We start from the raw sequence: 72,089 nt of genomic DNA, 5'->3' as shown, positions 1-72,089 counted from the left end.
TCTGCCACTGTGCAGGAGAATCCGTATAGGTGTTCGAGTGTTCGAACTGTAATGCGCAAGAAATGGTATGTAAACCCCGTATTTAAATATCTGCCACTGTGCAGGAGAATCCGTATAGGTGTTCTAGTGTTCGAACCGTAATGCGCAAGAAATGGTACGGAAACCCCGTATTTACATATCTGCCACTGTGCAGGAGAATCCGTATTGGTGTTCGAGTGTTAGAACCGTAATGCGCAAGAAATGGTATGTAAACCCCGTATTTACATATCTGCCACTGTGCAGGAGAATTCTTATAGGTGTTCGAGTGTTCGAACCGTAATGCGCAAGAAATGGTATGTAAACCCCGTATTTACATATCTGTCACTGTGCAGGAGAATCTGTATAGCTGTTCGAGTGTTCGAACCGTATTGCGCAAGAAATGGTACGGAAACCCCGTATTTACATATCTGCCACTGTGCAGGAGAATCCGTATAGGTGTTCGAGTGTTCGAACCGTAATGCGCAAGAAATGGTACGGAAACCCCGTATTTACATATCTGCCACTGTGCAGGAGAATCCGTATAGGTGTTCGAGTGTTCGAACCGTAATGCGCAAGAAATGGTATGTAAACCCCGTATTTACATATCTGCCACTGTGCAGGAGAATCCGTATAGGTGTTCGAGTGTTCGAACCGTATTGCGCAAGAAATGGTACGGAAACCCCGTATTTACATATCTGCCACTGTGCAGGAGAATCCTTATAGGTGTTCGAGTGTTCGAACCGTAATGCGCAAGAAATGGTACGGAAACCCCGTATTTACATATCTGCCACTGTGCAGGAGAATCCGTATAGGTGTTCGAGTATTCGAACCGTAATGCGCAAGAAATTGTATGTAAACCCCGTATTTACATATCTGCCACTGTGCAGGAGAATCCGTATAGGTGTTCGACTGTTCGAACCGTATTGCGCAAGAAATGGTACGGAAACCCCGTATTTACATATCTGTCACTGTGCAGGAGAATCCGTATAGGTGTTCGAGTGTTCGAACCGTAATGCGCAAGAAATGGTATGTAAACCCCGTATTTACATATCTGCCACTGTGCAGGAGAATCCGTATAGGTGTTCGAGTGTTCGAACCGTATTGCGCAAGAAATGGTACGGAAACCCCGTATTTACATATCTGCCACTGTGCAGGAGAATCCGTATAGGTGTTCGAGTGTTCGAACCGTAATGCGCAAGAAATGGTACGGAAACCCAGTATTTACATATCTGCCACTGTGCAGGAGAATCCGTATAGGTGTTCGAGTGTTCGAACCGTAATGCGCAAGAAATGGTATGTAAACCCCGTATTTACATATCTGCCACTGTGCAGGAGAATCCGTATAGGTGTTCGAGTGTTCGAACCGTAATGCGCTAGAAATGGTACGGAAACCCCGTATTTACATATCTGCCACTGTGCAGGAGAATCCGTATAGGTGTTCGAGTGTTCGAACCGTAATGCGCAAGAAATGGTACGGAAACCCCGTATTTACATATCTGCCACTGTGCAGGAGAATCCGTATAGGTGTTCGAGTGTTCGAACCGTATTGCGCAAGAAATGGTACGGAAACCCCGTATTTACATATCTGCCACTGTGCAGGAGAATCCGTATAGGAGTTCGAGTGTTCGAACCGTAATGCGCAAGAAATGGTACGGAAACCCCGTATTTACATATCTGCCACTGTGCAGGAGAATCCGTATAGGTGTTCGAGTGTTCGAACCGTAATGCGCAAGAAATGGTACATAAACCCCGTATTTACATATCTGCCACTGTGCAGGAGAATCCGTATAGGTGTTCGAGTGTTCGAACCGTATTGCGCAAGAAATGGTACGGAAACCCCGTATTTACATATCTGCCACTGTGCAGGACAATCCGTATTGGTGTTCGAGTCTTCGAACCGTAATGCGCAAGAAATGGTACGAAAACCCCGTATTTACATATCTGCCACGGTGCAGGAGAATCCGTATAGGTGTTCGAGTGTTCGAACCGTAATGCGCAAGAAATGGTATCTAAACCCCGTATTTAAATATCTGCCACTGTGCAGGAGAATCCATATCGGTGTTCGATTGTTCGAACCGTAATGTGCAAGAAATGGTCCCGAAACCCCGTATTTACATATCTGCCACTATGCAGGAGAATCCGTATAGGTGTTCGAGTGTTCGAACCGTAATGCGCAAGAAATGGTATGTAAACCCCGTATTTATATATCTGCCACTGTGCAGGAGAATCCGTATAGGTGTTCGAGTGTTCGAACCGTAATGCGCAAGAAATGGTACGGAAACCCCGTATTTACATATCTGCCACTGTGCAGGAGAATCCGTATAGGTGTTCGAGTGTTCGAACCGTAATGCGCAAGAAATGGTATGTAAACCCCGTATTTACATATCTGCCACTGTGCAGGAGAATCCGTATAGGTGTTCGAGTGGTCGAACCGTAATGCGCAAGAAATGGTACGGAAACCCCGTATTTACATATCTGCCACTGTGCAGGAGAATCCGTATAGGTGTTCGAGTGTTCGAACCGTAATGCGCAAGAAATGGTATGTAAACCCCGTATTTACATATCTGCCACTGTGCAGGAGAATCCGTATAGGTGTTCTAGTGTTCGAACCATAATGCGCAAGAAATGGTACGGAAACCCCGTATTTACATATCTGCCACTGTGTAGGAGAATCCGTATTGGTGTTCGAGTGTTAGAACCGTAATGCGCAAGAAATGGTATGTAAACCCCGTATTTACATATCTGCCACTGTGCAGGAGAATCCTTATAGGTGTTCGAGTGTTCGAACCGTAATGCGCAAGAAATGGTATGTAAACCCCGTATTTACATATCTGTTACTGTGCAGGAGAATCTGTATAGCTGTTCGAGTGTTCGAACCGTATTGCGTAAGAAATGGTACGGAAACCCCGTATTTACATATCTGCCACTGTGCAGGAGAATCCGTATAGGTGTTCGAGTGTTCGAACCGTAATGCGCAAGAAATGGTACGGAAACCCCGCATTTACATATCTGCCACTGTGCAGGAGAATCCGTATAGGTGTTCGAGTGTTCGAACCGTAATGCGCAAGAAATGGTATGTAAACCCCGTATTTACATATCTGCCACTGTGCAGGAGAATCCGTATAGGTGTTCTAGTGTTCGAACCGTAATGCGCAAGAAATGGTACGGAAACCCCGTATTTACATATCTGCCACTGTGCAGGAGAATCCGTATAGGTGTTCGAGTGTTAGAACCGTAATGCGCAAGAAATGGTATGTAAACCCCGTATTTACATATCTGCCACTGTGCAGGAGAATCCGTATAGGTGTTCGAGTGTTCGAACCGTAATGCGCAAGAAATGGTACGGAAACCCCGTATTTACATATCTGCCACTGTGCAGGAGAATCTGTATAGGTGTTCGAGTGTTCGAACCGTAATGCGCAAGAAATGGTATGTAAACCCCGTATTTACATATCTGCCACTGTGCAGGAGAATCCGTATAGGTGTTCGAGTGTTCGAACTGTAATGCGCAAGAAATGGTATGTAAACCCCGTATTTAAATATCTGCCACTGTGCAGGAGAATCCGTATAGGTGTTCTAGTGTTCGAACCGTAATGCGCAAGAAATGGTACGGAAACCCCGTATTTACATATCTGCCACTGTGCAGGAGAATCCGTATTGGTGTTCGAGTGTTAGAACCGTAATGCGCAAGAAATGGTATGTAAACCCCGTATTTACATATCTGCCACTGTGCAGGAGAATTCTTATAGGTGTTCGAGTGTTCGAACCGTAATGCGCAAGAAATGGTATGTAAACCCCGTATTTACATATCTGTCACTGTGCAGGAGAATCTGTATAGCTGTTCGAGTGTTCGAACCGTATTGCGCAAGAAATGGTACGGAAACCCCGTATTTACATATCTGCCACTGTGCAGGAGAATCCGTATAGGTGTTCGAGTGTTCGAACCGTAATGCGCAAGAAATGGTACGGAAACCCCGTATTTACATATCTGCCACTGTGCAGGAGAATCCGTATAGGTGTTCGAGTGTTCGAACCGTAATGCGCAAGAAATGGTATGTAAACCCCGTATTTACATATCTGCCACTGTGCAGGAGAATCCGTATAGGTGTTCGAGTGTTCGAACCGTATTGCGCAAGAAATGGTACGGAAACCCCGTATTTACATATCTGCCACTGTGCAGGAGAATCCTTATAGGTGTTCGAGTGTTCGAACCGTAATGCGCAAGAAATGGTACGGAAACCCCGTATTTACATATCTGCCACTGTGCAGGAGAATCCGTATAGGTGTTCGAGTATTCGAACCGTAATGCGCAAGAAATTGTATGTAAACCCCGTATTTACATATCTGCCACTGTGCAGGAGAATCCGTATAGGTGTTCGACTGTTCGAACCGTATTGCGCAAGAAATGGTACGGAAACCCCGTATTTACATATCTGTCACTGTGCAGGAGAATCCGTATAGGTGTTCGAGTGTTCGAACCGTAATGCGCAAGAAATGGTATGTAAACCCCGTATTTACATATCTGCCACTGTGCAGGAGAATCCGTATAGGTGTTCGAGTGTTCGAACCGTATTGCGCAAGAAATGGTACGGAAACCCCGTATTTACATATCTGCCACTGTGCAGGAGAATCCGTATAGGTGTTCGAGTGTTCGAACCGTAATGCGCAAGAAATGGTACGGAAACCCCGTATTTACATATCTGCCACTGTGCAGGAGAATCCGTATAGGTGTTCGAGTGTTCGAACCGTAATGCGCAAGAAATGGTATGTAAACCCCGTATTTACATATCTGCCACTGTGCAGGAGAATCCGTATAGGTGTTCGAGTGTTCGAACCGTAATGCGCTAGAAATGGTACGGAAACCCCGTATTTACATATCTGCCACTGTGCAGGAGAATCCGTATAGGTGTTCGAGTGTTCGAACCGTAATGCGCAAGAAATGGTACGGAAACCCCGTATTTACATATCTGCCACTGTGCAGGAGAATCCGTATAGGTGTTCGAGTGTTCGAACCGTATTGCGCAAGAAATGGTACGGAAACCCCGTATTTACATATCTGCCACTGTGCAGGAGAATCCTTATAGGTGTTCGAGTGTTCGAACCGTAATGCGCAAGAAATGGTACGGAAACCCCGTATTTACATATCTGCCACTGTGCAGGAGAATCCGTATAGGTGTTCGAGTATTCGAACCGTAATGCGCAAGAAATTGTATGTAAACCCCGTATTTACATATCTGCCACTGTGCAGGAGAATCCGTATAGGTGTTCGACTGTTCGAACCGTATTGCGCAAGAAATGGTACGGAAACCCCGTATTTACATATCTGTCACTGTGCAGGAGAATCCGTATAGGTGTTCGAGTGTTCGAACCGTAATGCGCAAGAAATGGTATGGAAACCCCGTATTTACATATCTGCCACTGTGCAGGAGAATCCGTATAGGTGTTCGAGTGTTCGAACCGTATTGCGCAAGAAATGGTACGGAAACCCCGTATTTACATATCTGCCACTGTGCAGGAGAATCCGTATAGGTGTTCGAGTGTTCGAACCGTAATGCGCAAGAAATGGTACGGAAACCCCGTATTTACATATCTGCCACTGTGCAGGAGAATCCGTATAGGTGTTCGAGTGTTCGAACCGTAATGCGCAAGAAATGGTATGTAAACCCCGTATTTACATATCTGCCACTGTGCAGGAGAATCCGTATAGGTGTTCGAGTGTTCGAACCGTAATGCGCTAGAAATGGTACGGAAACCCCGTATTTACATATCTGCCACTGTGCAGGACAATCCGTATAGGTGTTCGAGTGTTCGAACCGTAATGCGCAAGAAATGGTACGGAAACCCCGTATTTACATATCTGCCACTGTGCAGGAGAATCCGTATAGGTGTTCGAGTGTTTGAACCGTAATGCGCAAGAAATGGTATCTAAACCCCGTATTTACATATCTGCCACTGTGCAGGAGAATCCATATAGGTGTTCGATTGTTCGAACCGTAATGTGCAAGAAATGGTCCCGAAACCCCGTATTTACATATCTGCCACTATGGAGGAGAATCCGTATAGGTGTTCGAGTGTTCGAACCGTAATGCGCAAGAAATGGTATGTAAACCCCGTATTTACATATCTGCCACTGTGCAGGAGAATCCGTATAGGTGTTCGAGTGTTCGAACCGTAATGCGCAAGAAATGGTACGGAAACCCCGTATTTACATATCTGCCACTGTGCAGGAGAATCCGTATAGGTGTTCGAGTGTTCGAACCGTAATGCGCAAGAAATGGTATGTAAACCCCGTATTTACATATCTGCCACTGTGCAGGAGAATCCGTATAGGTGTTCGAGTGTTCGAACCGTATTGCGCAAGAAATGGTACAGAAACCCCGTATTTACATATCTGCCACTGTGCAGGAGAATCCTTATAGGTGTTCGAGTGTTCGAACCGTAATGCGCAAGAAATGGTACGGAAACCCCGTATTTACATATCTGCCACTGTGCAGGAGAATCCGTATAGGTGTTCGAGTATTCGAACCGTAATGCGCAAGAAATTGTATGTAAACCCCGTATTTACATATCTGCCACTGTGCAGGAGAATCCGTATAGGTGTTCGAGTGTTCGAACCGTATTGCGCAAGAAATGGTACGGAAACCCCGTATTTACATATCTGCCACTGTGCAGGACAATCCGTATTGGTGTTCGAGTGTTCGAACCGTAATGCGCAAGAGATGGTGCGGAAACCCCGTATTTACATATCTGCCACTGTGCAGGGGAATCCGTATAGGTGTTCGAGTGTTCGAACCTTAATGCGCAAGAAATGGTATGTAAACCCCGTATTTACATAGCTGCCACTGTGCAGGAGAATCCGTATAGGTGTTCGAGTGTTCGAACCGTATTGCGCAAGAAATGGTACGGAAACCCCGTATTTACATATCTGCCACTGTGCAGGAGAATCCGTATAGGAGTTCGAGTGTTCGAACTGTAATGCGCAAGAAATGGTATGTAAACCCCGTATTTAAATATCTGCCACTGTGCAGGAGAATCCGTATAGGTGTTCTAGTGTTCGAACCGTAATGCGCAAGAAATGGTACGGAAACCCCGTATTTACATATCTGCCACTGTGCAGGAGAATCCGTATTGGTGTTCGAGTGTTAGAACCGTAATGCGCAAGAAATGGTATGTAAACCCCGTATTTACATATCTGCCACTGTGCAGGAGAATTCTTATAGGTGTTCGAGTGTTCGAACCGTAATGCGCAAGAAATGGTATGTAAACCCCGTATTTACATATCTGTCACTGTGCAGGAGAATCTGTATAGCTGTTCGAGTGTTCGAACCGTATTGCGCAAGAAATGGTACGGAAACCCCGTATTTACATATCTGCCACTGTGCAGGAGAATCCGTATAGGTGTTCGAGTGTTCGAACCGTAATGCGCAAGAAATGGTACGGAAACCCCGTATTTACATATCTGCCACTGTGCAGGAGAATCCGTATAGGTGTTCGAGTGTTCGAACCGTAATGCGCAAGAAATGGTATGTAAACCCCGTATTTACATATCTGCCACTGTGCAGGAGAATCCGTATAGGTGTTCGAGTGTTCGAACCGTATTGCGCAAGAAATGGTACGGAAACCCCGTATTTACTTATCTGCCACTGTGCAGGAGAATCCTTATAGGTGTTCGAGTGTTCGAACCGTAATGCGCAAGAAATGGTACGGAAACCCCGTATTTACATATCTGCCACTGTGCAGGAGAATCCGTATAGGTGTTCGAGTATTCGAACCGTAATGCGCAAGAAATTGTATGTAAACCCCGTATTTACATATCTGCCACTGTGCAGGAGAATCCGTATAGGTGTTCGACTGTTCGAACCGTATTGCGCAAGAAATGGTACGGAAACCCCGTATTTACATATCTGTCACTGTGCAGGAGAATCCGTATAGGTGTTCGAGTGTTCGAACCGTAATGCGCAAGAAATGGTATGTAAACCCCGTATTTACATATCTACCACTGTGCAGGAGAATCCGTATAGGTGTTCGAGTGTTCGAACCGTATTGCGCAAGAAATGGTACGGAAACCCCGTATTTACATATCTGCCACTGTGCAGGAGAATCCGTATAGGTGTTCGAGTGTTCGAACCGTAATGCGCAAGAAATGGTACGGAAACCCCGTATTTACATATCTGCCACTGTGCAGGAGAATCCGTATAGGTGTTCGAGTGTTCGAACCGTAATGCGCAAGAAATGGTATGTAAACCCCGTATTTACATATCTGCCACTGTGCAGGAGAATCCGTATAGGTGTTCGAGTGTTCGAACCGTAATGCGCTAGAAATGGTACGGAAACCCCGTATTTACATATCTGCCACTGTGCAGGACAATCCGTATAGGTGTTCGAGTGTTCGAACCGTAATGCGCAAGAAATGGTACGGAAACCCCGTATTTACATATCTGCCACTGTGCAGGAGAATCCGTATAGGTGTTCGAGTGTTCGAACCGTAATGCGCAAGAAATGGTATCTAAACCCCGTATTTACATATCTGCCACTGTGCAGGAGAATCCATATAGGTGTTCGATTGTTCGAACCGTAATGTGCAAGAAATGGTCCCGAAACCCCGTATTTACATATCTGCCACTATGGAGGAGAATCCGTATAGGTGTTCGAGTGTTCGAACCGTAATGCGCAAGAAATGGTATGTAAACCCTGTATTTACATATCTGCCACTGTGCAGGAGAATCCGTATAGGTGTTCGAGTGTTCGAACCGTAATGCGCAAGAAATGGTACGGAAACCCCGTATTTACATATCTGCCACTGTGCAGGAGAATCCGTATAGGTGTTCGAGTGTTCGAACCGTAATGCGCAAGAAATGGTATGTAAACCCCGTATTTACATATCTGCCACTGTGCAGGAGAATCCGTATAGGTGTTCGAGTGTTCGAACCGTATTGCGCAAGAAATGGTACGGAAACCCCGTATTTACATATCTGCCACTGTGCAGGAGAATCCTTATAGGTGTTCGAGTGTTCGAACCGTAATGCGCAAGAAATGGTACGGAAACCCCGTATTTACATATCTGCCACTGTGCAGGAGAATCCGTATAGGTGTTCGAGTATTCGAACCGTAATGCGCAAAAAATTGTATGTAAACCCCGTATTTACATATCTGCCACTGTGCAGGAGAATCCGTATAGGTGTTCGAGTGTTCGAACCGTATTGCGCAAGAAATGGTACGGAAACCCCGTATTTACATATCTGCCACTGTGCAGGACAATCCGTATTGGTGTTCGAGTGTTCGAACCGTAATGCGCAAGAGATGGTGCGGAAACCCCGTATTTACATATCTGCCACTGTGCAGGGGAATCCGTATAGGTGTTCGAGTGTTCGAACCTTAATGCGCAAGAAATGGTATGTAAACCCCATATTTACATAGCTGCCACTGTGCAGGAGAATCCGTATAGGTGTTCGAGTGTTCGAACCGTATTGCGCAAGAAATGGTACGGAAACCCCGTATTTACATATCTGCCACTGTGCAGGAGAATCCGTATAGGAGTTCGAGTGTTCGAACCGTAATGCGCAAGAAATGGTACGGAAACCCCGTATTTACATATCTGCCACTGTGCAGGAGAATCCGTATAGGTGTTCGAGTGTTCGAACCGTAATGCGCAAGAAATGGTATATAAACCCCGTATTTACATATCTGCCACTGTGCAGGAGAATCCGTATAGGTGTTCGAGTGTTCGAACCGTATTGCGCAAGAAATGGTACGGAAACCCCGTATTTACATATCTGCCACTGTGCAGGACAATCCGTATAGGTGTTCGAGTGTTCGAACCGTAATGCGCAAGAAATGGTACGAAAACCCCGTATTTACATATCTGCCACTGTGCAGGAGAATCCGTATAGGTGTTCGAGTGTTCGAACCGTAATGCGCAAGAAATGGTATCTAAACCCCGTATTTACATATCTGCCACTGTGCAGGAGAATCCATATAGGTGTTCGATTGTTCGAACCGTAATGTGCAAGAAATGGTCCCGAAACCCCGTATTTACATATCTGCCACTATGCAGTAGAATCCGTATAGGTGTTCGAGTGTTCGAACCGTAATGCGCAAGAAATGGTATGTAAACCCCGTATTTATATATCTGCTACTGTGCAGGAGAATCCGTATAGGTGTTCGAGTGTTCGAACCGTAATGCGCAAGAAATGGTACGGAAACCCCGTATTTACATATCTGCCACTGTGCAGGAGAATCCGTATAGGTGTTCGAGTGTTCGAACCGTAATGCGCAAGAAATGGTATGTAAACCCCGTATTTACATATCTGCCACTGTGCAGGAGAATCCGTATAGGTGTTCGAGTGTTCGAACCGTAATGCGCAAGAAATGGTACGGAAACCCCGTATTTACATATCTGCCACTGTGCAGGAGAATCCGTATAGGTGTTCGAGTGTTCGAACCGTAATGCGCAAGAAATGGTATGTAAACCCCGTATTTACATATCTGTCACTGTGCAGGAGAATCCGTATAGGTGTTCTAGTGTTCGAACCGTAATGCGCAAGAAATGGTACGGAAACCCCGTATTTACATATCTGCCACTGTGCAGGAGAATCCGTATTGGTGTTCGAGTGTTAGAACCGTAATGCGCAAGAAATGGTATGTAAACCCCGTATTTACATATCTGCCACTGTGCAGGAGAATCCTTATAGGTGTTCGAGTGTTCGAACCGTAATGCGCAAGAAATGGTATGTAAACCCCGTATTTACATATCTGTCACTGTGTAGGAGAGTCTGTATAGCTGTTCGAGTGTTCGAACCGTATTGCGCAAGAAATGGTACGGAAACCCCGTATTTACATATCTGCCACTGTGCAGGAGAATCCGTATAGGTGTTCGAGTGTTCGAACCGTAATGCGCAAGAAATGGTACGGAAACCCCGTATTTACATATCTGCCACTGTGCAGGAGAATCCGTATAGGTGTTCGAGTGTTCGAACCGTAATGCGCAAGAAATGGTATGTAAACCCCGTATTTACATATCTGCCACTGTGCAGGAGAATCCGTATAGGTGTTCTAGTGTTCGAACCGTAATGCGCAAGAAGTGGTACGGAAATCCCGTATTTACATATCTGCCACTGTGCAGGAGAATCTGTATAGGTGTTCGAGTGTTAGAACCGTAATGCGCAAGAAATGGTATGTAAACCCCGTATTTACATATCTGCCACTGTGCAGGAGAATCCGTATAGGTGTTCGAGTGTTCGAACCGTAATGCGCAAGAAATGGTACGGAAACCCCGTATTTACATATCTGCCACTGTGCAGGAGAATCTGTATAGGTGTTCGAGTGTTCGAACCGTAATGCGCAAGAAATGGTATGTAAACCCCGTATTTACATATCTGCCACTGTGCAGGAGAATCCGTATAGGTGTTCGAGTGTTCGAACCGTAATGCGCAAGAAATGGTATGTAAACCCCGTATTTACATATCTGCCACTGTGCAGGAGAATCCGTATAGGTGTTCTAGTGTTCGAACCGTAATGCGCAAGAAATGGTACGGAAACCCCGTATTTACATATCTGCCACTGTGCAGGAGAATCCGTATTGGTGTTCGAGTGTTAGAACCGTAATGCGCAAGAAATGGTATGTAAACCCCGTATTTACATATCTGCCACTGTGCAGGAGAATTCTTATAGGTGTTCGAGTGTTCGAACCGTAATGCGCAAGAAATGCTATGTAAACCCCGTATTTACATATCTGTCACTGTGCAGGAGAATCTGTATAGCTGTTCGAGTGTTCGAACCGTATTGCGCAAGAAATGGTACGGAAACCCCGTATTTACATATCTGCCACTGTGCAGGAGAATCCGTATTGGTGTTCGAGTGTTAGAACCGTAATGCGCAAGAAATTGTATGTAAACCCCGTATTTACATATCTGCCACTGTGCAGGAGAATCCGTATAGGTGTTCGAGTGTTCGAACCGTATTGCGCAAGAAATGGTACGGAAACCCCGTATTTACATATCTGCCACTGTGCAGGACAATCCGTATTGGTGTTCGAGTGTTCGAACCGTAATGCGCAAGAGATGGTGCGGAAACCCCGTATTTACATATCTGCCACTGTGCAGGGGAATCCGTATAGGTGTTCGAGTGTTCGAACCTTAATGCGCAAGAAATGGTATGTAAACCCCGTATTTACATATCTGCCACTGTGCAGGAGAATCCGTATAGGTGTTCGAGTGTTCGAACCGTAATGCGCAAGAAATGGTACGGAAACCCCGTATTTACATATCTGCCACTGTGCAGGAGAATCCGTATAGGTGTTCGAGTATTCGAACCGTAATGCGCAAGAAATTATATGTAAACCCCGTATTTACATATCTGCCACTGTGCAGGAGAATCCGTAAAGGTGTTCGAGTGTTCGAACCGTATTGCGCAAGAAATGGTACGGAAACCCCGTATTTACATATCTGCCACTGTGCAGGACAATCCGTATTGGTGTTCGAGTGTTCGAACCGTAATGCGCAAGAGATGGTGCGGAAACCCCGTATTTACATATCTGCCACTGTGCAGGGGAATCCGTATAGGTGTTCGAGTGTTCGAACCTTAATGCGCAAGAAATGGTATGTAAACCCCGTATTTACATATCTGCCACTGTGCAGGAGAATCTGTATAGGTGTTCGAGTGTTCGAACCGTATTGCGCAAGAAATGGTACGGAAACCCCGTATTTACATATCTGCCACTGTGCAGGAGAATCCGTATAGGAGTTCGAGTGTTCGAACCGTAATGCGCAAGAAATGGTACGGAAACCCCGTATTTACATATCTGCCACTGTGCAGGAGAATCCGTATAGGTGTTCGAGTGTTCGAACCGTAATGCGCAAGAAATGGTATATAAACCCCGTATTTACATATTTGCCACTGTGCAGGAGAATCCGTATAGGTGTTCGAGTGTTCGAACCGTATTGCGCAAGAAATGGTACGGAAACCCCGTATTTACATATCTGCCGCTGTGCAGGACAATCCGTATAGGTGTTCGAGTGTTCGAACCGTAATGCGCAAGAAATGGTACGAAAACCCCGTATTTACATATCTGCCACTGTGCAGGAGAATCCGTATAGGTGTTCGATTGTTCGAACCGTAATGCGCAAGAAATGGTATCTAAACCCCGTATTTACATATCTGCCACTGTGCAGGAGAATCCATATAGGTGTTCGATTGTTCGAACCGTAATGTGCAAGAAATGGTCCCGAAACCCCGTATTTACATATCTGCCACTATGGAGGAGAATCCGTATAGGTGTTCGAGTGTTCGAACCGTAATGCGCAAGAAATGGTATGTAAACCCCGTATTTATATATCTGCTACTGTGCAGGAGAATCCGTATAGGTGTTCGAGTGTTCGAACCGTAATTCGCAAGAAATGGTACGGAAACCCCGTATTTACATATCTGCCACTGTGCAGGAGAATCCGTATAGGTGTTCGAGTGTTCGAACCGTAATGCGCAAGAAATGGTATGTAAACCCCGTATTTACATATCTGCCACTGTGCAGGAGAATCCGTATAGGTGTTCGAGTGTTCGAACCGTAATGCGCAAGAAATGGTACGGAAACCCCGTATTTACATATCTGCCACTGTGCAGGAGAATCCGTATAGGTGTTCGAGTGTTCGAACCGTAATGCGCAAGAAATGGTATGTAAACCCCGTATTTACATATCTGCCACTGTGCAGGAGAATCCGTATAGGTGTTCTAGTGTTCGAACCGTAATGCGCAAGAAATGGTACGGAAACCCCGTATTTACATATCTGCCACTGTGCAGGAGAATCCGTATTGGTGTTCGAGTGTTAGAACCGTAATGCGCAAGAAATGGTATGTAAACCCCGTATTTACATATCTGCCACTGTGCAGGAGAATCCTTATAGGTGTTCGAGTGTTCGAACCGTAATGCGCAAGAAATGTTATGTAAACCCCGTATTTACATATCTGTCACTGTGCAGGAGAATCTGTATAGCTGTTCGAGTGTTCGAACCGTATTGCGCAAGAAATGGTACGGAAACCCCGTATTTACATATCTGCCACTGTGCAGGAGAATCCGTATAGGTGTTCGAGTGTTCGAACCGTAATGCGCAAGAAATGGTACGGAAACCCCGTATTTACATATCTGCCACTGTGCAGGAGAATCCGTATAGGTGTTCGAGTGTTCGAACCGTAATGCGCAAGAAATGGTATGTAAACCCCGTATTTACATATCTGCCACTGTGCAGGAGAATCCGTATAGGTGTTCTAGTGTTCGAACCGTAATGCGCAAGAAGTGGTACGGAAATCCCGTATTTACATATCTGCCACAGTGCAGGAGAATCCGTATAGGTGTTCGAGTGTTAGAACCGTAATGCGCAAGAAATGGTATGTAAACCCCGTATTTACATATCTGCCACTGTGCAGGAGAATCCGTATAGGTGTTCGAGTGTTCGAACCGTAATGCGCAAGAAATGGTACGGAAACCCCGTATTTACATATCTGCCACTGTGCAGGAGAATCTGTATAGGTGTTCGAGTGTTCGAACCGTAATGCGCAAGAAATGGTATGTAAACCCCGTATTTACATATCTGCCACTGTGCAGGAGAATCCGTATAGGTGTTCGAGTGTTCGAACCGTAATGCGCAAGAAATGGTATGTAAACCCCGTATTTACATATCTGCCACTGTGCAGGAGAATCCGTATAGGTGTTCTAGTGTTCGAACCGTAATGCGCAAGAAATGGTACCGAAACCCCGTATTTACATATCTGCCACTGTGCAGGAGAATCCGTATTGGTGTTCGAGTGTTAGAACCGTAATGCGCAAGAAATGGTATGTAAACCCCGTATTTACATATCTGGCACTGTGCCGGAGAATTCTTATAGGTGTTCGAGTGTTCGAACCGTAATGCGCAAGAAATGGTATGTAAACCCCGTATTTACATATCTGTCACTGTGCAGGAGAATCTGTATAGCTGTTCGAGTGTTCGAACCGTATTGCGCAAGAAATGGTACGGAAACCCCGTATTTACATATCTGCCACTGTGCAGGAGAATCCGTATAGGTGTTCGAGTGTTCGAACCGTAATGCGCAAGAAATGGTACGGAAACCCCGTATTTACATATCTGCCACTGTGCAGGAGAATCCGTATAGGTGTTCGAGTGTTCGAACCGTAATGCGCAAGAAATGTTATGTAAACCCCGTATTTACATATCTGTCACTGTGCAGGAGAATCTGTATAGCTGTTCGAGTGTTCGAACCGTATTGCGCAAGAAATGGTACGGAAACCCCGTATTTACATATCTGCCACTGTGCAGGAGAATCCTTATAGGTGTTCGAGTGTTCGAACCGTAATGCGCAAGAAACGGTACGGAAACCCCGTATTTACATATCTGCCACTGTGCAGGAGAATCCGTATAGGTGTTCGAGTATTCGAACCGTAATGCGCAAGAAATTGTATGTAAACCCCGTATTTACATATCTGCCACTGTGCAGGAGAATCCGTATAGGTGTTCGAGTGTTCGAACCGTATTGCGCAAGAAATGGTACGGAAACCCCGTATTTACATATCTGTCACTGTGCAGGAGAATCCGTACAGGTGTTCCAGTGTTCGAACCGTAATGCGCAAGAAATGGTATGTAAACCCCGTATTTACATATCTGCCACTGTGCAGGAGAATCCGTATAGGTGTTCGAGTGTTCGAACCGTATTGCGCAAGAAATGGTACGGAAACCCCGTATTTACATATCTGCCACTGTGCAGGAGAATCCGTATAGGTGTTCGAGTGTTCGAACCGTAATGCGCAAGAAATGGTACGGAAACCCCGTATTTACAAATCTGCCACTGTGCAGGAGAATCCGTATAGGTGTTCGAGTGTTCGAACCGTAATGCGCAAGAAATGGAATGTAAACCCCGTATTTACATATCTGCCACTGTGTAGGAGAATCCGTATAGGTGTTCGAGTGTTCGAACCGTAATGCGCAAGAAATGGTTCGGAAACCCCGTATTTACATATCTGCCACTGTGCAGGACAATCCGTATAGGTGTTCGAGCGTTCGAACCGTAATGCGCAAGAAATGGTACGGAAACCCCGTATTTACATATCTGCCACTGTGCAGGAGAATCCGTATAGGTGTTCGAGTGTTCGAACCGTAATGCGCAAGAAATGGTATCTAAACCCCGTATTTCCTTATCTGCCACTGTGCAGGAGAATCCATATAGGTGTTCGATTGTTCGAACCGTAATGTGCAAGAAATGGTCCCGAAACCCCGTATTTACATATCTGCCACTCTGGAGGAGAATCCGTATAGGTGTTCGAGTGTTCGAACCGTAATGCGCAAGAAATGGTATGTAAACCCCGTATTTACATATCTGCCACTGTGCAGGAGAATCCGTATAGGTGTTCGAGTGTTCGAACCGTAATGCGCAAGAAATGGTACGGAAACCCCGTATTTACATATCTGCCACTGTGCAGGAGAATCCGTATAGGTGTTCGAGTGTTCGAACCGTAATGCGCAAGAAATGGTATCTAAACCCCGTATTTACATATCTGCCACTGTGCAGGAGAATCCATATAGGTGTTCGATTGTTCGAACCGTAATGTGCAAGAAATGGTCCCGAAACCCCGTATTTACATATCTGCCACTATGCAGGAGAATCCGTATAGGTGTTCGAGTGTTCGAACCGTAATGCGCAAGAAATGGTATGTAAACCCCGTATTTACATATCTGCCACTGTGCAGGAGAATCCGTATAGGAGTTCGAGTGTTCGAACCGTAATGCGCAAGAAATGGTACGGAAACCCCGTATTTACATATCTGCCACTGTGCAGGAGAATCTGTATAGGTGTTCGAGTGTTCGAACCGTAATGCGCAAGAAATGGTATATAAACCCCGTATTTACATATCTGCCACTGTGCAGGAGAATCCGTATAGGTGTTCGAGTGTTCGAACCGTATTGCGCAGTAAATGGTACGGAAACCCCGTATTTACATATCTGCCACTGTGCAGGACAATCCGTATAGGTGTTCGAGTGTTCGAACCGTAATGCGCAAGAAATGGTACGAAAACCCCGTATTTACATATCTGCCACTGTGCAGGAGAATCCGTATAGGTGTTCGAGTGTTCGAACCGTAATGCGCAAGAAATGGTATCTAAACCCCGTATTTACATATCTGCCACTGTGCAGGAGAATCCATATAGGTGTTCGATTGTTCGAACCGTAATGTGCAAGAAATGGTCCCGAAACCCCGTATTTACATATCTGCCACTATGCAGGAGAATCCGTATAGGTGTTCGAGTGTTCGAACCGTAATGCGCAAGAAATGGTATGTAAACCCCGTATTTATATATCTGCCACTGTGCAGGAGAATCCGTATAGGTGTTCGAGTGTTCGAACCGTAATGCGCAAGAAATGGTACGGAAACCCCGTATTTACATATCTGCCACTGTGCAGGAGAATCCGTATAAGTGTTCGGGTGTTCGAACCGTAATGCGCAAGAAATGGTACGGAAACCCCGTATTTACATATCTGCCACTGTGCAGGAGAATCCGTATAGGTGTTCGAGTGTTCGAACCGTAATGCGCAAGAAATGGTATGTAAACCCCGTATTTACATATCTGCCACTGTGCAGGAGAATCCGTATAGGTGTTCTAGTGTTCGAACCGTAATGCGCAAGAAATGGTACGGAAACCCCGTATTTACATATCTGCCACTGTGCAGGAGAATCCGTATTGGTGTTCGAGTGTTAGAACCGTAATGCGCAAGAAATGGTACGTAAACCCCGTATTTACATATCTGCCACTGTGCAGGAGAATCCTTATAGGTGTTCGAGTGTTCGAACCGTAATGCGCAAGAAATGGTATGTAAACCCCGTATTTACATATCTGTCACTGTGCAGGAGAATCTGTATAGCTGTTCGAGTGTTCGAACCGTATTGCGCAAGAAATGGTACGGAAACCCCGTATTTACAAATCTGCCACTGTGCAGGAGAATCCGTATAGGTGTTCGAGTGTTCGAACCGTAATGCGCAAGAAATGGTACGGAAACCCCGTATTTACATATCTGCCACTGTGCAGGAGAATCCGTATAGGTGTTCGAGTGTTCGAACCGTAATGCGCAAGAAATGGTATGTAAACCCCGTATTTACATATCTGCCACTGTGCAGGAGAATCCGTATAGGTGTTCTAGTGTTCGAACCGTAATGCGCAAGAAGTGGTACGGAAATCCCGTATTTACATATCTGCCACTGTGCAGGAGAATCCGTATAGGTGTTCGAGTGTTAGAACCGTAATGCGCAAGAAATGGTATGTAAACCCCGTATTTACATATCTGCCACTGTGCAGGAGAATCCGTATAGGTGTTCGAGTGTTCGCACCGTAATGCGCAAGAAATGGTACGGAAACCCCGTATTTACATATCTGCCACTGTGCAGGAGAATCTGTATAGGTGTTCGAGTGTTCGAACCGTAATGCGCAAGAAATGGTATGTAAACCCCGTATTTACATATCTGCCACTGTGCAGGAGAATCCGTATAGGTGTTCGAGTGTTCGAACCGTAATGCGCAAGAAATGGTATGTAAACCCCGTATTTACATATCTGCCACTGTGCAGGAGAATCCGTATAGGTGTTCTAGTGTTCGAACCGTAATGCGCAAGAAGTGGTACGGAAATCCCGTATTTACATATCTGCCACAGTGCAGGAGAATCCGTATAGGTGTTCGAGTGTTAGAACCGTAATGCGCAAGAAATGGTATGTAAACCCCGTATTTACATATCTGCCACTATGCAGGAGAATCCGTATAGGTGTTCGAGTGTTCGAACCGTAATGCGCAAGAAATGGTACGGAAACCCCGTATTTACATATCTGCCACTGTGCAGGAGAATCTGTATAGCTGTTCGAGTGTTCGAACCGTAATGCGCAAGAAATGGTATGTAAACCCCGTATTTACATATCTGCCACTGTGCAGGAGAATCCGTATAGGTGTTCGAGTGTTCGAACCGTAATGCGCAAGAAATGGTATGTAAACCCCGTATTTACATATCTGCCACTGTGCAGGAGAATCCGTATAGGTGTTCTAGTGTTCGAACCGTAATGCGCAAGAAATGGTACCGAAACCCCGTATTTACATATCTGCCACTGTGCAGGAGAATCCGTATTGGTGTTCGAGTGTTAGAACCGTAATGCGCAAGAAATGGTATGTAAACCCCGTATTTACATATCTGGCACTGTGCAGGAGAATTCTTATAGGTGTTCGAGTGTTCGAACCGTAATGCGCAAGAAATGGTATGTAAACCCCGTATTTACATATCTGTCACTGTGCAGGAGAATCTGTATAGCTGTTCGAGTGTTCGAACCGTATTGCGCAAGAAATGGTACGGAAACCCCGTATTTACATATCTGCCACTGTGCAGGAGAATCCGTATAGGTGTTCGAGTGTTCGAACCGTAATGCGCAAGAAATGGTACGGAAACCCCGTATTTACATATCTGCCACTGTGCAGGAGAATCCGTATAGGTGTTCGAGTGTTCGAACCGTAATGCGCAAGAAATGTTATGTAAACCCCGTATTTACATATCTGTCACTGTGCAGGAGAATCTGTATAGCTGTTCGAGTGTTCGAACCGTATTGCGCAGTAAATGGTACGGAAACCCCGTATTTACATATCTGCCACTGTGCAGGACAATCCGTATAGGTGTTCGAGTGTTCGAACCGTAATGCGCAAGAAATGGTACGAAAACCCCGTATTTACATATCTGCCACTGTGCAGGAGAATCCGTATAGGTGTTCGAGTGTTCGAACCGTAATGCGCAAGAAATGGTATCTAAACCCCGTATTTACATATCTGCCACTGTGCAGGAGAATCCATATAGGTGTTCGATTGTTCGAACCGTAATGTGCAAGAAATGGTCCCGAAACCCCGTATTTACATATCTGCCACTATGCAGGAGAATCCGTATAGGTGTTCGAGTGTTCGAACCGTAATGCGCAAGAAATGGTATGTAAACCCCGTATTTATATATCTGCCACTGTGCAGGAGAATCCGTATAGGTGTTCGAGTGTTCGAACCGTAATGCGCAAGAAATGGTACGGAAACCCCGTATTTACATATCTGCCACTGTGCAGGAGAATCCGTATAAGTGTTCGGGTGTTCGAACCGTAATGCGCAAGAAATGGTATGTAAACCCCGTATTTACATATCTGCCACTGTGCAGGAGAATCCGTATAGGTGTTCGAGTGTTCGAACCGTAATGCGCAAGAAATGGTACGGAAACCCCGTATTTACATATCTGCCACTGTGCAGGAGAATCCGTATAGGTGTTCGAGTGTTCGAACCGTAATGCGCAAGAAATGGTATGTAAACCCCGTATTTACATATCTGCCACTGTGCAGGAGAATCCGTATAGGTGTTCTAGTGTTCGAACCGTAATGCGCAAGAAATGGTACGGAAACCCCGTATTTACATATCTGCCACTGTGTAGGAGAATCCGTATTGGTGTTCGAGTGTTAGAACCGTAATGCGCAAGAAATGGTACGTAAACCCCGTATTTACATATCTGCCACTGTGCAGGAGAATCCTTATAGGTGTTCGAGTGTTCGAACCGTAATGCGCAAGAAATGGTATGTAAACCCCGTATTTACATATCTGTCACTGTGCAGGAGAATCTGTATAGCTGTTCGAGTGTTCGAACCGTATTGCGCAAGAAATGGTACGGAAACCCCGTATTTACATATCTGCCACTGTGCAGGAGAATCCGTATAGGTGTTCGAGTGTTCGAACCGTAATGCGCAAGAAATGGTACGGAAACCCCGTATTTACATATCTGCCACTGTGCAGGAGAATCCGTATAGGTGTTCGAGTGTTCGAACCGTAATGCGCAAGAAATGGTATGTAAACCCCGTATTTACATATCTGCCACTGTGCAGGAGAATCCGTATAGGTGTTCTAGTGTTCGAACCGTAATGCGCAAGAAGTGGTACGGAAATCCCGTATTTACATATCTGCCACTGTGCAGGAGAATCCGTATAGGTGTTCGAGTGTTAGAACCGTAATGCGCAAGAAATGGTATGTAAACCCCGTATTTACATATCTGCCACTGTGCAGGAGAATCCGTATAGGTGTTCGAGTGTTCGCACCGTAATGCGCAAGAAATGGTACGGAAACCCCGTATTTACATATCTGCCACTGTGCAGGAGAATCTGTATAGGTGTTCGAGTGTTCGAACCGTAATGCGCAAGAAATGGTATGTAAACCCCGTATTTACATATCTGCCACTGTGCAGGAGAATCCGTATAGGTGTTCGAGTGTTCGAACCGTAATGCGCAAGAAATGGTATGTAAACCCCGTATTTACATATCTGCCACTGTGCAGGAGAATCCGTATAGGTGTTCTAGTGTTCGAACCGTAATGCGCAAGAAGTGGTACGGAAATCCCGTATTTACATATCTGCCACAGTGCAGGAGAATCCGTATAGGTGTTCGAGTGTTAGAACCGTAATGCGCAAGAAATGGTATGTAAACCCCGTATTTACATATCTGCCACTGTGCAGGAGAATCCGTATAGGTGTTCGAGTGTTCGAACCGTAATGCGCAAGAAATGGTACGGAAACCCCGTATTTACATATCTGCCACTGTGCAGGAGAATCTGTATAGCTGTTCGAGTGTTCGAACCGTAATGCGCAAGAAATGGTATGTAAACCCCGTATTTACATATCTGCCACTGTGCAGGAGAATCCGTATAGGTGTTCGAGTGTTCGAACCGTAATGCGCAAGAAATGGTATGTAAACCCCGTATTTACATATCTGCCACTGTGCAGGAGAATCCGTATAGGTGTTCTAGTGTTCGAACCGTAATGCGCAAGAAATGGTACCGAAACCCCGTATTTACATATCTGCCACTGTGCAGGAGAATCCGTATTGGTGTTCGAGTGTTAGAACCGTAATGCGCAAGAAATGGTATGTAAACCCCGTATTTACATATCTGGCACTGTGCAGGAGAATTCTTATAGGTGTTCGAGTGTTCGAACCGTAATGCGCAAGAAATGGTATGTAAACCCCGTATTTACATATCTGTCACTGTGCAGGAGAATCTGTATAGCTGTTCGAGTGTTCGAACCGTATTGCGCAAGAAATGGTACGGAAACCCCGTATTTACATATCTGCCACTGTGCAGGAGAATCCGTATAGGTGTTCGAGTGTTCGAACCGTAATGCGCAAGAAATGGTACGGAAACCCCGTATTTACATATCTGCCACTGTGCAGGAGAATCCGTATAGGTGTTCGAGTGTTCGAACCGTAATGCGCAAGAAATGTTATGTAAACCCCGTATTTACATATCTGTCACTGTGCAGGAGAATCTGTATAGCTGTTCGAGTGTTCGAACCGTATTGCGCAAGAAATGGTACGGAAACCCCGTATTTACATATCTGCCACTGTGCAGGAGAATCCTTATAGGTGTTCGAGTGTTCGAACCGTAATGCGCAAGAAACGGTACGGAAACCCCGTATTTACATATCTGCCACTGTGCAGGAGAATCCGTATAGGTGTTCGAGTATTCGAACCGTAATGCGCAAGAAATTGTATGTAAACCCCGTATTTACATATCTGCCACTGTGCAGGAGAATCCGTATAGGTGTTCGAGTGTTCGAACCGTATTGCGCAAGAAATGGTACGGAAACCCCGTATTTACATATCTGTCACTGTGCAGGAGAATCCGTACAGGTGTTCCAGTGTTCGAACCGTAATGCGCAAGAAATGGTATGTAAACCCCGTATTTACATATCTGCCACTGTGCAGGAGAATCCGTATAGGTGTTCGAGTGTTCGAACCGTATTGCGCAAGAAATGGTACGGAAACCCCGTATTTACATATCTGCCACTGTGCAGGAGAATCCGTATAGGTGTTCGAGTGTTCGAACCGTAATGCGCAAGAAATGGTACGGAAACCCCGTATTTACAAATCTGCCACTGTGCAGGAGAATCCGTATAGGTGTTCGAGTGTTCGAACCGTAATGCGCAAGAAATGGTATGTAAACCCCGTATTTACATATCTGCCACTGTGTAGGAGAATCCGTATAGGTGTTCGAGTGTTCGAACCGTAATGCGCAAGAAATGGTTCGGAAACCCCGTATTTACATATCTGCCACTGTGCAGGACAATCCGTATAGGTGTTCGAGCGTTCGAACCGTAATGCGCAAGAAATGGTACGGAAACCCCGTATTTACATATCTGCCACTGTGCAGGAGAATCCGTATAGGTGTTCGAGTGTTCGAACCGTAATGCGCAAGAAATGGTATCTAAACCCCGTATTTCCTTATCTGCCACTGTGCAGGAGAATCCATATAGGTGTTCGATTGTTCGAACCGTAATGTGCAAGAAATGGTCCCGAAACCCCGTATTTACATATCTGCCACTCTGGAGGAGAATCCGTATAGGTGTTCGAGTGTTCGAACCGTAATGCGCAAGAAATGGTATGTAAACCCCGTATTTACATATCTGCCACTGTGCAGGAGAATCCGTATAGGTGTTCGAGTGTTCGAACCGTAATGCGCAAGAAATGGTACGGAAACCCCGTATTTACATATCTGCCACTGTGCAGGAGAATCCGTATAGGTGTTCGAGTGTTCGAACCGTAATGCGCAAGAAATGGTATGTAAACCCCGTATTTACATATCTGCCACTGTGCAGGAGAATCCGTATAGGTGTTCTAGTGTTCGAACCGTAATGCGCAAGAAGTGGTACGGAAATCCCGTATTTACATATCTGCCACTGTGCAGGAGAATCCGTATAGGTGTTCGAGTGTTAGAACCGTAATGCGCAAGAAATGGTATGTAAACCCCGTATTTACATATCTGCCACTGTGCAGGAGAATCCGTATAGGTGTTCGAGTGTTCGCACCGTAATGCGCAAGAAATGGTACGGAAACCCCGTATTTACATATCTGCCACTGTGCAGGAGAATCTGTATAGGTGTTCGAGTGTTCGAACCGTAATGCGCAAGAAATGGTATGTAAACCCCGTATTTACATATCTGCCACTGTGCAGGAGAATCCGTATAGGTGTTCGAGTGTTCGAACCGTATTGCGCAGGAAATGGTACGGAAACCCCGTATTTACATATCTGCCACTGTGCAGGACAATCCGTATAGGTGTTCGAGTGTTCGAACCGTAATGCGCAAGAAATGGTATCTAAACCCCGTATTTACATATCTGCCACTGTGCAGGAGAATCCATATAGGTGTTCGATTGTTCGAACCGTAATGTGCAAGAAATGGTCCCGAAACCCCGTATTTACATATCTGCCACTATGCAGGAGAATCCGTATAGGTGTTCGAGTGTTCGAACCGTAATGCGCAAGAAATGGTATGTAAACCCCGTATTTATATATCTGCCACTTTGCAGGAGAATCCGTATAGGTGTTCGAGTGTTCGAACCGTAATGCGCAAGAAATGGTACGGAAACCCCGTATTTACATATCTGCCACTGTGCAGGAGAATCCGTATAAGTGTTCGGGTGTTCGAACCGTAATGCGCAAGAAATGGTATGTAAACCCCGTATTTACATATCTGCCACTGTGCAGGAGAATCCGTATAGGTGTTCGAGTGTTCGAACCGTAATGCGCAAGAAATGGTACGGAAACCCCGTATTTACATATCTGCCACTGTGCAGGAGAATCCGTATAGGTGTTCGAGTGTTCGAACCGTAATGCGCAAGAAATGGTATGTAAACCCCGTATTTACATATCTGCCACTGTGCAGGAGAATCCGTATAGGTGTTCTAGTGTTCGAACCGTAATGCGCAAGAAATGGTACGGAAACCCCGTATTTACATATCTGCCACTGTGCAGGAGAATCCGTATTGGTGTTCGAGTGTTAGAACCGTAATGCGCAAGAAATGGTACGTAAACCCCGTATTTACATATCTGCCACTGTGCAGGAGAATCCTTATAGGTGTTCGAGTGTTCGAACCGTAATGCGCAAGAAATGGTATGTAAACCCCGTATTTACATATCTGTCACTGTGCAGGAGAATCTGTATAGCTGTTCGAGTGTTCGAACCGTATTGCGCAAGAAATGGTACGGAAACCCCGTATTTACATATCTGCCACTGTGCAGGAGAATCCGTATAGGTGTTCGAGTGTTCGAACCGTAATGCGCAAGAAATGGTACGGAAACCCCGTATTTACATATCTGCCACTGTGCAGGAGAATCCGTATAGGTGTTCGAGTGTTCGAACCGTAATGCGCAAGAAATGGTATGTAAACCCCGTATTTACATATCTGCCACTGTGCAGGAGAATCCGTATAGGTGTTCTAGTGTTCGAACCGTAATGCGCAAGAAGTGGTACGGAAATCCCGTATTTACATATCTGCCACTGTGCAGGAGAATCCGTATAGGTGTTCGAGTGTTAGAACCGTAATGCGCAAGAAATGGTATGTAAACCCCGTATTTACATATCTGCCACTGTGCAGGAGAATCCGTATAGGTGTTCGAGTGTTCGCACCGTAATGCGCAAGAAATGGTACGGAAACCCCGTATTTACATATCTGCCACTGTGCAGGAGAATCTGTATAGGTGTTCGAGTGTTCGAACCGTAATGCGCAAGAAATGGTATGTAAACCCCGTATTTACATATCTGCCACTGTGCAGGAGAATCCGTATAGGTGTTCGAGTGTTCGAACCGTATTGCGCAAGAAATGGTATGTAAACCCCGTATTTACATATCTGCCACTGTGCAGGAGAATCCGTATAGGTGTTCTAGTGTTCGAACCGTAATGCGCAAGAAATGGTACGGAAACCCCATATTTACATATCTGCCACTGTGCAGGAGAATCCGTATTGGTGTTCGAGTGTTAGAACCGTAATGCGCAAGAAATGGTATGTAAACCCCGTATTTACATATCTGCCACTGTGCAGGAGAATTCTTATAGGTGTTCGAGTGTTCGAACCGTAATGCGCAAGAAATGGTATGTAAACCCCGTATTTACATATCTGTCACTGTGCAGGAGAATCTGTATAGCTGTTCGAGTGTTCGAACCGTATTGCGCAAGAAATGGTACGGAAACCCCGTATTTACATATCTGCCACTGTGCAGGAGAATCCGTATAGGTGTTCGAGTGTTCGAACCGTAATGCGCAAGAAATGGTACGGAAACCCCGTATTTACATATCTGCCACTGTGCAGGAGAATCCGTATAGGTGTTCGAGTGTTCGAACCGTAATGCGCAAGAAATGGTATGTAAACCCCGTATTTACATATCTGCCACTGTGCAGGAGAATCCGTATAGGTGTTCGAGTGTTCGAACCGTATTGCGCAAGAAATGGTACGGAAACCCCGTATTTACATATCTGCCACTGTGCAGGAGAATCCTTATAGGTGTTCGAGTGTTCGAACCGTAATGCGCAAGAAATGGTACGGAAACCCCGTATTTACATATCTGCCACTGTGCAGGAGAATCCGTATAGGTGTTCGAGTATTCGAACCGTAATGCGCAAGAAATTGTATGTAAACCCCGTATTTACATATCTGCCACTGTGCAGGAGAATCCGTATAGGTGTTCGAGTGTTCGAACCGTATTGCGCAAGAAATGGTACGGAAACCCCGTATTTACATATCTGTCACTGTGCAGGAGAATCCGTATAGGTGTTCGAGTGTTCGAACCGTAATGCGCAAGAAATGGTATGTAAACCCCGTATTTACATATCTGCCACTGTGCAGGAGAATCCGTATAGGTGTTCGAGTGTTCGAACCGTATTGCGCAAGAAATGGTACGGAAACCCCGTATTTACCTATCTGCCACTGTGCAGGAGAATCCGTATAGGTGTTCGAGTGTTCGAACCGTAATGCGCAAGAAATGGTACGGAAACCCCGTATTTACATATCTGCCACTGTGCAGGAGAATCCGTATAGGTGTTCGAGTGTTCGAACCGTAATGCGCAAGAAATGGTATGTAAACCCCGTATTTACATATCTGCCACGGTGTAGGAGAATCCGTATAGGTGTTCGAGTGTTCGAACCGTAATGAGCAAGAAATGGTACGGAAACCCCGTATTTACATATCTGCCACTGTGCAGGACAATCCGTATAGGTGTTCGAGTGTTCGAACCGTAATGCGCAAGAAATGGTACGGAAACCCCGTATTTACATATCTGCCACTGTGCAGGAGAATCCGTATAGGTGTTCGAGTGTTCGAACCGTAATGCGCAAGAAATGGTATCTAAACCCCGTATTTACATATCTGCCACTGTGCAGGAGAATCCATATAGGTGTTCGATTGTTCGAACCGTAATGCGCAAGAAATGGTATGTAAACCCCGTATTTACATATCTGCCACTGTGGAGGAGAATCCGTATAGGTGTTCGAGTGTTCGAACCGTAATGCGCAAGAAATGGTACGGAAACCCCGTATTTACATATCTGCCACTGTGCAGGAGAATCCGTATAGGTGTTCGAGTGTTCGAACCGTAATGCGCAAGAAATGGTATGTAAACCCCGTATTTACATATCTGCCACTGTGTAGGAGAATCCGTATAGGTGTTCGAGTGTTCGAACCGTAATGCGCAAGAAATGGTACGGAAACCCCGTATTTACATATCTGCCACTGTGCAGGAGAATCCGTATAGGTGTTCGAGTATTCGAACCGTAATGCGCAAGAAATTGTATGTAAACCCCGTATTTACATATCTGCCACTGTGCAGGAGAATCCGTATAGGTGTTCGAGTGTTCGAACCGTATTGCGCAAGAAATGGTACGGAAACCCCGTATTTACATATCTGTCACTGTGCAGGAGAATCCGTATAGGTGTTCGAGTGTTCGAACCGTAATGCGCAAGAAATGGTATGTAAACCCCGTATTTACATATCTGCCACTGTGCAGGAGAATCCGTATAGGTGTTCGAGTGTTCGAACCGTATTGCGCAAGAAATGGTACGGAAACCCCGTATTTACATATCTGCTACTGTGCAGGAGAATCCGTATAGGTGTTCGAGTGTTCGAACCGTAATGCGCAAGAAATGGTACGGAAACCCCGTATTTACATATCTGCCACTGTGCAGGAGAATCCGTATAGGTGTTCGAGTGTTCGAACCGTAATGCGCAAGAAATGGTATGTAAACCCCGTATTTACATATCTGCCACTGTGTAGGAGAATCCGTATAGGTGTTCGAGTGTTCGAACCGTAATGCGCAAGAAATGGTACGGAAACCCCGTATTTACATATCTGCCACTGTGCAGGACAATCCGTATAGGTGTTCGAGTGTTCGAACCGTAATGCGCAAGAAATGGTACGGAAACCCCGTATTTACATATCTGCCACTGTGCAGGAGAATCCGTATAGGTGTTCGAGTGTTCGAACCGTAATGCGCAAGAAATGGTATCTAAACCCCGTATTTACATATCTGCCACTGTGCAAGAGAATCCATATAGGTGTTCGATTGTTCGAATCGTAATGTGCAAGAAATGGTCCCGAAACCCCGTATTTACATATCTGCCACTATGGAGGAGAATCCGTATAGGTGTTCGTGTGTTCGAACCGTAATGCGCAAGAAATGGTATGTAAACCCCGTATTTACATATCTGCCACTGTGCAGGAGAATCCGTATAGGTGTTCGAGTGTTCGAACCGTAATGCGCAAGAAATGGTACGGAAACCCCGTATTTACATATCTGCCACTGTGCAGGAGAATCCGTATAGGTGTTCGAGTGTTCGAACCGTAATGCGCAAGAAATGGTATCTAAACCCCGTATTTACATATCTGCCACTGTGCAGGAGAATCCATATAGGTGTTCGATTGTTCGAACCGTAATGTGCAAGAAATGGTCCCGAAACCCCGTATTTACATATCTGCCACTATGCAGGAGAATCCGTATAGGTGTTCGAGTGTTCGAACCGTAATGCGCAAGAAATGGTATGTAAACCCCGTATTTACATATCTGCCACTGTGCAGGAGAATCCGTATAGGTGTTCGAGTGTTCGAACCGTAATGCGCAAGAAATGGTACGGAAACCCCGTATTTACATATCTGCCACTGTGCAGGAGAATCCGTATAGGTGTTCGAGTGTTCGAACCGTAATGCGCAAGAAATGGTATGTAAACCCCGTATTTACATATCTGCCACTGTGCAGGAGAATCCGTATAGGTGTTCGAGTGTTCGAACCGTAATGCGCAAGAAATGGTACGGAAACCCCGTATTTACATATCTGCCACTGTGCAGGAGAATCCGTATAGGTGTTCGAGTGTTCGAACCGTAATGCGCAAGAAATGGTATGTAAACCCCGTATTTACATATCTGCCACTGTGCAGGAGAATCCGTATAGGTGTTCTAGTGTTCGAACCGTAATGCGCAAGAAATGGTACGGAAACCCCGTATTTACATATCTGCCACTGTGCAGGAGAATCCGTATTGGTGTTCGAGTGTTAGAACCGTAATGCGCAAGAAATGGTATGTAAACCCCGTATTTACATATCTGCCACTGTGCAGGAGAATCCTTATAGGTGTTCGAGTGTTCGAACCGTAATGCGCAAGAAATGGTATGTAAACCCCGTATTTACATATTTGTCACTATGCAGGAGAATCTGTATAGCTGTTCGAGTGTTCGAACCGTATTGCGCAAGAAATGGTACGGAAACCCCGTATTTACATATCTGCCACTGTGCAGGAGAATCCGTATAGGTGTTCGAGTGTTCGAACCGTAATGCGCAAGAAATGGTACGGAAACCCCGTATTTACATATCTGCCACTGTGCAGGAGAATCCGTATAGGTGTTCGAGTGTTCGAACCGTAATGCGCAAGAAATGGTATGTAAACCCCGTATTTACATATCTGCCACTGTGCAGGAGAATCCGTATAGGTGTTCTAGTGTTCGAACCGTAATGCGCAAGAAATGGTACGGAAACCCCGTATTTACATATCTGCCACTGTGCAGGAGAATCCGTATAGGTGTTCGAGTGTTAGAACCGTAATGCGCAAGAAATGGTACGTAAACCCCGTATTTACATATCTGCCACTGTGCAGGAGAATCCGTATAGGTGTTCGAGTGTTCGAACCGTAATGCGCAAGAAATGGTACGGAAACCCCGTATTTACATATCTGCCACTGTGCAGGAGAATCTGTATAGGTGTTCGAGTGTTCGAACCGTAATGCGCAAGAAATGGTATGTAAACCCCGTATTTACATATCTGCCACTCTGGAGGAGAATCCGTATAGGTGTTCGAGTGTTCGAACCGTAATGCGCAAGAAATGGTATGTAAACCCCGTATTTACATATCTGCCACTGTGCAGGAGAATCCGTATAGGTGTTCGAGTGTTCGAACCGTAATGCGCAAGAAATGGTACGGAAACCCCGTATTTACATATCTGCCACTGTGCAGGAGAATCCGTATAGGTGTTCGAGTGTTCGAACCGTAATGCGCAAGAAATGGTATCTAAACCCCGTATTTACATATCTGCCACTGTGCAGGAGAATCCATATAGGTGTTCGATTGTTCGAACCGTAATGTGCAAGAAATGGTCCCGAAACCCCGTATTTACATATCTGCCACTATGCAGGAGAATCCGTATAGGTGTTCGAGTGTTCGAACCGTAATGCGCAAGAAATGGTATGTAAACCCCGTATTTACATATCTGCCACTGTGCAGGAGAATCCGTATAGGAGTTCGAGTGTTCGAACCGTAATGCGCAAGAAATGGTACGGAAACCCCGTATTTACATATCTGCCACTGTGCAGGAGAATCTGTATAGGTGTTCGAGTGTTCGAACCGTAATGCGCAAGAAATGGTATATAAACCCCGTATTTACATATCTGCCACTGTGCAGGAGAATCCGTATAGGTGTTCGAGTGTTCGAACCGTATTGCGCAGGAAATGGTACGGAAACCCCGTATTTACATATCTGCCACTGTGCAGGACAATCCGTATAGGTGTTCGAGTGTTCGAACCGTAATGCGCAAGAAATGGTACGAAAACCCCGTATTTACATATCTGCCACTGTGCAGGAGAATCCGTATAGGTGTTCGAGTGTTCGAACCGTAATGCGCAAGAAATGGTATCTAAACCCCGTATTTACATATCTGCCACTGTGCAGGAGAATCCATATAGGTGTTCGATTGTTCGAACCGTAATGTGCAAGAAATGGTCCCGAAACCCCGTATTTACATATCTGCCACTATGCAGGAGAATCCGTATTGGTGTTCGAGTGTTCGAACCGTAATGCGCAAGAAATGGTATGTAAACCCCGTATTTATATATCTGCCACTGTGCAGGAGAATCCGTATAGGTGTTCGAGTGTTCGAACCGTAATGCGCAAGAAATGGTACGGAAACCCCGTATTTACATATCTGCCACTGTGCAGGAGAATCCGTATAAGTGTTCGGGTGTTCGAACCGTAATGCGCAAGAAATGGTATGTAAACCCCGTATTTACATATCTGCCACTGTGCAGGAGAATCCGTATAGGTGTTCGAGTGTTCGAACCGTAATGCGCAAGAAATGGTACGGAAACCCCGTATTTACATATCTGCCACTGTGCAGGAGAATCCGTATAGGTGTTCGAGTGTCCGAACCGTAATGCGCAAGAAATGGTATGTAAACCCCGTATTTACATATCTGCCACTGTGCAGGAGAATCCGTATAGGTGTTCTAGTGTTCGAACCGTAATGCGCAAGAAATGGTACGGAAACCCCGTATTTACATATCTGCCACTGTGCAGGAGAATCCGTATTGGTGTTCGAGTGTTAGAACCGTAATGCGCAAGAAATGGTACGTAAACCCCGTATTTACATATCTGCCACTGTGCAGGAGAATCCTTATAGGTGTTCGAGTGTTCGAACCGTAATGCGCAAGAAATGGTATGTAAACCCCGTATTTACATATCTGTCACTGTGCAGGAGAATCTGTATAGCTGTTCGAGTGTTCGAACCGTATTGCGCAAGAAATGGTACGGAAACCCCGTATTTACATATCTACCACTGTGCAGGAGAATCCGTATAGGTGTTCGAGTGTTCGAACCGTAATGCGCAAGAAATGGTACGGAAACCCCGTATTTACATATCTGCCACTGTGCAGGAGAATCCGTATAGGTGTTCGAGTGTTCGAACCGTAATGCGCAAGAAATGGTATGTAAACCCCGTATTTACATATCTGCCACTGTGCAGGAGAATCCGTATAGGTGTTCTAGTGTTCGAACCGTAATGCGCAAGAAGTGGTACGGAAATCCCGTATTTACATATCTGCCACTGTGCAGGAGAATCCGTATAGGTGTTCGAGTGTTAGAACCGTAATGCGCAAGAAATGGTATGTAAACCCCGTATTTACATATCTGCCACTGTGCAGGAGAATCCGTATAGGTGTTCGAGTGTTCGCACCGTAATGCGCAAGAAATGGTACGGAAACCCCGTATTTACATATCTGCCACTGTGCAGGAGAATCTGTATAGGTGTTCGAGTGTTCGAACCGTAATGCGCAAGAAATGGTATGTAAACCCCGTATTTACATATCTGCCACTGTGCAGGAGAATCCGTATAGGTGTTCGAGTGTTCGAACCGTAATGCGCAAGAAATGGTATGTAAACCCCGTATTTACATATCTGCCACTGTGCAGGAGAATCCGTATAGGTGTTCTAGTGTTCGAACCGTAATGCGCAAGAAATGGTACGGAAACCCCATATTTACATATCTGCCACTGTGTAGGAGAATCCGTATTGGTGTTCGAGTGTTAGAACCGTAATGCGCAAGAAATGGTATGTAAACCCCGTATTTACATATCTGCCACTGTGCAGGAGAATTCTTATAGGTGTTCGAGTGTTCGAACCGTAATGCGCAAGAAATGGTATGTAAACCCCGTATTTACATATCTGTCACTGTGCAGGAGAATCTGTATAGCTGTTCGAGTGTTCGAACCGTATTGCGCAAGAAATGGTACGGAAACCCCGTATTTACATATCTGCCACTGTGCAGGAGAATCCGTATAGGTGTTCGAGTGTTCGAACCGTAATGCGCAAGAAATGGTACGGAAACCCCGTATTTACATATCTGCCACTGTGCAGGAGAATCCGTATAGGTGTTCGAGTGTTCGAACCGTAATGCGCAAGAAATGGTATGTAAACCCCGTATTTACATATCTGCCACTGTGCAGGAGAATCCGTATAGGTGTTCGAGTGTTCGAACCGTATTGCGCAAGAAATGGTACCGAAACCCCGTATTTACATATCTGCCACTGTGCAGGAGAATCCTTATAGGTGTTCGAGTGTTCGAACCGTAATGCGCAAGAAATGGTACGGAAACCCCGTATTTACATATCTGCCACTGTGCAGGAGAATCCGTATAGGTGTTCGAGTATTCGAACCGTAATGCGCAAGAAATTGTATGTAAACCCCGTATTTACATATCTGCCACTGTGCAGGAGAATCCGTATAGGTGTTCGAGTGTTCGAACCGTATTGCGCAAGAAATGGTACGGAAACCCCGTATTTACATATCTGTCACTGTGCAGGAGAATCCGTATAGGTGTTCGAGTGTTCGAACCGTAATGCGCAAGAAATGGTATGTAAACCCCGTATTTACATATCTGCCACTGTGCAGGAGAATCCGTATAGGTGTTCGAGTGTTCGAACCGTATTGCGCAAGAAATGGTACGGAAACCCCGTATTTACCTATCTGCCACTGTGCAGGAGAATCCGTATAGGTGTTCGAGTGTTCGAACCGTAATGCGCAAGAAATGGTACGGAAACCCCGTATTTACATATCTGCCACTGTGCAGGAGAATCCGTATAGGTGTTCGAGTGTTCGAACCGTAATGCGCAAGAAATGGTATGTAAACCCCGTATTTACATATCTGCCACGGTGTAGGAGAATCCGTATAGGTGTTCGAGTGTTCGAACCGTAATGCGCAAGAAATGGTACGGAAACCCCGTATTTACATATCTGCCACTGTGCAGGACAATCCGTATAGGTGTTCGAGTGTTCGAACCGTAATGCGCAAGAAATGGTACGGAAACCCCGTATTTACATATCTGCCACTGTGCAGGAGAATCCGTATAGGTGTTCGAGTGTTCGAACCGTAATGCGCAAGAAATGGTATCTAAACCCCGTATTTACATATCTGCCACTGTGCAGGAGAATCCATATAGGTGTTCGATTGTTCGAACCGTAATGCGCAAGAAATGGTATGTAAACCCCGTATTTACATATCTGCCACTGTGTAGGAGAATCCGTATAGGTGTTCGAGTGTTCGAACCGTAATGCGCAAGAAATGGTACGGAAACCCCGTATTTACATATCTGCCACTGTGCAGGAGAATCCGTATAGGTGTTCGAGTGTTCGAACCGTAATGCGCAAGAAATGGTATGTAAACCCCGTATTTACATATCTGCCACTGTGTAGGAGAATCCGTATAGGTGTTCGAGTGTTCGAACCGTAATGCGCAAGAAATGGTACGGAAACCCCGTATTTACATATCTGCCACTGTGCAGGAGAATCCGTATAGGTGTTCGAGTATTCGAACCGTAATGCGCAAGAAATTGTATGTAAACCCCGTATTTACATATCTGCCACTGTGCAGGAGAATCCGTATAGGTGTTCGAGTGTTCGAACCGTATTGCGCAAGAAATGGTACGGAAACCCCGTATTTACATATCTGTCACTGTGCAGGAGAATCCGTATAGGTGTTCGAGTGTTCGAACCGTAATGCGCAAGAAATGGTATGTAAACCCCGTATTTACATATCTGCCACTGTGCAGGAGAATCCGTATAGGTGTTCGAGTGTTCGAACCGTATTGCGCAAGAAATGGTACGGAAACCCCGTATTTACATATCTGCTACTGTGCAGGAGAATCCGTATAGGTGTTCGAGTGTTCGAACCGTAATGCGCAAGAAATGGTACGGAAACCCCGTATTTACATATCTGCCACTGTGCAGGAGAATCCGTATAGGTGTTCGAGTGTTCGAACCGTAATGCGCAAGAAATGGTATGTAAACCCCGTATTTACATATCTGCCACTGTGTAGGAGAATCCGTATAGGTGTTCGAGTGTTCGAACCGTAATGCGCAAGAAATGGTACGGAAACCCCGTATTTACATATCTGCCACTGTGCAGGACAATCCGTATAGGTGTTCGAGTGTTCGAACCGTAATGCGCAAGAAATGGTACGGAAACCCCGTATTTACATATCTGCCACTGTGCAGGAGAATCCGTATAGGTGTTCGAGTGTTCGAACCGTAATGCGCAAGAAATGGTATCTAAACCCCGTATTTACATATCTGCCACTGTGCAAGAGAATCCATATAGGTGTTCGATTGTTCGAACCGTAATGTGCAAGAAATGGTCCCGAAACCCCGTATTTACATATCTGCCACTATGGAGGAGAATCCGTATAGGTGTTCGTGTGTTCGAACCGTAATGCGCAAGAAATGGTATGTAAACCCCGTATTTACATATCTGCCACTGTGCAGGAGAATCCGTATAGGTGTTCGAGTGTTCGAACCGTAATGCGCAAGAAATGGTACGGAAACCCCGTATTTACATATCTGCCACTGTGCAGGAGAATCCGTATAGGTGTTCGAGTGTTCGAACCGTAATGCGCAAGAAATGGTATGTAAACCCCGTATTTACATATCTGCCACTGTGCAGGAGAATCCGTATAGGTGTTCGAGTGTTCGAACCGTATTGCGCAAGAAATGGTACGGAAACCCCGTATTTACATATCTGCCACTGTGCAGGAGAATCCTTATAGGTGTTCGAGTGTTCGAACCGTAATGCGCAAGAAATGGTACGGAAACCCCGTATTTACATATCTGCCACTGTGCAGGAGAATCCGTATAGGTGTTCGAGTATTCGAACCGTAATGCGCAAGAAATGGTATGTAAACCTCGTATTTACATATCTGCCACTGTGCAGGAGAATCCGTATAGGTGTTCGAGTGTTCGAACCGTATTGCGCAAGAAATGGTACGGAAACCCCGTATTTACATATCTGCCACTGTGCAGGAGAATCCGTATAGGTGTTCGAGTGTTCGAACCGTAATGCGCAAGAAATGGTATGTAAACCCCGTATTTACATATCTGCCACTGTGCAGGAGAATCCGTATAGGTGTTCGAGTGTTCGAACCGTATTGCGCAAAAAATGGTACGGAAACCCCGTATTTACATATCTGCCACTGTGCAGGAGAATCCGTATAGGTGTTCGAGTGTTCGAACCGTAATGCGCAAGAAATGGTACGGAAACCCCGTATTTACATATCTGCCACTGTGCAGGAGAATCCGTATAGGTGTTCGAGTGTTCGAACCGTAATGCGCAAGAAATGGTATGTAAACCCCGTATTTACATATCTGCCACTGTGTAGGAGAATCCGTATAGGTGTTCGAGTGTTCGAACCGTAATGCGCAAGAAATGGTACGGAAACCCCGTATTTACATATCTGCCACTGTGCAGGACAATCCGTATAGGTGTTCGAGTGTTCGAACCGTAATGCGCAAGAAATGGAACGGAAACCCCGTATTTACATATCTGCCACTGTGCAGGAGAATCCGTATAGGTGTTCGAGTGTTCGAACCGTAATGCGCAAGAAATGGTATCTAAACCCCGTATTTACATATCTGCCACTGTACAGGAGAATCCATATAGGTGTTCGATTGTTCGAACCGTAATGTGCAAGAAATGGTCCCGAAACCCCGTATTTACATATCTACCACTATGGAGGAGAATCCGTATAGGTGTTCGAGTGTTCGAACCGTAATGCGCAAGAAATGGTATGTAAACCCCGTATTTACATATCTGCCACTGTGCAGGAGAATCCGTATAGGTGTTCGAGTGTTCGAACCGTAATGCGCAAGAAATGGTACGGAAACCCCGTATTTACATATCTGCCACTGTGCAGGAGAATCCGTATAGGTGTTCGAGTGTTCGAACCGTAATGCGCAAGAAATGGTATGTAAACCCCGTATTTACATATCTGCCACTGTGCAGGAGAATCCGTATAGGTGTTCGAGTGTTCGAACCGTAATGCGTAAGAAATGGTACGGAAACCCCGTATTTACATATCTGCCACTGTGCAGGAGAATCCGTATAGGTGTTCGAGTGTTCGAACCGTAATGCGCAAGAAATGGTACGGAAACCCCGTATTTACATATCTGCCACTGTGCAGGACAATCCGTATAGGTGTTCGAGTGTTCGAACCGTAATGCGCAAGAAATGGAACGGAAACCCCGTATTTACATATCTGCCACTGTGCAGGAGAATCCGTATAGGTGTTCGAGTGTTCGAACCGTAATGCGCAAGAAATGGTATCTAAACCCCGTATTTACATATCTGCCACTGTACAGGAGAATCCATATAGGTGTTCGATTGTTCGAACCGTAATGTGCAAGAAATGGTCCCGAAACCCCGTATTTACATATCTACCACTATGGAGGAGAATCCGTATAGGTGTTCGAGTGTTCGAACCGTAATGCGCAAGAAATGGTATGTAAACCCCGTATTTACATATCTGCCACTGTGCAGGAGAATCCGTATAGGTGTTCGAGTGTTCGAACCGTAATGCGCAAGAAATGGTACGGAAACCCCGTATTTACATATCTGCCATTGTGCAGGAGAATCCGTATAGGTGTTCGAGTGTTCGAACCGTAATGCGCAAGAAATGGTATGTAAACCCCGTATTTACATATCTGCCACTGTGCAGGAGAATCAGTATAGGTGTTCGAGTGTTCGAACCGTAATGCGCAAGAAATGGTACGGAAACCCCGTATTTACATATCTGCCACTGTGCAGGAGAATCCGTATAGGTGTTCGAGTGTTCGAACCGTAATGCGCAAGAAATGGTATGTAAACCCCGTATTTACATATCTGCCACTGTGCAGGAGAATCCGTATAGGTGTTCGAGTGTTCGAACCGTAATGCGCAAGAAATGGTACGGAAACCCCGTATTTACATATCTGCCACTGTGCAGGAGAATCCGTATAGGTGTTCGAGTGTTCGAACCGTAATGCGCAAGAAATGGTATGTAAACCCCGTATTTACATATCTGCCACTGTGCAGGAGAATCCGTATAGGTGTTCGAGTGTTCGAACCGTAATGCGCAAGAAATGGTACGGAAACCCCGTATTTACATATCTGCCACTGTGCAGGACAATCCGTATAGGTGTTCGAGTGTTCGAACCGTAATGCGCAAGAAATGGAACGGAAACCCCGTATTTACATATCTGCCACTGTGCAGGAGAATCCGTATAGGTGTTCGAGTGTTCGAACCGTAATGCGCAAGAAATGGTATCTAAACCCCGTATTTACATATCTGCCACTGTACAGGAGAATCCATATAGGTGTTCGAGTGTTCGAACCGTAATGCGCAAGAAATGGTATGTAAACCCCGTATTTACATATCTGCCACTGTGCAGGAGAATCCGTATAGGTGTTCGAGTGTTCGAACCGTATTGCGCAAGAAATGGTACGGAAACCCCGTATTTACATATCTGCCACTGTGCAGGAGAATCCGTATAGGTGTTCGAGTGTTCGAACCGTATTGCGCAAGAAATGGTACGGAAACCCCGTATTTACATATCTGCCACTGTGCAGGAGAATCCGTATAGGTGTTCGAGTGTTCGAACCGTAATGCGCAAGAAATGGTATGTAAACCCCGTATTTACATATCTGCCACTGTGCAGGAGAATCCGTATAGGTGTTCGAGTGTTCGAACCGTATTGCGCAAGAAATGGTACGGAAACCCCGTATTTACATATATGCCACTTTGCAGGAGAATCCGTATAGGTGTTCGAGTGTTCGAACCGTAATGCGCAAGAAATGGTACGGAAACCCCGTATTTACATATCTGCCACTGTGTAGGAGAATCTTTATAGGTGTTCGAGTGTTCGAACCGTAATGCGCAAGAAATGGTATGTAAACCCCGTATTTACATATCTGCCACTGTGCAGGAGAATCCGTATAGGTGTTCGAGTGTTCGAACCGTATTGCGCAAGAAATGGTACGGAAACCCCGTATTTACATATCTGCCACTGTGCAGGAGAATCCGTATAGGTGTTCGAGTGTTCGAACCGTAATGCGCAAGAAATGGTACGGAAACCCCGTATTTACATATCTGCCACTGTGCAGGAGAATCCGTATAGGTGTTCGAGTGTTCGAACCGTAATGCGCAAGAAATGGTATGTAAACCCCGTATTTACATATCTGCCACTGTGCAGGAGAATCCGTATAGGTGTTCGAGTGTTCGAACCGTATTGCGCAAGAAATGGTACGGAAACCCCGTATTTACATATCTGCCACTGTGCAGGAGAATCCGTATAGGTGTTCGAGTGTTCGAACCGTAATGCGCAAGAAATGGTACGGAAACCCCGTATTTACATATCTGCCACTGTGCAGGAGAATCCGTATAGGTGTTCGAGTGTTCGAACCGTAATGCGCAAGAAATGGTATGTAAACCCCGTATTTACATATCTGCCACTGTGCAGGAGAATCCGTATAGGTGTTCGAGTGTTCGAACCGTAATGCGCAAGAAATGGTACGTAAACCCCGTATTTACATATCTGCCACTGTGCAGGAGAATCCGTATAGGTGTTCGAGTGTTCGAACCGTATTGCGCAAGAAATGGTACGGAAATCCCGTATTTACATATCTGCCACTGTGCAGGAGAATCCGTATAGGTGTTCGAGTGTTCGAATCGTAATGCGCAAGAAATGGTACGGAAACCCCGTATTTACATATCTGCCACTGTGCAGGAGAATCTGTATAGGTGTTCGAGTGTTCGAACCGTAATGCGCAAGAAATGGTATGTAAACCCCGTATTTACATATCTGCCACTGTGCAGGAGAATCCGTATAGGTGTTCGAGTGTTCGAACCGTAATGCGCAAGAAATGGTACGGAAACCCCGTATTTACATATCTGCCACTGTGCAGGAGAATCTGTATAGGTGTTCGAGTGTTCGAACCGTAATGCGCAAGAAATGGTATGTAAACCCCGTATTTACATATCTGCCACTGTGCAGGAGAATCCGTATAGGTGTTCGAGTGTTCGAACCGTAATGCGCAAGAAATGGTATGTAAACCCCGTATTTACATATCTGCCACTGTGCAGGAGAATCCGTATAGGTGTTCGAGTGTTCGAACCGTATTGCGCAAGAAATGGTACGGAAACCCCGTATTTACATATCTGCCACTGTGCAGGAGAATCCGTATAGGTGTTCGAGTGTTCGAACCGTAATGCGCAAGAAATGGTATGTAAACCCCGTATTTACATATCTGCCACTGTGCAGGAGAATCCGTATAGGTGTTCGAGTGTTCGAACCGTATTGCGCAAGAAATGGTACGGAAACCCCGTATTTACATATCTGCCACTTTGCAGGAGAATCCGTATAGGTGTTCGAGTGTTCGAACCGTAATGCGCAAGAAATGGTACGGAAACCCCGTATTTACATATCTGCCACTGTGCAGGAGAATCTTTATAGGTGTTCGAGTGTTCGAACCGTAATGCGCAAGAAATGGTATGTAAACCCCGTATTTACATATCTGCCACTGTGCAGGAGAATCCGTATAGGTGTTCGAGTGTTCGAACCGTATTGCGCAAGAAATGGTACGGAAACCCCGTATTTACATATCTGCCACTGTGCAGGAGAATCTGTATAGGTGTTCGAGTGTTCGAACCGTAATGCGCAAGAAATGGTATGTAAACCCCGTATTTACATATCTGCCACTGTGCAGGAGAATCCGTATAGGTGTTCGAGTGTTCGAACCGTAATGCGCAAGAAATGGTACGGAAACCCCGTATTTACATATCTGCCACTGTGCAGGAGAATCTGTATAGGTGTTCGAGTGTTCGAACCGTAATGCGCAAGAAATGGTATGTAAACCCCGTATTTACATATCTGCCACTGTGCAGGAGAATCCGTATAGGTGTTCGAGTGTTCGAACCGTATTGCGCAAGAAATGGTATGTAAACCCCGTATTTACATATCTGCCACTGTGTAGGAGAATCTGTATAGGTGTTCGAGTGTTCGAACCGTAATGCGCAAGAAATGGTATGTAAACCCCGTATTTACATATCTGCCACTGTGCAGGAGAATCCGTATAGGTGTTCGAGTGTTCGAACCGTATTGCGCAAGAAATGGTACGGAAACCCCGTATTTACATATCTGCCACTGTGCAGGAGAATCCGTATAGGTGTTCGAGTGTTCGAACCGTAATGCGCAAGAAATGGTATGTAAACCCCGTATTTACATATCTGCCACTGTGCAGGAGAATCCGTATAGGTGTTCGAGTGTTCGAACCGTATTGCGCAAGAAATGGTACGGAAACCCCGTATTTACATATATGCCACTTTGCAGGAGAATCCGTATAGGTGTTCGAGTGTTCGAACCGTAATGCGCAAGAAATGGTACGGAAACCCCGTATTTACATATCTGCCACTGTGTAGGAGAATCTTTATAGGTGTTCGAGTGTTCGAACCGTAATGCGCAAGAAATGGTATGTAAACCCCGTATTTACATATCTGCCACTGTGCAGGAGAATCCGTATAGGTGTTCGAGTGTTCGAACCGTATTGCGCAAGAAATGGTACGGAAACCCCGTATTTACATATCTGCCACTGTGCAGGAGAATCCGTATAGGTGTTCGAGTGTTCGAACCGTAATGCGCAAGAAATGGTACGGAAACCCCGTATTTACATATCTGCCACTGTGCAGGAGAATCCGTATAGGTGTTCGAGTGTTCGAACCGTAATGCGCAAGAAATGGTATGTAAACCCCGTATTTACATATCTGCCACTGTGCAGGAGAATCCGTATAGGTGTTCGAGTGTTCGAACCGTATTGCGCAAGAAATGGTACGGAAACCCCGTATTTACATATCTGCCACTGTGCAGGAGAATCCGTATAGGTGTTCGAGTGTTCGAACCGTAATGCGCAAGAAATGGTACGGAAACCCCGTATTTACATATCTGCCACTGTGCAGGAGAATCCGTATAGGTGTTCGAGTGTTCGAACCGTAATGCGCAAGAAATGGTATGTAAACCCCGTATTTACATATCTGCCACTGTGCAGGAGAATCCGTATAGGTGTTCGAGTGTTCGAACCGTAATGCGCAAGAAATGGTACGTAAACCCCGTATTTACATATCTGCCACTGTGCAGGAGAATCCGTATAGGTGTTCGAGTGTTCGAACCGTATTGCGCAAGAAATGGTACGGAAATCCCGTATTTACATATCTGCCACTGTGCAGGAGAATCCGTATAGGTGTTCGAGTGTTCGAATCGTAATGCGCAAGAAATGGTACGGAAACCCCGTATTTACATATCTGCCACTGTGCAGGAGAATCTGTATAGGTGTTCGAGTGTTCGAACCGTAATGCGCAAGAAATGGTATGTAAACCCCGTATTTACATATCTGCCACTGTGCAGGAGAATCCGTATAGGTGTTCGAGTGTTCGAACCGTAATGCGCAAGAAATGGTACGGAAACCCCGTATTTACATATCTGCCACTGTGCAGGAGAATCTGTATAGGTGTTCGAGTGTTCGAACCGTAATGCGCAAGAAATGGTATGTAAACCCCGTATTTACATATCTGCCACTGTGCAGGAGAATCCGTATAGGTGTTCGAGTGTTCGAACCGTAATGCGCAAGAAATGGTATGTAAACCCCGTATTTACATATCTGCCACTGTGCAGGAGAATCCGTATAGGTGTTCGAGTGTTCGAACCGTATTGCGCAAGAAATGGTACGGAAACCCCGTATTTACATATCTGCCACTGTGCAGGAGAATCCGTATAGGTGTTCGAGTGTTCGAACCGTAATGCGCAAGAAATGGTATGTAAACCCCGTATTTACATATCTGCCACTGTGCAGGAGAATCCGTATAGGTGTTCGAGTGTTCGAACCGTATTGCGCAAGAAATGGTACGGAAACCCCGTATTTACATATCTGCCACTTTGCAGGAGAATCCGTATAGGTGTTCGAGTGTTCGAACCGTAATGCGCAAGAAATGGTACGGAAACCCCGTATTTACATATCTGCCACTGTGCAGGAGAATCTTTATAGGTGTTCGAGTGTTCGAACCGTAATGCGCAAGAAATGGTATGTAAACCCCGTATTTACATATCTGCCACTGTGCAGGAGAATCCGTATAGGTGTTCGAGTGTTCGAACCGTATTGCGCAAGAAATGGTACGGAAACCCCGTATTTACATATCTGCCACTGTGCAGGAGAATCCGTATAGGTGTTCGAGTGTTCGAACCGTAATGCGCAAGAAATGGTACGGAAACCCCGTATTTACATATCTGCCACTGTGCAGGAGAATCCGTATAGGTGTTCGAGTGTTCGAACCGTAATGCGCAAGAAATGGTATCTAAACCCCGTATTTACATATCTGCCACTGTACAGGAGAATCCATATAGGTGTTCGATTGTTCGAACCGTAATGTGCAAGAAATGGTCCCGAAACCCCGTATTTACATATCTACCACTATGGAGGAGAATCCGTATAGGTGTTCGAGTGTTCGAACCGTAATGCGCAAGAAATGGTATGTAAACCCCGTATTTACATATCTGCCACTGTGCAGGAGAATCCGTATAGGTGTTCGAGTGTTCGAACCGTAATGCGCAAGAAATGGTACGGAAACCCCGTATTTACATATCTGCCATTGTGCAGGAGAATCCGTATAGGTGTTCGAGTGTTCGAACCGTAATGCGCAAGAAATGGTATGTAAACCCCGTATTTACATATCTGCCACTGTGCAGGAGAATCAGTATAGGTGTTCGAGTGTTCGAACCGTAATGCGCAAGAAATGGTACGGAAACCCCGTATTTACATATCTGCCACTGTGCAGGAGAATCCGTATAGGTGTTCGAGTGTTCGAACCGTAATGCGCAAGAAATGGTATGTAAACCCCGTATTTACATATCTGCCACTGTGCAGGAGAATCCGTATAGCTGTTCGAGTGTTCGAACCGTAATGCGCAAGAAATGGTACGGAAACCCCGTATTTACATATCTGCCACTGTGCAGGAGAATCCGTATAGGTGTTCGAGTGTTCGAACCGTAATGCGCAAGAAATGGCATCTAAACCCCGTATTTACATATCTGCCACTGTACAGGAGAATCCATATAGGTGTTCGATTGTTCGAACCGTAATGTGCAAGAAATGGTCCCGAAACCCCGTATTTACATATCTACCACTATGGAGGAGAATCCGTATAGGTGTTCGAGTGTTCGAACCGTAATGCGCAAGAAATGGTATGTAAACCCCGTATTTACATATCTGCCACTGTGCAGGAGAATCCGTATAGGTGTTCGAGTGTTCGAACCGTAATGCGCAAGAAATGGTACGGAAACCCCGTATTTACATATCTGCCATTGTGCAGGAGAATCCGTATAGGTGTTCGAGTGTTCGAACCGTAATGCGCAAGAAATGGTATGTAAACCCCGTATTTACATATCTGCCACTGTGCAGGAGAATCAGTATAGGTGTTCGAGTGTTCGAACCGTAATGCGCAAGAAATGGTACGGAAACCCCGTATTTACATATCTGCCACTGTGCAGGAGAATCCGTATAGGTGTTCGAGTGTTCGAACCGTAATGCGCAAGAAATGGTATGTAAACCCCGTATTTACATATCTGCCACTGTGCAGGAGAATCCGTATAGCTGTTCGAGTGTTCGAACCGTATTGCGCAAGAAATGGTACGGAAACCCCGTATTTACATATCTGCCACTGTGCAGGAGAATCTGTATAGGTGTTCGAGTGTTCGAACCGTAATGCGCAAGAAATGGTACGGAAACCCCGTATTTACATATCTGCCACTGTGCAGGAGAATCCGTATAGGTGTTCGAGTGTTCGAACCGTAATGCGCAAGAAATGGTATGTAAACCCCGTATTTACATATCTGCCACTGTGCAGGAGAATCCGTATAGGTGTTCGAGTGTTCGAACCGTATTGCGCAAGAAATGGTACGGAAATCCCGTATTTACATATCTGCCACTGTGCAGGAGAATCCGTATAGGTGTTCGAGTGTTCGAACCGTAATGCGCAAGAAATGGTACGGAAACCCCGTATTTACATATCTGCCACTGTGTAGGAGAATCTGTATAGGTGTTCGAGTGTTCGAACCGTAATGCGCAAGAAATGGTATGTAAACCCCGTATTTACATATCTGCCACTGTGCAGGAGAATCCGTATAGGTGTTCGAGTGTTCGAACCGTATTGCGCAAGAAATGGTACGGAAACCCCGTATTTACATATCTGCCACTGTGCAGGAGAATCCGTATAGGTGTTCGAGTGTTCGAACCGTAATGCGCAAGAAATGGTATGTAAACCCCGTATTTACATATCTGCCACTGTGCAGGAGAATCCGTATAGGTGTTCGAGTGTTCGAACCGTATTGCGCAAGAAATGGTACGGAAACCCCGTATTTACATATCTGCCACTTTGCAGGAGAATCCGTATAGGTGTTCGAGTGTTCGAACCGTAATGCGCAAGAAATGGTACGGAAACCCCGTATTTACATATCTGCCACTGTGTAGGAGAATCTTTATAGGTGTTCGAGTGTTCGAACCGTAATGCGCAAGAAATGGTATGTAAACCCCGTATTTACATATCTGCCACTGTGCAGGAGAATCCGTATAGGTGTTCGAGTGTTCGAACCGTATTGCGCAAGAAATGGTACGGAAACCCCGTATTTACATATCTGCCACTGTGCAGGAGAATCCGTATAGGTGTTCGAGTGTTCGAACCGTAATGCGCAAGAAATGGTACGGAAACCCCGTATTTACATATCTGCCACTGTGCAGGAGAATCCGTATAGGTGTTCGAGTGTTCGAACCGTAATGCGCAAGAAATGGTATGTAAACCCCGTATTTACATATCTGCCACTGTGCAGGAGAATCCGTATAGGTGTTCGAGTGTTCGAACCGTATTGCGCAAGAAATGGTACGGAAACCCCGTATTTACATATCTGCCACTGTGCAGGAGAATCCGTATAGGTGTTCGAGTGTTCGAACCGTAATGCGCAAGAAATGGTACGGAAACCCCGTATTTACATATCTGCCACTGTGCAGGAGAATCCGTATAGGTGTTCGAGTGTTCGAACCGTAATGCGCAAGAAATGGTATGTAAACCCCGTATTTACATATCTGCCACTGTGCAGGAGAATCCGTATAGGTGTTCGAGTGTTCGAACCGTAATGCGCAAGAAATGGTACGTAAACCCCGTATTTACATATCTGCCACTGTGCAGGAGAATCCGTATAGGTGTTCGAGTGTTCGAACCGTATTGCGCAAGAAATGGTACGGAAATCCCGTATTTACATATCTGCCACTGTGCAGGAGAATCCGTATAGGTGTTCGAGTGTTCGAATCGTAATGCGCAAGAAATGGTACGGAAACCCCGTATTTACATATCTGCCACTGTGCAGGAGAATCTGTATAGGTGTTCGAGTGTTCGAACCGTAATGCGCAAGAAATGGTATGTAAACCCCGTATTTACATATCTGCCACTGTGCAGGAGAATCCGTATAGGTGTTCGAGTGTTCGAACCGTAATGCGCAAGAAATGGTACGGAAACCCCGTATTTACATATCTGCCACTGTGCAGGAGAATCTGTATAGGTGTTCGAGTGTTCGAACCGTAATGCGCAAGAAATGGTATGTAAACCCCGTATTTACATATCTGCCACTGTGCAGGAGAATCCGTATAGGTGTTCGAGTGTTCGAACCGTAATGCGCAAGAAATGGTATGTAAACCCCGTATTTACATATCTGCCACTGTGCAGGAGAATCCGTATAGGTGTTCGAGTGTTCGAACCGTATTGCGCAAGAAATGGTACGGAAACCCCGTATTTACATATCTGCCACTGTGCAGGAGAATCCGTATAGGTGTTCGAGTGTTCGAACCGTAATGCGCAAGAAATGGTATGTAAACCCCGTATTTACATATCTGCCACTGTGCAGGAGAATCCGTATAGGTGTTCGAGTGTTCGAACCGTATTGCGCAAGAAATGGTACGGAAACCCCGTATTTACATATCTGCCACTTTGCAGGAGAATCCGTATAGGTGTTCGAGTGTTCGAACCGTAATGCGCAAGAAATGGTACGGAAACCCCGTATTTACATATCTGCCACTGTGCAGGAGAATCTTTATAGGTGTTCGAGTGTTCGAACCGTAATGCGCAAGAAATGGTATGTAAACCCCGTATTTACATATCTGCCACTGTGCAGGAGAATCCGTATAGGTGTTCGAGTGTTCGAACCGTATTGCGCAAGAAATGGTACGGAAACCCCGTATTTACATATCTGCCACTGTGCAGGAGAATCTGTATAGGTGTTCGAGTGTTCGAACCGTAATGCGCAAGAAATGGTATGTAAACCCCGTATTTACATATCTGCCACTGTGCAGGAGAATCCGTATAGGTGTTCGAGTGTTCGAACCGTAATGCGCAAGAAATGGTACGGAAACCCCGTATTTACATATCTGCCACTGTGCAGGAGAATCTGTATAGGTGTTCGAGTGTTCGAACCGTAATGCGCAAGAAATGGTATGTAAACCCCGTATTTACATATCTGCCACTGTGCAGGAGAATCCGTATAGGTGTTCGAGTGTTCGAACCGTATTGCGCAAGAAATGGTATGTAAACCCCGTATTTACATATCTGCCACTGTGTAGGAGAATCTGTATAGGTGTTCGAGTGTTCGAACCGTAATGCGCAAGAAATGGTATGTAAACCCCGTATTTACATATCTGCCACTGTGCAGGAGAATCCGTATAGGTGTTCGAGTGTTCGAACCGTATTGCGCAAGAAATGGTACGGAAACCCCGTATTTACATATCTGCCACTGTGCAGGAGAATCCGTATAGGTGTTCGAGTGTTCGAACCGTAATGCGCAAGAAATGGTATGTAAACCCCGTATTTACATATCTGCCACTGTGCAGGAGAATCCGTATAGGTGTTCGAGTGTTCGAACCGTATTGCGCAAGAAATGGTACGGAAACCCCGTATTTACATATCTGCCACTTTGCAGGAGAATCCGTATAGGTGTTCGAGTGTTCGAACCGTAATGCGCAAGAAATGGTACGGAAACCCCGTATTTACATATCTGCCACTGTGTAGGAGAATCTTTATAGGTGTTCGAGTGTTCGAACCGTAATGCGCAAGAAATGGTATGTAAACCCCGTATTTACATATCTGCCACTGTGCAGGAGAATCCGTATAGGTGTTCGAGTGTTCGAACCGTATTGCGCAAGAAATGGTACGGAAACCCCGTATTTACATATCTGCCACTGTGCAGGAGAATCCGTATAGGTGTTCGAGTGTTCGAACCGTAATGCGCAAGAAATGGTACGGAAACCCCGTATTTACATATCTGCCACTGTGCAGGAGAATCCGTATAGGTGTTCGAGTGTTCGAACCGTAATGCGCAAGAAATGGTATGTAAACCCCGTATTTACATATCTGCCACTGTGCAGGAGAATCCGTATAGGTGTTCGAGTGTTCGAACCGTATTGCGCAAGAAATGGTACGGAAACCCCGTATTTACATATCTGCCACTGTGCAGGAGAATCCGTATAGGTGTTCGAGTGTTCGAACCGTAATGCGCAAGAAATGGTACGGAAACCCCGTATTTACATATCTGCCACTGTGCAGGAGAATCCGTATAGGTGTTCGAGTGTTCGAACCGTAATGCGCAAGAAATGGTATGTAAACCCCGTATTTACATATCTGCCACTGTGCAGGAGAATCCGTATAGGTGTTCGAGTGTTCGAACCGTAATGCGCAAGAAATGGTACGTAAACCCCGTATTTACATATCTGCCACTGTGCAGGAGAATCCGTATAGGTGTTCGAGTGTTCGAACCGTATTGCGCAAGAAATGGTACGGAAATCCCGTATTTACATATCTGCCACTGTGCAGGAGAATCCGTATAGGTGTTCGAGTGTTCGAACCATAATGCGCAAGAAATGGTACGGAAACCCCGTATTTACATATCTGCCACTGTGCAGGAGAATCTGTATAGGTGTTCGAGTGTTCGAACCGTAATGCGCAAGAAATGGTATGTAAACCCCGTATTTACATATCTGCCACTGTGCAGGAGAATCCGTATAGGTGTTCGAGTGTTCGAACCGTAATGCGCAAGAAATGGTACGGAAACCCCGTATTTACATATCTGCCACTGTGCAGGAGAATCTGTATAGGTGTTCGAGTGTTCGAACCGTAATGCGCAAGAAATGGTATGTAAACCCCGTATTTACATATCTGCCACTGTGCAGGAGAATCCGTATAGGTGTTCGAGTGTTCGAACCGTAATGCGCAAGAAATGGTATGTAAACCCCGTATTTACATATCTGCCACTGTGCAGGAGAATCCGTATAGGTGTTCGAGTGTTCGAACCGTATTGCGCAAGAAATGGTACGGAAACCCCGTATTTACATATCTGCCACTGTGCAGGAGAATCCGTATAGGTGTTCGAGTGTTCGAACCGTAATGCGCAAGAAATGGTATGTAAACCCCGTATTTACATATCTGCCACTGTGCAGGAGAATCCGTATAGGTGTTCGAGTGTTCGAACCGTATTGCGCAAGAAATGGTACGGAAACCCCGTATTTACATATCTGCCACTTTGCAGGAGAATCCGTATAGGTGTTCGAGTGTTCGAACCGTAATGCGCAAGAAATGGTACGGAAACCCCGTATTTACATATCTGCCACTGTGCAGGAGAATCTTTATAGGTGTTCGAGTGTTCGAACCGTAATGCGCAAGAAATGGTATGTAAACCCCGTATTTACATATCTGCCACTGTGCAGGAGAATCCGTATAGGTGTTCGAGTGTTCGAACCGTATTGCGCAAGAAATGGTACGGAAACCCCGTATTTACATATCTGCCACTGTGCAGGAGAATCCGTATAGGTGTTCGAGTGTTCGAACCGTAATGCGCAAGAAATGGTACGGAAACCCCGTATTTACATATCTGCCACTGTGCAGGAGAATCCGTATAGGTGTTCGAGTGTTCGAACCGTAATGCGCAAGAAATGGTATGTAAACCCCGTATTTACATATCTGCCACTGTGCAGGAGAATCCGTATAGGTGTTCGAGTGTTCGAACCGTATTGCGCAAGAAATGGTACGGAAACCCCGTATTTACATATCTGCCACTGTGCAGGAGAATCCGTATAGGTGTTCGAGTGTTCGAACCGTAATGCGCAAGAAATGGTACGGAAACCCCGTATTTACATATCTGCCACTGTGCAGGAGAATCCGTATAGGTGTTCGAGTGTTCGAACCGTAATGCGCAAGAAATGGTATGTAAACCCCGTATTTACATATCTGCCACTGTGCAGGAGAATCCGTATAGGTGTTCGAGTGTTCGAACCGTAATGCGCAAGAAATGGTACGTAAACCCCGTATTTACATATCTGCCACTGTGCAGGAGAATCCGTATAGGTGTTCGAGTGTTCGAACCGTATTGCGCAAGAAATGGTACGGAAATCCCGTATTTACATATCTGCCACTGTGCAGGAGAATCCGTATAGGTGTTCGAGTGTTCGAACCATAATGCGCAAGAAATGGTACGGAAACCCCGTATTTACATATCTGCCACTGTGCAGGAGAATCTGTATAGGTGTTCGAGTGTTCGAACCGTAATGCGCAAGAAATGGTATGTAAACCCCGTATTTACATATCTGCCACTGTGCAGGAGAATCCGTATAGGTGTTCGAGTGTTCGAACCGTAATGCGCAAGAAATGGTACGGAAACCCCGTATTTACATATCTGCCACTGTGCAGGAGAATCTGTATAGGTGTTCGAGTGTTCGAACCGTAATGCGCAAGAAATGGTATGTAAACCCCGTATTTACATATCTGCCACTGTGCAGGAGAATCCGTATAGGTGTTCGAGTGTTCGAACCGTAATGCGCAAGAAATGGTATGTAAACCCCGTATTTACATATCTGCCACTGTGCAGGAGAATCCGTATAGGTGTTCGAGTGTTCGAACCGTATTGCGCAAGAAATGGTACGGAAACCCCGTATTTACATATCTGCCACTTTGCAGGAGAATCCGTATAGGTGTTCGAGTGTTCGAACCGTAATGCGCAAGAAATGGTACGGAAACCCCGTATTTACATATCTGCCACTGTGCAGGAGAATCTTTATAGGTGTTCGAGTGTTCGAACCGTAATGCACAAGAAATGGTATGTAAACCCCGTATTTACATATCTGCCACTGTGCAGGAGAATCCGTATAGGTGTTCGAGTGTTCGAACCGTATTGCGCAAGAAATGGTACGGAAACCCCGTATTTACATATCTGCCACTGTGCAGGAGAATCCGTATAGGTGTTCGAGTGTTCGAACCGTAATGCGCAAGAAATGGTACGGAAACCCCGTATTTACATATCTGCCACTGTGCAGGAGAATCCGTATAGGTGTTCGAGTGTTCGAACCGTAATGCGCAAGAAATGGTATCTAAACCCCGTATTTACATATCTGCCACTGTACAGGAGAATCCATATAGGTGTTCGATTGTTCGAACCGTAATGTGCAAGAAATGGTCCCGAAACCCCGTATTTACATATCTACCACTATGGAGGAGAATCCGTATAGGTGTTCGAGTGTTCGAACCGTAATGCGCAAGAAATGGTATGTAAACCCCGTATTTACATATCTGCCACTGTGCAGGAGAATCCGTATAGGTGTTCGAGTGTTCGAACCGTAATGCGCAAGAAATGGTACGGAAACCCCGTATTTACATATCTGCCATTGTGCAGGAGAATCCGTATAGGTGTTCGAGTGTTCGAACCGTAATGCGCAAGAAATGGTATGTAAACCCCGTATTTACATATCTGCCACTGTGCAGGAGAATCAGTATAGGTGTTCGAGTGTTCGAACCGTAATGCGCAAGAAATGGTACGGAAACCCCGTATTTACATATCTGCCACTGTGCAGGAGAATCCGTATAGGTGTTCGAGTGTTCGAACCGTAATGCGCAAGAAATGGTATGTAAACCCCGTATTTACATATCTGCCACTGTGCAGGAGAATCCGTATAGCTGTTCGAGTGTTCGAACCGTAATGCGCAAGAAATGGTACGGAAACCCCGTATTTACATATCTGCCACTGTGCAGGAGAATCCGTATAGGTGTTCGAGTGTTCGAACCGTAATGCGCAAGAAATGGCATCTAAACCCCGTATTTACATATCTGCCACTGTACAGGAGAATCCATATAGGTGTTCGATTGTTCGAACCGTAATGTGCAAGAAATGGTCCCGAAACCCCGTATTTACATATCTACCACTATGGAGGAGAATCCGTATAGGTGTTCGAGTGTTCGAACCGTAATGCGCAAGAAATGGTATGTAAACCCCGTATTTACATATCTGCCACTGTGCAGGAGAATCCGTATAGGTGTTCGAGTGTTCGAACCGTAATGCGCAAGAAATGGTACGGAAACCCCGTATTTACATATCTGCCATTGTGCAGGAGAATCCGTATAGGTGTTCGAGTGTTCGAACCGTAATGCGCAAGAAATGGTATGTAAACCCCGTATTTACATATCTGCCACTGTGCAGGAGAATCAGTATAGGTGTTCGAGTGTTCGAACCGTAATGCGCAAGAAATGGTACGGAAACCCCGTATTTACATATCTGCCACTGTGCAGGAGAATCCGTATAGGTGTTCGAGTGTTCGAACCGTAATGCGCAAGAAATGGTATGTAAACCCCGTATTTACATATCTGCCACTGTGCAGGAGAATCCGTATAGCTGTTCGAGTGTTCGAACCGTATTGCGCAAGAAATGGTACGGAAACCCCGTATTTACATATCTGCCACTGTGCAGGAGAATCTGTATAGGTGTTCGAGTGTTCGAACCGTAATGCGCAAGAAATGGTACGGAAACCCCGTATTTACATATCTGCCACTGTGCAGGAGAATCCGTATAGGTGTTCGAGTGTTCGAACCGTAATGCGCAAGAAATGGTATGTAAACCCTGTATTTACATATCTGCCACTGTGCAGGAGAATCCGTATAGGTGTTCGAGTGTTCGAACCGTATTGCGCAAGAAATGGTACGGAAATCCCGTATTTACATATCTGCCACTGTGCAGGAGAATCCGTATAGGTGTTCGAGTGTTCGAACCGTAATGCGCAAGAAATGGTACGGAAACCCCGTATTTACATATCTGCCACTGTGTAGGAGAATCTGTATAGGTGTTCGAGTGTTCGAACCGTAATGCGCAAGAAATGGTATGTAAACCCCGTATTTACATATCTGCCACTGTGCAGGAGAATCCGTATAGGTGTTCGAGTGTTCGAACCGTATTGCGCAAGAAATGGTACGGAAACCCCGTATTTACATATCTGCCACTGTGCAGGAGAATCCGTATAGGTGTTCGAGTGTTCGAACCGTAATGCGCAAGAAATGGTATGTAAACCCCGTATTTAAATATCTGCCACTGTGCAGGAGAATCCGTATAGGTGTTCGAGTGTTCGAACCGTATTGCGCAAGAAATGGTACGGAAACCCCGTATTTACATATCTGCCACTTTGCAGGAGAATCCGTATAGGTGTTCGAGTGTTCGAACCGTAATGCGCAAGAAATGGTACGGAAACCCCGTATTTACATATCTGCCACTGTGTAGGAGAATCTTTATAGGTGTTCGAGTGTTCGAACCGTAATGCGCAAGAAATGGTATGTAAACCCCGTATTTACATATCTGCCACTGTGCAGGAGAATCCGTATAGGTGTTCGAGTGTTCGAACCGTATTGCGCAAGAAATGGTACGGAAACCCCGTATTTACATATCTGCCACTGTGCAGGAGAATCCGTATAGGTGTTCGAGTGTTCGAACCGTAATGCGCAAGAAATGGTACGGAAACCCCGTATTTACATATCTGCCACTGTGCAGGAGAATCCGTATAGGTGTTCGAGTGTTCGAACCGTAATGCGCAAGAAATGGTATGTAAACCCCGTATTTACATATCTGCCACTGTGCAGGAGAATCCGTATAGGTGTTCGAGTGTTCGAACCGTATTGCGCAAGAAATGGTACGGAAACCCCGTATTTACATATCTGCCACTGTGCAGGAGAATCCGTATAGGTGTTCGAGTGTTCGAACCGTAATGCGCAAGAAATGGTACGGAAACCCCGTATTTACATATCTGCCACTGTGCAGGAGAATCCGTATAGGTGTTCGAGTGTTCGAACCGTAATGCGCAAGAAATGGTATGTAAACCCCGTATTTACATATCTGCCACTGTGCAGGAGAATCCGTATAGGTGTTCGAGTGTTCGAACCGTAATGCGCAAGAAATGGTACGTAAACCCCGTATTTACATATCTGCCACTGTGCAGGAGAATCCGTATAGGTGTTCGAGTGTTCGAACCGTATTGCGCAAGAAATGGTACGGAAATCCCGTATTTACATATCTGCCACTGTGCAGGAGAATCCGTATAGGTGTTCGAGTGTTCGAACCGTAATGCGCAAGAAATGGTACGGAAACCCCGTATTTACATATCTGCCACTGTGCAGGAGAATCTGTATAGGTGTTCGAGTGTTCGAACCGTAATGCGCAAGAAATGGTATGTAAACCCCGTATTTACATATCTGCCACTGTGCAGGAGAATCCGTATAGGTGTTCGAGTGTTCGAACCGTAATGCGCAAGAAATGGTACGGAAACCCCGTATTTACATATCTGCCACTGTGCAGGAGAATCCGTATAGGTGTTCGAGTGTTCGAACCGTAATGCGCAAGAAATGGTATGTAAACCCCGTATTTACATATCTGCCACTGTGCAGGAGAATCCGTATAGGTGTTCGAGTGCTCGAACCGTAATGCGCAAGAAATGGTACGGAAACCCCGTATTTACATATCTGCCACTGTGCAGGAGAATCCGTATAGGTGTTCGAGTGTTAGAACCGTAATGCGCAAGAAATTGTATGTAAACCCCGTATTTACATATCTGCCACTGTGCAGGAGAATCCTTATAGGTGTTCGAGTGTTCGAACCGTAATGCGCAAGAAATGGTATGTAAACCCCGTATTTACATATCTGCCACTGTGCAGGAGAATCCGTATAGGTGTTCGAGTGTTCGAACCGTAATGCGCAATAAATGGTATGTAAACCCCGTATTTACATATCTGCCACTGTGCAGGAGAATCCGCATAGGTGTTCGAGTGTTCGAACCGTAATGCGCAAGAAATGGTACGGAAACCCCGTATTTACATATCTGCCACTGTGCAGGAGAATCCGTATAGGTGTTCGAGTGTTCGAACCGTAATACCCAAGAAATGGTATGTAAACCCCGTATTTACATATCTGCCACTGTGCAGGAGAATCCGTATAGGTGTTCGAGTGTTCGAACCGTAATGCGCAAGAAATGGTACGGAAACCCCGTATTTACATATCTGCCACTGTGCAGGAGAATCCGTATAGGTGTTCGAGTGTTAGAACCGTAATGCGCAAGAAATGGTATGTAAACCCCATATTTACATATCTGCCACTGTGCAGGAGAATCCTTATAGGTGTTCGAGTGTTCGGACCGTAATGCGCAAGAAATGGTATGTAAACCCCGTATTTACATATCTGCCACTGTGCAGGAGAATCCGTATAGCTGTTCGAGTGTTCGAACCGTATTGCGCAAGAAATGGTACGGAAACCCCGTATTTACATATCTGCCACTGTGCAGGAGAATCTGTATAGGTGTTCGAGTGTTCGAACCGTAATGCGCAAGAAATGGTACGGAAACCCCGTATTTACATATCTGCCACTGTGCAGGAGAATCCGTATAGGTGTTCGAGTGTTCGAACCGTAATGCGCAAGAAATGGTATGTAAACCCCGTATTTACATATCTGCCACTTTGCAGGAGAATCCGTATAGGTGTTCGAGTGTTCGAACTGTATTGCGCAAGAAATGGTACGGAAATCCCGTATTTACATATCTGCCACTGTGCAGGAGAATCCGTATAGGTGTTCGAGTGTTCGAACCGTAATGCGCAAGAAATGGTACGGAAACCCCGTATTTACATATCTGCCACTGTGCAGGAGAATCTGTATAGGTGTTCGAGTGTTCGAACCGTAATGCGCAAGAAATGGTATGTAAACCCCGTATTTACATATCTGCCACTGTGCAGGAGAATCCGTATAGGTGTTCGAGTGTTCGAACCGTATTGCGCAAGAAATGGTACGGAAACCCCGTATTTACATATCTGCCACTGTGCAGGAGAATCCGTATAGGTGTTCGAGTGTTCGAACCGTAATGCGCAAGAAATGGTATGTAAACCCCGTATTTACATATCTGCCACTGTGCAGGAGAATCCGTATAGGTGTTCGAGTGTTCGAACAGTATTGCGCAAGAAATGGTACGGAAACCCCGTATTTACATATCTGCCACTTTGCAGGAGAATCCGTATAGGTGTTCGAGTGTTCGAACCGTAATGCGCAAAATATGGTACGGAAACCCCGTATTTACATATCTGCCACTGTGCAGGAGAATCCTTATAGGTGTTCGAGTGTTCGAACCGTAATGCGCAAGAAATGGTATGTAAACCCCGTATTTACATATCTGCCACTGTGCAGGAGAATCCGTATAGGTGTTCGAGTGTTCGAACCGTATTGCGCAAGAAATGGTACGGAAACCCCGTATTTACATATCTGCCACTGTGCAGGAGAATCCGTATAGGTGTTCGAGTGTTCGAACCGTAATGCGCAAGAAATGGTACGGAAACCCCGTATTTACATATCTGCCACTGTGCAGGAGAATCCGTATAGGTGTTCGAGTGTTCGAACCGTAATGCGCAAGAAATGGTATGTAAACCCCGTATTTACATATCTGCCACTGTGCAGGAGAATCCGTATAGGTGTTCGAGTGTTCGAACCGTATTGCGCAAGAAATGGTACGGAAACCCCGTATTTACATATCTGCCACTGTGCAGGAGAATCCGTATAGGTGTTCGAGTGTTCGAACCGTAATGCGCAAGAAATTGTACGGAAACCCCGTATTTACATATCTGCCACTGTGCAGGAGAATCCGTATAGGTGTTCGAGTGTTCGAACCGTAATGCGCAAGAAATGGTATGTAAACCCCGTATTTACATATCTGCCACTGTGCAGGAGAATCCGTATAGCTGTTCGAGTGTTCGAACCGTATTGCGCAAGAAATGGTACGGAAACCCCGTATTTACATATCTGCCACTGTGCAGGAGAATCCGTATAGGTGTTCGAGTGTTTGAACCGTATTGCGCAAGAAATGGTACGGAAACCCCGTATTTACATATCTGCCACTGTGCAGGAGAATCCGTATAGGTGTTCGAGTGTTCGAACCGTATTGCGCAAGAAATGGTACGGAAACCCCGTATTTACATATCTGCCACTGTGTAGGAGAATCCGTATAGGTGTTCGAGTGTTCGAACCGTAATGCGCAAGAAATGGTACGGAAACCCCGTATTTACATATCTGCCACTGTGCAGGAGAATCCGTATAGGTGTTCGAGTGTTCGAACCGTAATGCGCAAGAAATGGTATGTAAACCCCGTATTTACATATCTGCCACTGTGCAGGAGAATCCGTATAGGTGTTCGAGTGTTCGAACCGTATTGCGCAAGAAATGGTACGGAAACCCCGTATTTACATATCTGCCACTGTGCAGGAGAATCCGTATAGGTGTTCGAGTGTTCGAACCGTAATGCGCAAGAAATGGTACGGAAACCCCGTATTTACATATCTGCCACTGTGCAGGAGAATCCGTATAGGTGTTCGAGTGTTCGAACCGTAATGCGCAAGAAATGGTATGTAAACCCCGTATTTACATATCTGCCACTGTGCAGGAGAATCCGTATAGGTGTTCGAGTGTTCGAACCGTATTGCGCAAGAAATGGTACGGAAACCCCGTATTTACATATCTGCCACTGTGCAGGAGAATCCGTATAGGTGTTCGAGTGTTCGAACCGTAATGCGCAAGAAATGGTACGGAAACCCCGTATTTACATATCTGCCACTGTGCAGGAGAATCCGTATAGGTGTTCGAGTGTTCGAACCGTAATGCGCAAGAAATGGTATGTAAACCCCGTATTTACATATCTGCCACTGTGCAGGAGAATCCGTATAGGTGTTCGAGTGTTCGAACCGTAATGCGCAAGAAATGGTACGTAAACCCCGTATTTACATATCTGCCACTGTGCAGGAGAATCCGTATAGGTGTTCGAGTGTTCGAACCGTATTGCGCAAGAAATGGTACGGAAATCCCGTATTTACATATCTGCCACTGTGCAGGAGAATCCGTATAGGTGTTCGAGTGTTCGAACCGTAATGCGCAAGAAATGGTACGGAAACCCCGTATTTACATATCTGCCACTGTGCAGGAGAATCTGTATAGGTGTTCGAGTGTTCGAACCGTAATGCGCAAGAAATGGTATGTAAACCCCGTATTTACATATCTGCCACTGTGCAGGAGAATCCGTATAGGTGTTCGAGTGTTCGAACCGTAATGCGCAAGAAATGGTACGGAAACCCCGTATTTACATATCTGCCACTGTGCAGGAGAATCCGTATAGGTGTTCGAGTGTTCGAACCGTAATGCGCAAGAAATGGTATGTAAACCCCGTATTTACATATCTGCCACTGTGCAGGAGAATCCGTATAGGTGTTCGAGTGCTCGAACCGTAATGCGCAAGAAATGGTACGGAAACCCCGTATTTACATATCTGCCACTGTGCAGGAGAATCCGTATAGGTGTTCGAGTGTTAGAACCGTAATGCGCAAGAAATGGTATGTAAACCCCGTATTTACATATCTGCCACTGTGCAGGAGAATCCTTATAGGTGTTCGAGTGTTCGAACCGTAATGCGCAAGAAATGGTATGTAAACCCCGTATTTACATATCTGCCACTGTGCAGGAGAATCCGTATAGGTGTTCGAGTGTTCGAACCGTAATGCGCAATAAATGGTATGTAAACCCCGTATTTACATATCTGCCACTGTGCAGGAGAATCCGCATAGGTGTTCGAGTGTTCGAACCGTAATGCGCAAGAAATGGTACGGAAACCCCGTATTTACATATCTGCCACTGTGCAGGAGAATCCGTATAGGTGTTCGAGTGTTCGAACCGTAATACCCAAGAAATGGTATGTAAACCCCGTATTTACATATCTGCCACTGTGCAGGAGAATCCGTATAGGTGTTCGAGTGTTCGAACCGTAATGCGCAAGAAATGGTACGGAAACCCCGTATTTACATATCTGCCACTGTGCAGGAGAATCCGTATAGGTGTTCGAGTGTTAGAACCGTAATGCGCAAGAAATGGTATGTAAACCCCATATTTACATATCTGCCACTGTGCAGGAGAATCCTTATAGGTGTTCGAGTGTTCGGACCGTAATGCGCAAGAAATGGTATGTAAACCCCGTATTTACATATCTGCCACTGTGCAGGAGAATCCGTATAGCTGTTCGAGTGTTCGAACCGTATTGCGCAAGAAATGGTACGGAAACCCCGTATTTACATATCTGCCACTGTGCAGGAGAATCTGTATAGGTGTTCGAGTGTTCGAACCGTAATGCGCAAGAAATGGTACGGAAACCCCGTATTTACATATCTGCCACTGTGCAGGAGAATCCGTATAGGTGTTCGAGTGTTCGAACCGTAATGCGCAAGAAATGGTATGTAAACCCCGTATTTACATATCTGCCACTTTGCAGGAGAATCCGTATAGGTGTTCGAGTGTTCGAACTGTATTGCGCAAGAAATGGTACGGAAATCCCGTATTTACATATCTGCCACTGTGCAGGAGAATCCGTATAGGTGTTCGAGTGTTCGAACCGTAATGCGCAAGAAATGGTACGGAAACCCCGTATTTACATATCTGCCACTGTGCAGGAGAATCTGTATAGGTGTTCGAGTGTTCGAACCGTAATGCGCAAGAAATGGTATGTAAACCCCGTATTTACATATCTGCCACTGTGCAGGAGAATCCGTATAGGTGTTCGAGTGTTCGAACCGTATTGCGCAAGAAATGGTACGGAAACCCCGTATTTACATATCTGCCACTGTGCAGGAGAATCCGTATAGGTGTTCGAGTGTTCGAACCGTAATGCGCAAGAAATGGTATGTAAACCCCGTATTTACATATCTGCCACTGTGCAGGAGAATCCGTATAGGTGTTCGAGTGTTCGAACCGTATTGCGCAAGAAATGGTACGGAAACCCCGTATTTACATATCTGCCACTTTGCAGGAGAATCCGTATAGGTGTTCGAGTGTTCGAACCGTAATGCGCAAGAAATGGTACGGAAACCCCGTATTTACATATCTGCCACTGTGCAGGAGAATCCTTATAGGTGTTCGAGTGTTCGAACCGTAATGCGCAAGAAATGGTATGTAAACCCCGTATTTACATATCTGCCACTGTGCAGGAGAATCCGTATAGGTGTTCGAGTGTTCGAACCGTATTGCGCAAGAAATGGTACGGAAACCCCGTATTTACATATCTGCCACTGTGCAGGAGAATCCGTATAGGTGTTCGAGTGTTCGAACCGTAATGCGCAAGAAATGGTACGGAAACCCCGTATTTACATATCTGCCACTGTGCAGGAGAATCCGTATAGGTGTTCGAGTGTTCGAACCGTAATGCGCAAGAAATGGTATGTAAACCCCGTATTTACATATCTGCCACTGTGCAGGAGAATCCGTATAGGTGTTCGAGTGTTCGAACCGTATTGCGCAAGAAATGGTACGGAAACCCCGTATTTACATATCTGCCACTGTGCAGGAGAATCCGTATAGGTGTTCGAGTGTTCGAACCGTAATGCGCAAGAAATGGTACGGAAACCCCGTATTTACATATCTGCCACTGTGCAGGAGAATCCGTATAGGTGTTCGAGTGTTCGAACCGTAATGCGCAAGAAATGGTATGTAAACCCCGTATTTACATATCTGCCACTGTGCAGGAGAATCCGTATAGGTGTTCGAGTGTTCGAACCGTATTGCGCAAGAAATGGTACGGAAACCCCGTATTTACATATCTGCCACTGTGCAGGAGAATCCGTATAGGTGTTCGAGTGTTCGAACCGTAATGCGCAAAATATGGTACGGAAACCCCGTATTTACATATCTGCCACTGTGCAGGAGAATCCTTATAGGTGTTCGAGTGTTCGAACCGTAATGCGCAAGAAATGGTATGTAAACCCCGTATTTACATATCTGCCACTGTGCAGGAGAATCCGTATAGGTGTTCGAGTGTTCGAACCGTATTGCGCAAGAAATGGTACGGAAACCCCGTATTTACATATCTGCCACTGTGCAGGAGAATCCGTATAGGTGTTCGAGTGTTCGAACCGTAATGCGCAAGAAATGGTACGGAAACCCCGTATTTACATATCTGCCACTGTGCAGGAGAATCCGTATAGGTGTTCGAGTGTTCGAACCGTAATGCGCAAGAAATGGTATGTAAACCCCGTATTTACATATCTGCCACTGTGCAGGAGAATCCGTATAGGTGTTCGAGTGTTCGAACCGTATTGCGCAAGAAATGGTACGGAAACCCCGTATTTACATATCTGCCACTGTGCAGGAGAATCCGTATAGGTGTTCGAGTGTTCGAACCGTAATGCGCAAGAAATTGTACGGAAACCCCGTATTTACATATCTGCCACTGTGCAGGAGAATCCGTATAGGTGTTCGAGTGTTCGAACCGTAATGCGCAAGAAATGGTATGTAAACCCCGTATTTACATATCTGCCACTGTGCAGGAGAATCCGTATAGCTGTTCGAGTGTTCGAACCGTATTGCGCAAGAAATGGTACGGAAACCCCGTATTTACATATCTGCCACTGTGCAGGAGAATCCGTATAGGTGTTCGAGTGTTTGAACCGTATTGCGCAAGAAATGGTACGGAAACCCCGTATTTACATATCTGCCACTGTGCAGGAGAATCCGTATAGGTGTTCGAGTGTTCGAACCGTATTGCGCAAGAAATGGTACGGAAACCCCGTATTTACATATCTGCCACTGTGCAGGAGAATCCGTATAGGTGTTCGAGTGTTCGAACCGTAATGCGCAAGAAATGGTACGGAAACCCCGTATTTACATATCTGCCACTGTGCAGGAGAATCCGTATAGGTGTTCGAGTGTTCGAACCGTAATGCGCAAGAAATGGTATGTAAACCCCGTATTTACATATCTGCCACTGTGCAGGAGAATCCGTATAGGTGTTCGAGTGTTCGAACCGTATTGCGCAAGAAATGGTACGGAAACCCCGTATTTACATATCTGCCACTGTGCAGGAGAATCCGTATAGGTGTTCGAGTGTTCGAACCGTAATGCGCAAGAAATGGTACGGAAACCCCGTATTTACATATCTGCCACTGTGCAGGAGAATCCGTATAGGTGTTCGAGTGTTCGAACCGTAATGCGCAAGAAATGGTATGTAAACCCCGTATTTACATATCTGCCACTGTGCAGGAGAATCCGTATAGGTGTTCGAGTGTTCGAACCGTATTGCGCAAGAAATGGTACGGAAACCCCGTATTTACATATCTGCCACTGTGCAGGAGAATCCGTATAGGTGTTCGAGTGTTCGAACCGTAATGCGCAAGAAATGGTACGGAAACCCCGTATTTACATATCTGCCACTGTGCAGGAGAATCCGTATAGGTGTTCGAGTGTTCGAACCGTAATGCGCAAGAAATGGTATGTAAACCCCGTATTTACATATCTGCCACTGTGCAGGAGAATCCGTATAGGTGTTCGAGTGTTCGAACCGTAATGCGCAAGAAATGGTACGTAAACCCCGTATTTACATATCTGCCACTGTGCAGGAGAATCCGTATAGGTGTTCGAGTGTTCGAACCGTATTGCGCAAGAAATGGTACGGAAATCCCGTATTTACATATCTGCCACTGTGCAGGAGAATCCGTATAGGTGTTCGAGTGTTCGAACCGTAATGCGCAAGAAATGGTACGGAAACCCCGTATTTACATATCTGCCACTGTGCAGGAGAATCTGTATAGGTGTTCGAGTGTTCGAACCGTAATGCGCAAGAAATGGTATGTAAACCCCGTATTTACATATCTGCCACTGTGCAGGAGAATCCGTATAGGTGTTCGAGTGTTCGAACCGTAATGCGCAAGAAATGGTACGGAAACCCCGTATTTACATATCTGCCACTGTGCAGGAGAATCCGTATAGGTGTTCGAGTGTTCGAACCGTAATGCGCAAGAAATGGTATGTAAACCCCGTATTTACATATCTGCCACTGTGCAGGAGAATCCGTATAGGTGTTCGAGTGCTCGAACCGTAATGCGCAAGAAATGGTACGGAAACCCCGTATTTACATATCTGCCACTGTGCAGGAGAATCCGTATAGGTGTTCGAGTGTTAGAACCGTAATGCGCAAGAAATGGTATGTAAACCCCGTATTTACATATCTGCCACTGTGCAGGAGAATCCTTATAGGTGTTCGAGTGTTCGAACCGTAATGCGCAAGAAATGGTATGTAAACCCCGTATTTACATATCTGCCACTGTGCAGGAGAATCCGTATAGGTGTTCGAGTGTTCGAACCGTAATGCGCAATAAATGGTATGTAAACCCCGTATTTACATATCTGCCACTGTGCAGGAGAATCCGCATAGGTGTTCGAGTGTTCGAACCGTAATGCGCAAGAAATGGTACGGAAACCCCGTATTTACATATCTGCCACTGTGCAGGAGAATCCGTATAGGTGTTCGAGTGTTCGAACCGTAATACCCAAGAAATGGTATGTAAACCCCGTATTTACATATCTGCCACTGTGCAGGAGAATCCGTATAGGTGTTCGAGTGTTCGAACCGTAATGCGCAAGAAATGGTACGGAAACCCCGTATTTACATATCTGCCACTGTGCAGGAGAATCCGTATAGGTGTTCGAGTGTTAGAACCGTAATGCGCAAGAAATGGTATGTAAACCCCATATTTACATATCTGCCACTGTGCAGGAGAATCCTTATAGGTGTTCGAGTGTTCGGACCGTAATGCGCAAGAAATGGTATGTAAACCCCGTATTTACATATCTGCCACTGTGCAGGAGAATCCGTATAGCTGTTCGAGTGTTCGAACCGTATTGCGCAAGAAATGGTACGGAAACCCCGTATTTACATATCTGCCACTGTGCAGGAGAATCTGTATAGGTGTTCGAGTGTTCGAACCGTAATGCGCAAGAAATGGTACGGAAACCCCGTATTTACATATCTGCCACTGTGCAGGAGAATCCGTATAGGTGTTCGAGTGTTCGAACCGTAATGCGCAAGAAATGGTATGTAAACCCCGTATTTACATATCTGCCACTTTGCAGGAGAATCCGTATAGGTGTTCGAGTGTTCGAACTGTATTGCGCAAGAAATGGTACGGAAATCCCGTATTTACATATCTGCCACTGTGCAGGAGAATCCGTATAGGTGTTCGAGTGTTCGAACCGTAATGCGCAAGAAATGGTACGGAAACCCCGTATTTACATATCTGCCACTGTGCAGGAGAATCTGTATAGGTGTTCGAGTGTTCGAACCGTAATGCGCAAGAAATGGTATGTAAACCCCGTATTTACATATCTGCCACTGTGCAGGAGAATCCGTATAGGTGTTCGAGTGTTCGAACCGTATTGCGCAAGAAATGGTACGGAAACCCCGTATTTACATATCTGCCACTGTGCAGGAGAATCCGTATAGGTGTTCGAGTGTTCGAACCGTAATGCGCAAGAAATGGTATGTAAACCCCGTATTTACATATCTGCCACTGTGCAGGAGAATCCGTATAGGTGTTCGAGTGTTCGAACCGTATTGCGCAAGAAATGGTACGGAAACCCCGTATTTACATATCTGCCACTTTGCAGGAGAATCCGTATAGGTGTTCGAGTGTTCGAACCGTAATGCGCAAGAAATGGTACGGAAACCCCGTATTTACATATCTGCCACTGTGCAGGAGAATCCTTATAGGTGTTCGAGTGTTCGAACCGTAATGCGCAAGAAATGGTATGTAAACCCCGTATTTACATATCTGCCACTGTGCAGGAGAATCCGTATAGGTGTTCGAGTGTTCGAACCGTATTGCGCAAGAAATGGTACGGAAACCCCGTATTTACATATCTGCCACTGTGCAGGAGAATCCGTATAGGTGTTCGAGTGTTCGAACCGTAATGCGCAAGAAATGGTACGGAAACCCCGTATTTACATATCTGCCACTGTGCAGGAGAATCCGTATAGGTGTTCGAGTGTTCGAACCGTAATGCGCAAGAAATGGTATGTAAACCCCGTATTTACATATCTGCCACTGTGCAGGAGAATCCGTATAGGTGTTCGAGTGTTCGAACCGTATTGCGCAAGAAATGGTACGGAAACCCCGTATTTACATATCTGCCACTGTGCAGGAGAATCCGTATAGGTGTTCGAGTGTTCGAACCGTAATGCGCAAGAAATTGTACGGAAACCCCGTATTTACATATCTGCCACTGTGCAGGAGAATCCGTATAGGTGTTCGAGTGTTCGAACCGTAATGCGCAAGAAATGGTATGTAAACCCCGTATTTACATATCTGCCACTGTGCAGGAGAATCCGTATAGCTGTTCGAGTGTTCGAACCGTATTGCGCAAGAAATGGTACGGAAACCCCGTATTTACATATCTGCCACTGTGCAGGAGAATCCGTATAGGTGTTCGAGTGTTTGAACCGTATTGCGCAAGAAATGGTACGGAAACCCCGTATTTACATATCTGCCACTGTGCAGGAGAATCCGTATAGGTGTTCGAGTGTTCGAACCGTATTGCGCAAGAAATGGTACGGAAACCCCGTATTTACATATCTGCCTTTCTCTGTTCTTCATCGCTGTGTTGAGTTGTTTGAATCCTGTCTGATGTGAGTCCTTAATATTGGTTTGGAATTTTAGCAAAAATGTGATTGCAGTGGCATTTATTAAATTTTTGGTTATATAAACTGTTTATTGAGTCCCTCTCCTCTGTTATTGAGTCCCTTCGAACTCGAACTCGCACTCGCACTCGCACTCGCACTTGCAAGGTAATTTCAGAATTTTTTTTCGGATTATGTTGATTAATCTCTGTTGCATCTTTTTTTAGTCAGATACACTGTGTTCTCTCCTCTGTTATTGAGTTGATTTATTCCTTTATTTATTGTGTTTGTGTGCTCTGATTTTTGTTCCATTGTCAATAGCATTTAGATAGCCAAATTTTGTTTAATGCAGTTGGATTCCCATATAAAATGGCTGAGGTGTGTTCATCTGTAAATTCTCATTCAATTTGGTATACATGCACATGCACATGCACTCACACATGGATATATCTATGTCTAGGTTCTAGATATCTGTATGAGTTATTTATTTTGTGAGTTGTTCAATTGGGGTGTGAGGGTAAAACCAAGAGACTAAATGCAGAAAATATTTGCCATTGATAGGTTTTGTTGAGTACTGTGATATCAGAGACACCAATGTTTAGACCTCAATTTCCTCCCCAAGGTTTGTTATCTCAAAAAATGGCTCATGTTAAATGTTTTTGACATTATTGGCATGAAGATTTGAGAAAGTTAGGATTTTGATGAAGAATGTTTCAGTTACATCACAATTTCCTACATTCATCAATTGAACAAGAAGGGTAACACAACATCCAAAGGTAAAAGCAATGTTGTCTGAACTGAAAATGGTTCAAGGCATGTTAGTATAAGTTCGCTCCTACGAAGGATTAATTTAGTAATATATTTGGGTGATTCACATGGAAATGAAATTTTATCTTTGATGTAGGAATAGAGAAGCTTTCAATAATATAAGGATTGTTTGTTCTTTAAACCAATGCTAGCAAGCATAGCATTGTAACATACAATATAATGAAGTAGAATTGTGGACAAAACATGTTTGTGTGTGTATACATGAACTACTTATCTGTAAGCTAGTAAATGATTGTGATAAAATAAACACTGATTTACAATTTCTAAGGTGCACAAAAGATCTCTCCCTGATTTGGAAACAAATTCTATCTGTCCAAAATAAACCAGTACACAGAAGTGATCAACGGATACTAGATTTTAGTTTGGTCTACTTCATGATGATGCATATAGTTTTAAATGAAATAGTGAAATTCTGTGGGGATTACCTTGGCTTAGAAATTATGAGTAGTTAGAAAGCGAAAGATGCAATCATGTATTTCCAGAATTAACTGATAGAGTTTTTATGCCCTTTTGAGGAGCCTTCTATTACCACTAGAATTAAGAAAGTGGAAAAAATGACAAACTAAACAAAATTTCAATATATTTTTTTAGTGTTTTTATCAAAAAATGACAATTTTTACAAATTTCAACATGATATGTATAAATTATAATTATGTTTTGATCCTAACATTATTTATACCGTGCCTTTACACACAGGCATACACTAGTATATATATAGCTCACTCTCTTCTCTTTCCTCATTTCAATACACAACTACACTACAACATCGGCAAATGGCTCTGTTTCTCTCTCTATGCTCTGTTTTGTTCATCTTCTCTCTCTATAGCATCTATGCTTCCGCAGCTCTTCCTCCTCTTCAACCACATCTTGATGGTAAGCACTCTCTCACTCCCTTTTACTTGCTTTATATACATCTCACATTACATCTCTGTTTCTCTTTTTGGAAGAAATTGCTTGAATGTGATGTGGTTTAGTTCTGATTTGGTTTGTAAGTCAACAAAGTTTTTTACTTTTTAGAGTAATTCTAACACTGCATTTCACTTAACAAAAGTATATATAATATAATTTTACTTTTTAATTTTATCTCACAACTTTACCTAATATGTGTACTCCAACAACAATTGCTACTCATGAAATTAGTTTGCCTAGCTTTTAAGCCTCTCTAAATGTAGTTATCCAAAAGGTGTGAGGCAAAATGTAGATCCATTCTTGGTGAGTTTGGGACTAGCAAAAAAAAAAAAAAAAAGAGTTTTTCCTTTTAGTATTTTTTTTTAATTTTAAAATTTGTGTAGAAAAAATTTACTTTTCAAGCCAATCTACCAGATCTAAAAAAAAAAAAAAAAAAACAAACAAAACAAAAAATTGAAAGTTTTTATTTATTATTATTAAAAATGAAAGTTTTTATTTATTATTATTATTATTATTATTATTATTTTATTTTATTTTTTCTTGTCTTGGTTGAATATAAAAATGTAATATTTTCTAAAAGGCTACCTATAATTTTTCCTTTTTTATTTTAAAAATTTATGCTAGGCTCGAGGGTATTTTGTTGCAATTTCTACTTGTAAAACATAAATAAATTAAATTAGTTCAAAAAAATTGAACATAAAAATTGAAAGTTGAGAAATAAGTGCATTTACCTTTGGTGCCCATTTCACAACTTGTCTTTACTTTTTGTTATTTTTTAACTTTGGTATGACTCTTATTTGGTTTCCTAATATTCACTTTTTAAAAAATTAATTTTTTTTTTATTTTTCATATATTTTTATTTTTACTGATTTTTTTAGTATTTTAAGTAATTTTTTTTAATTTTTAAATACACCTCACATAAATACACTTAAAAAATATAATATTTATGAAAATTTTTTTAAAAAAAATTCACTAAATACCAATATATATATATATATAAATGAAAATTCAATACATTTTTCATATTCTTGTGTATTTATTAATTTTTTAAAATATTTTTTACAAATATTTTATTTTTTTAGATATATTTAAGTAAGGTGCATCAAAAAAAAAAAGGTAAAAAAATTGCTTAAAATTTTAAAACTATTCTCTAAAAACAAAAAAATACGAAAAACAAATCACTCAATTTCCAAAAAATTGAAACTGAACACAGATTTTGAATATTTTTAATTTTTAATTTTTTTTTTGTGACAACCAACCTTTTTATCTGATTATTAACTTTTAATTTGGGTAGAAAAACACCAAACAAGTCCAAAATTTGACTACATTTTATTAATTAGGTGTGATTAATCATGAACACTCTCTCCACAGGACTTCTTGCAAATGGAGACTTTGAAACGCCACCGAAGCCCTCAAACCTCAACAAAACAGTGATCAAAGGAAAACACTCACTACCCAACTGGGAAATCAATGGCTTAGTTGAGTACATGTCAGGTGGGCCTCCGCCAGGTGGCTTCTACTTTGCCATTCCACGTGGCACCCACGCAGTGAGGCTGCATTCGGATCCTCTAGAGTAACTCTCTAGAGTGATCCTCTAGAGTGGATGATCCGACGGTTCAGAATCGTCCTCACCAAAACGACGTCGTTTTGGTGAGGATTTTCAAAAAAAAAAAAAAAAAAAAAAAACATTTTTTTGCCGATTTCAAAATTCCCCCCAGCTGAAGAATGTCATTCCAGCGGGAAGAAGCATACCTGCGAAAGAAGGAGAGAGGGAAGAAGAGGCAGAGAGGCTGCTCCGTCGTGCATCCCGTCGGCCCACCGTCGCAGTCGCCCCGTCGGCCCACCGTCGCAGTCGCCCCGTCGCCCCACCGTCGCAGTCGCCACTGTCCTGCCGTAAGCTTCGGTCTCTCATCTCATTCCCTATTCCTCTCTCTCTCTCTCTCTCTCTCTCTCTCTCTCTCTCTCTCTCTGTTCTATTCTTACTCTAGAGGATCCGAACGCATCAATGTTGATGTACATGTATAAAAACCAAAACAATACAACAGAAAAAGAAAGGCAAATTAGGATCATAATCAAGAACAAAGTATATAGACAAACCATGTACTAAATAACAGAGCAAAATAATTCATCACATCATAAAATCAGAAAATACAAAAGTGGAAGAATACAAGAAACACAAATAAACAGCTCTGACTGGTACTTGGAAGCCAAAATTGCAAATCGGAACTGAAAACCCAACAAAGAATAATCTTTGAAGCTGTTTGCACATCGGAACTGAAAAGCCCCCAGTAGAGATCTAAGAATAAAACTCCCAAATCCAACCACGAACAAAAAAATATGTAAATTTGTGAACCATTTAGTGCAAGAAATTCACAGGCACATAAATGCCCTTCATATTCCAACCATTTGATGTTTGGAAACGCTATTTTAGTTTTTTTTTTTTTTAATTAGATGTAATGTTGATTAAAAAAAAATAAAATAATTATGAATTTAATGTAATATTTGTGTAGAGATTTTCAATGCTTGCTTCCACACACACACACCTGCCCTTTTTGGTATTTTGTTATGATATAAATCAATCTATGCAGTCACGATTCTTTTGTTATCAAATCTATTTATTCATTTGTCTCAATACACTTCAACAGTATAGTTTTATATCTCGAGAATTTTGTTTCTCAAAATGTCCAAGAAATGATGCAGTTGAGAGTATATTGGGACAAAAAAATACTGAGACTTGGGAACATGGGATTGAGAGTTGAATTTATTTGAAAAATGGAATTTCTGTTTCTTTCCCATTTTTGTCACTCATCAGTTCCTCAATCTCAATGCTGAAGAATAAACTAAAATTAAAGCTATTGTGCTTGTTTTTCCTTTTGTCAATTATTAATTTAGGAAGTGTCTATTGTGCTTGTTTTTCCTTTTGTCAATTTGGTTTCTAATTAAATGTGAGGAAGAAGAAGAAACTTAAAATGTTTATTATTATAGTATTTTCTATTTAAGGCCCAAGGAAATACAAATTAAACTAAGCATATGATCAGTCTTTTTAGTTTTGTTGCACTTATTTTCCTTTCAACTCTTAGTTAGCAAACATGGGATTTCAAATTATAGAAAATGACTAGTTAGAAATATGGAAAGGTAGCTGATGCTTTACTAGTGAATTTATCAGCTTGATTTCTTATTTGGCCTGATATGGTCTAGTAATTATTGATCATAAGAGTGTAAAAATTATTAATTAGTAGAATTTTTCCTTGTTTGTTTATATATATTCAGGTCGTACGTTTGTTATTCGTTAATTATATTATTTGGTTTTTATACAGTTTTTATGCTAATATTGAGCACTTTTTTATTTTTAAGTGACTTGGCACATTGATATGGAACCTAACAATCATGAGAATGACGGGGGTGAGTGTGATTGGAAGCCTAGAGTTCGCATGACATTTGATACAGAACAAGAAGCATATGATTTCTATAATACTTATGGAGGAAGGTTGGGCTTTAGTATTAGAAGGGGTTATGTAAACAAGAGCAAAGAGGGGCAAATCACTTCAAGGCAATTTGTTTGTAATAAGGAAGGATTTCGGGTTGTCGACAAGCGAGATTCATTAACAAAAAATCCTAGGCAGGAAGTGAGGACTGGTTGTCAAGCCCGAGTTGTCATTAAGTGGGATAGGAATATTCAGAAATTTTTTGTTAGTGATTTTGTTGAACAACATAATCATATCTTCGTACCAGCAGAATGTACGCATATGTTACCATCCCAAAGGAAGATATCTGCATCACAGGCAACCGAAATAGATTTAGCCGAAAAATCTGGAATCCGTCTTAATGCTGCATTTGAGCTCATGGGTAATGAAGTTGGTGGAAGGGAGTCGCTTGGGTTTACAAAACTTGACCAAAAAAATTATTTGAGAACGAAGAGGCAAAACAGTTTAGCATATGGGGAGGCAGGTAGCATTTTGCAATATTTTCGTGACAAATCATTGGAGAATCCATCTTTTTTTTACTCGGTCCAATTAGATAACGAGGAGCAGATTACGAACATATTTTGGGCCGATGCTCAGATGATCATGGATTATGGGCAATTTGGTGATGTTGTCACTTTCGACACTACTTACAAGTTAAATAGTGCACATAGACCATTTGCGTCTTTTGTTGGATTAAACCATCATAGGGAAACTGTGGTATTTGGTGCAGCTTTGATGTATGATGAGACCGCCGATTCTTTCGTATGGCTTTTTAGAAGATTCTTGGAGGCAATGTCAAGTAAGGCTCCAAAAACAATTTTTACGGATCAGGATGCTGCAATGGCTAAGGCCATACCTATTGTCATGCCTAACACAACCCACCGCCTTTGCACTTGGCATTTGATGCAAAATGCATTAAGGCATGCAAATTCTATCTTCAAGGATAAGGCGATGAAGGATAAGGGGATGAAGAGTGTTTTATACACGTTTATGTACGACATTGAGGATGAGGAAGAGTTTATGTTAAAATGGGAGGAAATGCTTGACAAGTATTAGGTAACAGATAATCATT

The 72,089-nt window shown here is 44.4% G+C and overlaps 1 pseudogene; it reads left to right on the top strand.

The window, feature by feature from the left end:
* The first annotated feature begins 70,924 nt into the window (after positions 1-70,924).
* Positions 70,925-72,073, top strand: LOC145804368 (protein FAR1-RELATED SEQUENCE 5 pseudogene; annotated as a pseudogene).
* The last annotated feature ends 16 nt before the right edge of the window (positions 72,074-72,089 follow it).

The sequence above is a fragment of the Camellia sinensis genome, chromosome 12 (assembly GCF_055761805.1).
Source record: "Camellia sinensis isolate YWXY chromosome 12, ASM5576180v1, whole genome shotgun sequence".
NCBI lineage: Eukaryota > Viridiplantae > Streptophyta > Magnoliopsida > Ericales > Theaceae > Camellia > Camellia sinensis.
Note: the sequence above shows the minus strand (reverse complement) of the source record. Positions and strands in the feature narration are given on the sequence as shown.